General features: G+C 41.3%; 4 protein-coding genes across 11 annotated transcripts; 1 reads left to right on the top strand and 3 right to left on the bottom strand.

Annotated features, from left to right (window-relative positions):
• Positions 1-3,131: 3,131 nt before the first annotated feature.
• Positions 3,132-7,021, bottom strand: LOC308386132 (uncharacterized protein). Its single transcript, XM_080865454.1, has 3 exons — positions 6,784-7,021; positions 3,947-4,023; positions 3,132-3,699 (listed from the first exon to the last, which is right to left on the bottom strand). The coding sequence occupies exons 1-3, from the start codon at positions 6,920-6,922 to the stop codon at positions 3,427-3,429; spliced, it is 489 nt and encodes a 162-aa protein (XP_080721580.1). The 5' UTR covers positions 6,923-7,021; the 3' UTR covers positions 3,132-3,426.
• Positions 7,022-15,916: 8,895 nt separating this feature from the next.
• snx16 (sorting nexin 16) lies at positions 15,917-27,494 on the bottom strand. Of its 6 annotated transcripts, none has more exons than XM_080865830.1 (9): positions 27,349-27,494; positions 25,529-26,085; positions 25,314-25,400; positions 22,584-22,732; positions 22,293-22,362; positions 19,277-19,413; positions 19,055-19,171; positions 17,611-17,655; positions 15,917-16,506 (listed from the first exon to the last, which is right to left on the bottom strand). In XM_080865830.1, the coding sequence occupies exons 2-8, from the start codon at positions 25,943-25,945 to the stop codon at positions 17,637-17,639; spliced, it is 996 nt and encodes a 331-aa protein (XP_080721956.1). In that variant the 5' UTR covers positions 25,946-26,085; positions 27,349-27,494; the 3' UTR covers positions 15,917-16,506; positions 17,611-17,636. The 6 variants fall into 6 exon arrangements, with proteins under 6 accessions (XP_080721956.1, XP_080721957.1, XP_080721959.1 ...); XM_080865831.1 differs by having other exon boundaries at positions 17,616-17,655; XM_080865833.1 differs by having other exon boundaries at positions 17,611-17,652.
• Positions 27,495-29,323: 1,829 nt separating this feature from the next.
• Positions 29,324-47,827, top strand: LOC308386240 (leukocyte elastase inhibitor-like). Its single transcript, XM_080865648.1, has 10 exons — positions 29,324-29,344; positions 30,051-30,232; positions 42,512-42,694; positions 43,188-43,328; positions 44,143-44,260; positions 46,137-46,279; positions 46,660-46,737; positions 46,883-46,972; positions 47,044-47,224; positions 47,352-47,827. The coding sequence occupies exons 2-10, from the start codon at positions 30,056-30,058 to the stop codon at positions 47,576-47,578; spliced, it is 1,338 nt and encodes a 445-aa protein (XP_080721774.1). The 5' UTR covers positions 29,324-29,344; positions 30,051-30,055; the 3' UTR covers positions 47,579-47,827.
• Positions 47,828-61,027: 13,200 nt separating this feature from the next.
• Positions 61,028-67,351, bottom strand: LOC308386045 (kinesin-like protein KIF1B). Of its 3 annotated transcripts, XM_080865319.1 has the most exons (9): positions 67,166-67,351; positions 66,934-67,067; positions 66,772-66,833; positions 66,532-66,677; positions 66,172-66,353; positions 66,008-66,079; positions 65,786-65,907; positions 65,539-65,692; positions 65,022-65,453 (listed from the first exon to the last, which is right to left on the bottom strand). In XM_080865319.1, the coding sequence occupies exons 1-6, from the start codon at positions 67,187-67,189 to the stop codon at positions 66,064-66,066; spliced, it is 564 nt and encodes a 187-aa protein (XP_080721445.1). In that variant the 5' UTR covers positions 67,190-67,351; the 3' UTR covers positions 65,022-65,453; positions 65,539-65,692; positions 65,786-65,907; positions 66,008-66,063. The 3 variants fall into 3 exon arrangements, with proteins under 3 accessions (XP_080721444.1, XP_080721445.1, XP_080721443.1); XM_080865318.1 differs by lacking the exon at positions 65,022-65,453 and adding an exon at positions 61,028-61,262 and having other exon boundaries at positions 66,772-67,351; XM_080865317.1 differs by having other exon boundaries at positions 65,024-65,453; positions 66,772-67,351.
• Positions 67,352-70,987: the final 3,636 nt, after the last annotated feature.

Below are 70,987 nucleotides of genomic sequence, written 5' to 3'. Positions count from 1 at the left end.
CATCAGAGCTGTCATCATCACACATCCATCTCTCAAGCGAACAGCTCATCTCAGTCTGCAAAAAATAATGGAGACTTATTACAATGACAGGTCCAAAACCTTCCAGGGTTACTACATTTGTGACCCTCATTTGTTGGTGAGCTAGAGGCCAGAGATCAGGCCACAGAAAACTCTGTAACCTTGCATGAATTATTTGCAGGTGGGTATGTCAGTTTAAATGAAATACATAAAAAAAATATCGCAAATGGCTCAGTGAGTAAAATCACTGTCTAACCTATTTAAAAAATGACTTTTAGTCAACAACATCGAAAGGAGCCAGCTGAGTTGGTTCGGGCATCTGACAAGGATGCCTCCTGGGCGCCTCCTGGGTGAGGTGTTCCGGCCATGTCCCACCGGGAGGAGCCCCCGGGGCAGACCCAGGACACGCTGGAGAGATTATATCTCTCGGCTGGCCTGGGAACGCCTTGGTGTTCCCCCGGATAAGCTGGAGGAGGTGGCTGGGGAAAGGGAGGTCTGGGCCTCTCTGCTTAGGCTGCTGCCCCCGCGACCCGGCCTCGGATAAAGCGGATGAAGATGGATGGATGGATGGATGGACAAGAACAACTGCAGTCTTAAAACTTGAATGAATCATACATTTACACAACTGTTAATAAAAAGTGAAGTCTTTTAAAAAAGGTTTTACACTCTTAAAATTTGATTAATGTAAATTTTTTAATGCATTTAGTCAGTCTACTGTCATTACACACATTATCACTAAAAGAGCACAGCGGTGCCACAAAGGCACAAAAACTTCACACGTGTAATAGTTTGGGAAATTGTTATACTGGGCCCACAAAAATAATGAAATAAATAATTCCTCAGAACATGGAAATGTTCCTGGATGCATGCCACTGCACTTAGTATTTAACAGACAACAAAATATGCAGTTCCAGAAAAGGTGAACCCATGTGAACTTGACAGGGTAAGCTAAGCAATCTAAGAAAACTTGATCTACAATCAAGAGGCAATTTCATGATTGGAGATATGTATAGGATTTATCACAAAGTGCAAACGCCTGGTTACACTCAAGAAGGACAGTTTGACCTTTGTCAGAAAACATCTAAATGAGTGCACAGTTTGGACAAAAAATATTTGTACAGAAGAAAAACAGCTTAACTTGTAGCAGAATGGCAGGAGAAGCAAAGCACAGAGACAGAGGGAAACAACTCATGATCTGCAGCATACCACATTAACTTTCATATCATCTGGTGAACTTATGGCATGGGCATTTATGGCAGTGGATCTGTGTTTCTATTGATAATGTGAATGTGATTTTTGAAGGGATATCAGATATCATCCATCCATCCATCCATCCATCCATCCATCCATCCATCCATCCATCCATCCATCCATCCATCCATCCATCCATCCATCCATCCATCTTCATCCTCTGTTACTTCTCTGGATCTAAGCACAGATACCCCTACCCTCCCCCTAGCCACCATCTACACCTCTTCACGAGGGAGACACATAATCGCTCCAGTGTATAGTATATAGATAGTCCAGACATCCTGGTCTGATATCTGAACCACATCAACTGGCTCTTTGAAATGTGGAGGTACAGCAGCTCTGAGCCCCTCACAATTAACCAAAATCTTTGTCCTCTCTCTAACCGTGAACGAGATACCCTTCAGAGGAAGTTCATTTCTGTACATTGTATCCAAGATTATATTCTTTCTGGTAGTATCTGTAGTTTGTGGCTATAGTTGAGGGTAGGAATGCATTGTTTAGTAATGTGACAGCTTTGCATTAACGCTCAGCTCTTTCTTTATCACAACAGACCAATAGAGCAGCGAGATTACATCAGATGCTATTCCAGCCTGTCTGTGAACAAGACCACAAGTTACTTCAGCTCATCAAATTCAGCTGATCAAGAGACCAGCTAGGAATTCTGTAAATAACCAATACTGATCACTTTGTGCCTCGTCCATCAGCTTGAGCTGCTCTGGGGTTAGATATTATCTCCTTGCTCCTAAAGGCATAGTTACCCATAGCAATTGTATATTATAAACATATTGCCTATCTGCAATTGCTTCCTGTCCCTTCAACTCACCCACACAGTCTAACTCATGTTGCACTGCATCATGGGGAGTTGTCTCCCATAACTCCCCATGATGCAGTGATCTCCCTTCATGAAAGGGAAATTGCTGAGCAATTATTGATTCTAATGACCACATGCCTACAGAAAGCTGCTGTTAATATCGTTTTTCCTGCTCTTATTGTGTGAAACATTCATGTTTTTGCTTTTCCTGCTGTTAATGATCTAATGACGGGTTCTCCTTTGAGTACATTGAGCAGCAGGACACTAATATGGCAAACAAACTGCCTAATTGGCAGTTGGCAATACAGTTGGCTGGTTTGGAAGAAGAGTACTGCATGGCCGTGCATCTGCTTCAGAAAGCTACCAACTGCTCCTCCCTCCTCTGTAGCAGGGATGAAGTATTTGTTTAACTGGGCTACAAACATTGTTCTAATATGCCTATAAATAGCTATAGTAGCTAAATAGCTACTTCGGCCTGTCTGTCTGGTCTGGTTGCTGGATTCCTAAACCGAATGCATATCACTGAATCCTGTTCTAGGTGTATAAGCCGTGGCTGACTGCAAAATAAAAATAAAAAACATAAAAAATGAAAAATTGTAGAGAAAGCAAATTGATAAATTCAGGATATGACACAAATTTAGGATAACTATCACAGCAGTGTCGTTGTGTGAGGCTTAGTTTTCTAGTTTTTTATTCTTAGTTAATATATTTGAGCATTAGTTAATTTTTTGTGTTGTTTTATTTTTTCAGAGTTTTTTGTGATTGAAAATCTGTTAGTATTCATACCTGTATGAGTCTCCTTTGATTACTTCCTGTTTTACTTTGAAGGACAGCTTTCTTACATGTCCTATGTTAGGTTTTCTCCACAACCATCTGGACAATAGATGGTTGTAAAAACATTTTCTCAGTTTCTGCTGTAACCTTGTTGTTAAATAACTCACCGATTACTGTGAAAACTTGATTAAAAAATGAATAGTCTTTAATGAGATAAAGCTTTCTCATGCAATTCTGTGAACGTAATAGTCGTATTAATATTACCAAAAAACCGGCACCAACAATAACACATGTATACATTCACCAGGCTCTGTTTTTTAAAGGTAAAATGCAACAACAATGTAATTGATATTACAAACAAAATAATATGCATTATAGGTTATTTGTAGAAATTCACATTAACATAAATGTTTAGGATGAATAATTTGTTGAAGCAGCTGCCTTTCATACGAGGTATCAAAGTCATGTAGACTGTAGTAAATCTGTTTACTGACTCAAGATGCTGGCACTGTGACATGTGCCTGTCATTTTATCACTATTGAAGTGGTTGGTGTGATACCACTGTAGCAGGATCAATGGCCTGTAGCGTGTGTTGGACTTTTCGTCTCTGATGTGATGTGATGGGGTGTTTCCTTTTGTCTGTTTTTCTCAGATTGCGATTTTGTCTTGCGACAGAAGCAGATGACATTGAAGAAGCGGCAGTGGCATGTTGCACACGAGTCACAGCAACCGGACTGAGGCAAACAGCTTTGAGCGAGCTGGGAGCATTTGATCTTCACAGGATTTGGCCTCACTTTAGCAGGAGGACAAATCTCATTTTGAGCAGCAGGACCGCCTCTGGGCTTCTGTGAGGTGGGGAGAAAAACAAAACAGATGGCGAGAGCATCAGAAAAGCCATCTGACTCCTCTGGATCCTTATAGTAATACTGCCTCCAAAGACTGAAAGCTTTGACTGTGGGTACCCACAGCACACAGTAAATGCTAAACATTTTTGACCATTTTAAGGATTGATTGAAATAACGTATGACTAAAACATGAACATGTATATGTTTTGTTAGACTTACAGATTAACAGCACAGATCTTGAACTTACTGGCACAAGAATCCTCTGTCGTTCATAATGTCCTCTCCTGGCAAACAGAGGCCTCACCCTGATTTCATTCGTAGACCCTGTTGAAACAACATCAAACTATTTTCTTACTTAAGAAGATCAACAAACCTTCTCTTTACTTTCCTGTTTTGAGGGTTGTCTCATTTTTGCCCCTGTAGTGCACCTGTTGTTAATTTCCTTAACACCAAATCAGCAAAAACTGATGAACAATGCCCCTCTGCTACTTAACTCAACACATCAATATCCCCAAAGTTTAACTGACTTGATGATGAACTCTGATCAACAAACGTTTCTTTAAATTGTTGATTTTTTAAAGTTCTGAATCAGGAAAAGGCAAGTTTTTTGTTCAGAAAAGAGTAAAATAATACAACAGAATCAAAATGTACGCACATAAATGAAAGTACAACTTCTAGAGTTTGTTTCATGTCACACAAAGTGCATTTTTATAATAATTTGTTTAAGTCACGAAGCACTGGCACAGCAAAGTTACTGTTCTGTTCTATAACTTATTAACGGCAAAGCTACAGATGAGGATTAGGGCACCTCGGGAAAAAATATATCAACATAGAAAATAAATCTGGTTTTATTAATATCATATGAGATAAAAAATATTCTGTAAATTTGTTTTAATCCATGTAATTTGTCACCTCTTTGGCCACCAGAGGGCCTCAATGTGATCCTCTAAGTTAGACGTCTAAATCTTTTTCCCACTAAAGAGCTGCAAATCATCTCCGATTTATTTAATTAGACACACACGCACGAGATATCTGGATACCCAAGAGCTGAGCAGGCAGGCCCATAAATTCCTCCAAAACTGTAACTGAAAACATTTAGTGACATAGGCCCGAGGTCACATATCTGAGACTGCTGAAAAAAATGTAAAACGGTTCACATCAGGGGTATATGACAGTGCATGAATGTATACTGCTATAGAGACAGGTCAACTCTCAATTTGCAGCTCATATAATTTTATGGCAGTAATAAATCACTCCTCAAATAGATGAGACAAGATTTGCCTAGACACTGGTGGATCTCTATAGATAAGCAGCCGCAGCAACCTCACACCCTGCTTAGCAGGAAACGCTGAGACTGACAAGGTGATTTATTCGCCCACAAGCTGTCAGTTCTAGACAGGTGATAGAGGTGCCCGGAGCTTTTACTGCCGCGTGTCTTCCCCTTCTTATGTGAAATCCTGATTTATGTTTTAATAACATGAATAATAACACGGATGTAAAATGTATAACCCCCCAAAAACAAAATGCTTTAACCACTTGATATTAAAACTTGATCAATCAGCAGGAAATTGTGCAAATAAGATTAATATTATTGTTATTATTATTGAAGACTCCCATAAAGTGTTGTCATGTTGATATACGCTTTCATAGGTGATGCCAGCTGTACCGTTATGCGCTACGAGGAGTGGGCCTCCTCCTCTGCGGCTCATGTTGTGCTGATGAATCATGGGAGATGCCTGACGTTTTAAACACCCTTTAAACTCTTTAAGTGGAAAACGTTTGGTGGTGCTTTGATCCCCGACTGTAATCCTAGCAGAGCGCACTTCTGCAGTTAACAGTAAGACTTGTCTAACTTTGCTAAAATTACACAGCAGTAAATCTGAACGCACATAAATCAGTCACAATAAAAAAGATAGCGAACTCAAATACTCTAACTTTAAACACTTGTAAATCTGACCTAAGTGATATATCAGAAAGTGACACGTCCCCACTGCTACTAAATATGCTTGTCATGCTCTTTGCTGCTTTAACTATGTGCAGACAATTGAATTTTTACAGTCAGCTTTGGAGTGTGTGGAAATACAGCACAGAAGTGGTGGTGGGTAAAGGTTTGATCGCACTGTGTGTAGGATAGCGTATTCAGAGCCATTTCATATACCAAGGTGTCGTTTACAGAGGATAATGGCTCGGAGATCAAGACACATATAAAGTGAGTGCTTTTTACAGCCTTTAAAGCAGGCATGTGCAATTCATTTTCCCAATGGGGAATCAAATGAAAGTACTATTTGTTTCACTGTGCAATACCATCAGAGGTGGGAGGTAACGAAGTACACATACTTCTGTGCTCAAGTAGAACTTTCCGGTATCTGAGGGCCACATCAATCAGCTGAACTCAGTTTTGCTCAATATTCATTTTTTATCTCTTTATAAGTTTATAAAGGCCCCGGTTTCTCACGTGGGCCACTGGGAAAATTTATTCCCCACCTCTACTTTACTAAAGGCTGTTTTGACTTCAGGGATGAACACAGCCAAAAAGATAGAAAGACACAAATGTTCTGTTCTGTTCATGAAACTTGGTGTCTCACCACCATTTGTAACACATTTTTGTCACAAATGTGACATCAAAATGAACCCAGCAGCTGTCCCATATCCTCTAAGCACTCCCAGGACTCACACTAATCCTCACATTATGTGAGACTGCAGGTTAATTTCAGCAACGCCATTTTTTTTTTCTTATCAATTCATCCTGACAAATCACATTTAAACCACCCCCAGCTTTACTCTGAGACTGTTTAAGCGCACAACAGCAGTGTGATATAAAGGTGGCCACTTAAGGTGGTATTACGTCAGTCCTACTATACTTTTTGTCCCTCACCCTGTACAGCAGACTTGTGCAATTCTTTTTAAATAAATACATTTTATTTATTTTGTGTTATTATTTTTTATTTTTATAATAGCCAAAAACGAAGTTATCGGTTATTACTTTAATGAGGTCCAGCCATTATTACAGTCTGCTGTTTCTGCTGGCTTGTAAACCAGCAGCGACCTCGTGGTAAATTATAAAGTGTTATCCCACACACTCACCTGTGCCATGAGAGGCCTTCCTCAGCGGCACATCCCCGCGGGCAGCGGCTTCACGGTCATTGATTCGACGACTTCCGAAGGCCAGCTGCACAATGCACAGACACAGCAGTGCCAGCTTCATCCCGACTCTAAGCTTCATCTCCCTCTTGACACACAGGACCCCTGACGGGAAAGGCCTTCCTTGTGTTGCGATGCCAGCTGAAGCCTTCAAACCCAACCTGTTACTTGGCTGGCCTGTTCTCTGTGTCCGCTTCTCACTCCTCTCCAACTTTAATATATTAAGGAGGCAGGCTCACACACGCATGGTACACACCCCACTTTGTCTCAGCGCCTTCAAACCACAGTGACCGACGGAGTCCCTTTATTCACTTTAAACAAATAGATTTGTTCTGCCTTTATATAAAAAAATAAATAAGATAACGGCTCTTACGCAAATAGAAAAAACATTTATTAGCCACTTCACAACATAAAGAGAGCAGATTTATTCATGCACATGTAACAGGATGAAATGTTGTTCCTAATAATCTGAAAGAAGTTACTAGTGTGTCTTTATTTGGATTTTATCTGAAGTCCAAGAGCTGAATTTAGAGAACATGATTAAGCTGTGAGACAGAACACAGACTGGCAACCTGTGACGGATGTTTTTATGTGATAACTTTGTCCATGTGGAATTTATCTAATTGTATTCCTGTTGCCTTCCCCTGAAGCCTTGAGACATGAACGAGGATATAAAAAGTTCAAACTTCTTCAGTGAACCTTGCCTTTTGTAGGTTGAAGAAAGCACACACGACGGAAACCTGCAAACTGTACGTGACATTCAATTATTATACAACAACACTTCACGAAGGAAGAAAGTTCAGTCATAATATCAAAGAAGCTTTTAATTTGAAACGTGTTTAAAATGATTGGCAGCGGATTTAAAGGACATGTAACAATATCTCCTTTCCATGCTGAGAAAGCGAGTCAGAAATGAAAGGCAGCAGCTTGGCCTTAAGCTCCACATTGCACTCTTATATAGCTGCAGTAGATATGTGTTTGTCTGCTTGGTGGGGATTCTTGGTCAGGACTTTATCAAAATATATATTTAGCTGTACTTTGTGACTTATACTCCCTGTGTGCCCGCTGGTTATAAAGAAAGCGTTAAACCCATGGATACATTTATAAGACACAAGAGCTACATTTTCAGTCTCATGTACATAATAAGAGCTTCATCTGGCATCCACATGTTAATACAGCCACAATAAAACCTTTGACTTGGTGAATAATGAGTCTGATAAAGCGTTTTATTATCAGAGAGACTCTATTGTTGCTTAAAATCCATTCAATCACCAACCCCTCCCCTTAAAAACCGTGGCCTCCGAGCTCTGAAAGGTCTGTGGGGAGATCCTGCAACTGATTATCTTCTAATAGGTAATTGATGCTCACAGTTCTGTTGCAGTTTGTGCTGAGTTGTATAGCGAGCAAAGATATTTCAACTTGAGCACATTATGAGCTCAAGAGTTCAAAGAAATCAATCAATCAAGCAGATCTTAAAAAAAAAACATACTTACCTAAATGTTTTGAGTTTCCATGACAGTTTGTCTCTTTTGGAGTTGCTTAAGCAGATAATTCTTGACTCTTATGCAAGATATCTTTACTTGAGTTGGTTTTTTTCTGACAACTTTTAACTTTCACGCCTAACTTTAAACAAATATCTGTACTTTCCACTCCTTACATTTTCAAAACGGCCTCAATACTTTTGCTTTAACCTATTTGAGAGGAATTATTATTTCACGTCACTATGAGCATTCAAACTTAAAACCGAATTGAGGCTAAACGGTAACACGTGAGAGGAAATCCTACTCGTGTATTAATCACCAGAGCATGTCACATAAAAAGAGATGAAAGAGGCAAAACCATGTCATGTTGTCAGGGGTTAAAGTGGGGCCAGTTTTTTCCCTGGAGCAACACCGGGACGAGAGCAGATGCCCACGAGTATTTATTTCAGCATGTAGGTAGTGCTACAAAAGAGGGCTGAGGGGTAATGCTCTTTAAATAAAAGGTAATTTCAAATGCAGTGAAGTTTTCAGTAATAATGTGTGTTTGTCTCCCAGTGTGTTGCTAGTTTTTCACAGGGAGAGAAAAGAAAGAGAGCTAACTTCACTCAGAGATGGAGAAAGATAAGAAAGACAGGAATTTAAATGTTAAGCTGATGATACTTAGATTTATTTATTGAATTCCACCTTCAGTATAAAGAGAGCATAAACAGGACAACTCATAAAACACCTGCTTACATTTGTTGAATGCCGTTGTGTAAATCCTCAAAGAGGAGTAAACCTCAGAGCAGCAGTAGCCCAGATCAGCTGATCACAGCCTGTACATGGAAAAAATCTACTGAAGCCCACAATAGAAATTGGGATTCTTTTCCCCACGTTGAGCCAATACAACCGATTTTTAGGGTTCCACCCCTGAGTGCACTCATTCTCTGTTAAGAGGCAAAGTTTGTAATAGAGACAAGAGAAAATAGAGATATTTTTCTTTCTTTTTCTCTGCTCATTTTCTGCTTATATGCTTCAAGCAGAATACATTTATTGGAATTAAAATTTAAACCGAAGTAAAGTTTTTATTCTCCTTTATTAAGTCACGTCACCTATTTCCCCCCCTTTTTTTTTTTAAATATGTAGAAATGAACAGCAGTATATTGCGAGGAACAAAGGCCTTAAGGTTTTCAGTGGCAGCTTCCAAACAGATAATTTAAGATGACTTGCATTTAATGAATGACGACTTTTAATGGAAACCTAAGAAGCCGTTAAAAAAAGCCGTTACTTTATTTCAATCTGTCAAGAAAAATATGACCCAGATGGTTCTGTGCAACTAAGAGCATCCAAGAAAAATTCTATATGCGCCAGGATATGAAAACCAGACTCAGCGCCTCCGTCACTGTCAGATGTTGTTCTTTTTGTTTTTAAAAAGGCTCAGTAGGCCAGAAAAGATCGACAGTGAGCTGCCATGGCGCTATGGATGTCATCCATCTTTTATTATTTTAACCGGGAATATGCAAACATCTTCAGGGAGCAGAGGGCACACAAATTATTCTCTTTATTGAGCTTGAAACCTGCCACAAAACCAATCTTATAAAAAGCAGTTCATGGGGAAAGTCCCCGAAGGGTCTTTAACTGGTTCCTTGAAAACGTTCAGAAGAACTTCCCACTTGAGACACATGGGAGGAGAGCTGGTGTCTGTGTCCTCCACTTGAAACTGTGAGTCAACACAGGAAAAGGAGACATACAACATCACAACTCAAAAGCTGAGAGTAGAAATGTCAAAGCCCAAACGAAAGTGGCATCACATAAAGAGCGGGCACTGATGGTAACTAATATACTTTGCATCTTTACTTAAGTCAGTGTTGTTACTAAAAGGGTGGTAGTGGGACTGAAACCAGAACTGAGGGAGTAATAAAATGATTAGAAGGTGCACTCTGCAGGTCAGCAGAGGCAAAATTATGTCTTTACAGTACAGTCGTCCCTCGCTATAACGCGGTTCACCTTTCGCGGCCTCGCTGTTTCATGGATTTTTTTTTTGTGCAATTTTGCATGCTTTTTTTTTTTAACGCCGCATTATGTTCTGCGTCCTGATTGGCTGTAGACCATCGTCAATAAATCTCCTCCTTGCAGTGTCTCCCGTACAGTACAGACTGTGTTCAGCTTGTCAAATTTACATAAATTTTCGATCGCTGGCAGTGTGACTCAGAAGTGCTGCACTGTATGTTTGTAAGTTTTCTCCCCAACAAACACAACAACGTCGATGTTTCGCACCATCAAAGGCACCTGAGGTAGCATCCAAAAGGCAGAGGAAGATGCTAACAATCGCACAGAAAGTTGGACTTCTGGACATGCTAAAGGAAAGTAGAAGTTACCGTATTTTCTGGATTATAAGGCGCGTTAAGCGAAACAAAACAGTCAGATAAGTCAAACTTAACTCAACTCATTCTTCTTGCTTCCTCCACGTCCGTACCATCGATTCATTAATGTTGAGTTTTCTGGCAGCTGCTCTATTCCCATGTTCTGGACCTGAAAACAGGGTTTAATCTTTGGTTTCCTTCTATAATACTGGACTTATTTTTCTACGAAGGTTTGAACTTTGAGAGTGTTTAAACAAGAGAGAAAAGTGTGAAAATGTTCACGCCTGTCTGAGAAAAGTGTATAAAGTGTGTAGTGTTTTACAGCCTCACAACATCTATAATAACTGTAAAAAAACAAAGTTGCTACTTCGTGTATTTCACCTATCGCGGGTTATTAGAACGTAACTCCAGCGATAAACAAGGGCCCACCATATATGAAAGATTACACTATTTAAACTATGTGTATATATGCATTTAAAAAGAGCCTGGCAGAGTTCCTTCCTTGTAACGTGTCAAAGCTGAAGAACCACCTTCAGCAGCAATAACTCAAAGCAACTGTTTTCTGTATGACTATCAGTTTCTCACATCATTCAGGAATTTTGGCCCACTTTCCTTCACAGCATTGATTCAGTTTATTGAGGTTTGCTGGCCTCGGTTTATACGCAGCGCTCTAAAGTTTGCATTATTTTAATGGTGTTGAGTTCTGGACTTTGACCGGGCCCTTGCAACACCTTGATTCTTTGCTTTTTCAGTCCTTCTGGCATATTTTTGCAGTTTTGCTTGGAATCATTGTCCTGTTGGGTGGCCCGTGTGTGGAGTTTCAGCCAAGACTCCAGAAAAATGAGCGTCCAGGTCATGTGGCTGCATAACAAGCCCAAATCATCACCCCTCCACCACTGTGCTTGTATGAGGTGTTTGTGCCATTATTCTTTTTTGGATTTCACCCAACATGATGCTGTGTTATGGCCAGTCGCCATCACTTTTGTATCCTCTGTCCAAAGGACGCTGTTCCAGAAGCCCTGAGGTTTGTTCAGATACAGCTTTGCAAACCTGAGCTGTGCTGCCATGTTTTCGTTTTATATTTACTTTCTCCTGACACCTTTGCAAACAAGTACAAGGTGGAGTGCAGTGTTGTAAACTAAAAATAGGAAGCACAGACACAGGTACTCACAAGTGTTGAATAACAGACTGTTACATCCCCCAGGAGGATGTCTCTTCTCCTTACCCTTTGTTTTGTCCAGGCTCCACCTCCTCTGTCCTGATTGGATGCTGCGCAGAGTCCGGCTAATTGGTAATCAGCAGAGCACTATTTAAGGCCTGTGGAGCTGTGCTTCTGTGCCCTCTGGCCATTTTGTTTGCTATACCTGTGCAGGCTTGCATGCCTTTGTATCTTGTATGAGCATTGTTGTTTTCATGTTCAGACTGCTTGTAGGGGAGAGCTGCCTTTTGTTTTGACACCCTGTTTTCTCCTGTTTATGTGTTGTTAGGTAGGTTATGGTTAGAGGTTGTATATTTTGTTTCTTTGGAGTTAGGTAAGTTTCTTTTATTTCTACATCAGGGATGTTTTGTTTGTTATGTTGGCCTTGGCTCTCCCTGACGTTATACCTCAGTCTGAACCCACATCCCATCACCAGTATTAAATAAGACTGTCAGAGCAAACCCACACAGTCACAGGGAGAACACGTGAACCCCACAGAGGAAGGCTCTAGAGCCTTCTTGCTGTGAGGAAACAGTGTGAACCACTGCACCACTTGGTATCCATCTAGCGGGTGGAAAACAACTTGACATGTTTGAGGAATTGTCATATATTTGCAATTAAAATCTAGGAAACAGAAAAACACACTTAACTTGGTCATTCAACAACACATTTCTCAGATCGTGTTAAAAACCTCGGTTGATCTCTGCAGCACATGAAGCCCTGGCCCAACAGCGCCTGGAGATAATCATCCTCTTGGCTAACTGGATATCAAAGATCATTTATGTACATACATACTGGTTTGGCCAATAACCCATATTCACTGATATCATAAACATTTTCAGACTGTCTTTGAATGTCTTTTTTGTCCATGTGTGGAGTATTAATGCTGACCTGTACTCGTTTGTCTCTCCTAAAAACACAATTTCCTTTTCAAAAATGTAAGTTCAGCGCTCTCCACTAAGAATCGCTTCAGGTATGCTCTCTATGCCACTGTCTTACAGCCAGTTTGACCCATGTTCAGCTGTAGCCACTAGTTTCAGTGATAAACAGACATACTGTGAAAAAGTAGTTGCCCCCCTTCTGACTTCTTAGTTTTTTCTGACGTTTACAGATTTAAGATCAAACACTAAATATTAGACAAAGAGATCCTGAGTAAATACAAAAATGCAGTTTTTAAATTGACAATTTCATTTATTAAGTGAGATAAATTTCCTCCCCAGGGATGTGAAACACTCACAGTAATGCAGATAAATGGAGTAAAATCCTTATGAAAAAAGATCAAGGTTTTCTAATGATCCTTACATGAGAGTGAAAATTAATCAGCAGTCGGTGGTCACGTGATGTTTAGATACAAATAAGAGGCTTGCAGACAAACAGGGTTAGATTAGAAGAAATCTGCAAACACATGTTTTCTAACTATAACCATCAGGATTAACCAGCTATAAATAAACTGTCTTATTTCAGCACGATGCACATGGATCACTGATTTTTCCTTCAAACTTCTCTGGCTTCAATCCTAGAACATTATATGATATAAACTATGTACTCAAGTGCATATTAGTTTTCACATTTCTACATGTGAGAGATTAATGGTGTATTAGGCAACTCAGCACATGAAACCACCTGCTTACAATGAAACTCGTCTTTAATCAAGAAATTCATGTATATTTCAATTTTAACATTAATGTTCTGGACAAAAGACAGTACTGCACTGCATTCAGCAATGGAAATCTACACTTGTACTTTGCCCTGTGCCTTGAGACAATGGCGGCGGCGTTTCATAGAGATACGATTATAACTGTCTCCGGTCACCCATTATGCAGCTGAGGTAAGGAAAGCCTGTGGAAAAGCCACAGCACCTTTTAAAGTCAGCCTCCTCGAGTGTTACACCGTGCCGGAATAAAATTACTTCCATGTGGGCGCTGCAAGTACTTACTGTTTGGACAGCATACGTACAGTGATCAAGGGAGTTCCTCCATAAAGCTGCGTATTAAAAAGGTTGTGGGGGGTTTACAGAAGTAAAGACAAAATGATGGTTTGGACAGATTTGTTTCTTTATGGAAGTATGAACTTCTGCAGTTATGTTATAGCTTGTCTGAAAACACAGTGAAGGCTTTAAATGTGAGGACACAGGAAACACATGCTTTCAATATATCACTCCGTGTTTAATTGCATGTGAATTAAATATTTCTGATAAACATTTTTGCTATAGCATGTGTAACAATATCTACAGCATACATTTCAGATTACTCAGTGAATAAACCCTTTCAATTGGGGACATTACAGATTATGTCAATTTTTATAGTGCAACTACAAGTGTATATCTGAACTAAATTTCCATATCAGTTCATGTAATATAACAAAAGCATCTCTTTCACATATACACAGAAGTGTTTTTAAAACATTAGTTCCATCAGGGGGATGTAGTGGATATGTCACACGTTGTACACAAACCTATAAAGCTATTCCAACATATAAAAAAAAAAAAAAAAAGAGCCGAGTGGAAATATTCAAGGCACTTAGAATTATACAACAAATGAATTTACAGACAAACAGAACTAAATACAAGTTAACCAAGCTGTGACATTTCATATACAGTTGGGAGCCAGGACAGATCAGGTGAGCTAAAAGGCATATTTCTGTGTTATAATAGTAAAAACAATATCCTAGCAAACATTGCGTGTTGCCATTCATCCATAAAGTGCATCACATGACCTGTTCCAGGCCTAGTTTGAGACAAGTCAACATCCCCCGTAGCCATTATATCCTTCGTAGTCATCATGAAAGAGTGAAAACAACAGCTGCTCAGCACACTCGATCACACGTGAAACGTCTGCCTCTCAAGTGCTCTTAAGTGTAAAAATATGGCTTTAGTGGATGATTTAATGAATAACAGTCTTGATGCAGATAAAGAGCCAACAAAGCTAAACTGTGAGTTTATTAGTTGCCTGTGGCATTCACTTCTTCCTCAAATACCAGCCCAATGGTTTTGCATCCTAACAAGCTTTGAAACGATGACTACGTTGGCCTTGTTTTCCCTCTTTTTCCAGCCCGTCAGGTCTTAAACTTTAGGATTTTTCAGGTAAAAAGAATAGCACCACTGTATACTTGAGGAGCTTTCACCTCTTTGTGTCTTTCACCCAAATTATATAGTTATAATTCTATAATTATACTCCTGAGTATCTCACCTGGTCGATAGTTTTATCAGCTGGGATTTTGAAACATCTGAAATAAAAATTCTGTCGAGGTTTCCTAGGATGCCCCAAAACATGACTAACGTGACTATTGCTGTAACTGCAATGCCAGTAGAAAAAAAACAAAACAATCGACAACGTCCTACGTGGATTATCAAAATACGAAGAAGTAGCTGTTAGATCTGATATCTTAAAATCCACAGCAGCTAAAACCAAATCCTCATTCCTACATATGTGAGCAAAAATGCCATTCTTGTCCTTTAATCACGCCACAGTAGGCCTTGAAAAAAAAAAAAAGGAAATCCAGAAGAAGTGCCAGGAGAGGTCTGGTGTAAAGATTTGTGAAATGACCTTCACCTGGAAAATTAATGCCTTCAAATGTTTATGCATATATGCAGGAATGTTTCTTGGTAACGACACGATTAGTATACATGTCGACCTTTACATTCCTTGGCTTTGACACAGTATGGTACAGACTAAATGCCCCCATCAGGACATGATTTATGACACATGGCACTAAAACAGGGTGGAATGTAGCTTTTAGATGCACCGGAAAGTGGAGACACAATGGCAATTTTCAAGACGGAAGGACCGTCTACCACAATAACAGTAAATGGCAGTACACTGCAATGAGATGAAGTACCTGCAGACCAATCGTTACCAATCCTCTGTCAAACACACCTGTTACCTGCTTATCCTGAGTCAGACTTTTATTTGAACAGCCACACGGGGGTGTCGTTTCCCTGGTTTATAAAGAGGGCCTCTCATAACAACTAAGATACCATAAGGCAAAGGACTGCAGCGAAAACTATTGAGATTATAATTCAGATTTCATATAGATTGTCACAATTGTGAAATCTGCCCTTTTCTCCTTTTTGGTCAAAAATTCAGACTTTGGCTTTGGGCTCTAACTCATGAGGTCTTGTGGATACACACTGGGTTCAAAAGTGAATCATCAGGACCAAGAAATCCAAACACACTGTCAGACAGATCCATTTAGTCCAAAGTCCCAACAAGGTGTTCAACATCTTCTGTAGGTGCCGGATAAAATTTCCCATGGTTTGTTGCTTTTAGTATACAACCATTCTCTTTTAAGTCCAGATCTTGAGGTATCATCCAACTCCATGACTGGACAATGAAACATCACTTGCCCTCTGACAGGTAGTAAGATGAGATGTGAAAGGACGTGGTAAAGGCAAAGTACAAATAAGAACACAAGAAAAACTAAAAAACAAACAACCCAAACAAACATGTGGACTAATGCTGCAGTGAGGAGGAGGAAAAGAAGGCAGGGAGAACAAAAAGAGATGACGAGGAAGACCCGGGTTTATTGTTAGTGTTCTGAGTTCTTGTGGTAGAGCTGAGTGACCTGGATGACGGGAGGAGAGACGCTGAGCGACGGACCGCACCAACAGGCAGAGGATCGCACAGGCTGCACCTCACACCTGCCACTGGAGAGAGGGAAGTCAGAGCAGAAGAAATACACTGAGCACGTGACAGAAGGTAACGGGACGAGAGAACATCAGGCAACACAAAGACAGACAGACAAAGATCCAAAGAGGAAATGCAGATGCGAGAGACTAGAATAGCTCAAAGTGTGAGGCATTGATGTGGGGAGACCGAGACATCAAGTTATTGATGCCGCAGCACCAGAATACTGCACGTACAGGTCCCCTGAGAACACAGCGAGACAGGCTTGCTATCCAACTCTATATAGCATCTGTTAAAACACAAGTGATAACAGATAAGGGCATCAGGACTGTTTACATCCCGTCTACATCCTCAAACATCACGTGCACTCACAAAGCATTATATACAGTAGTACTTTTATAGAAGCTGTCAATCCAACAGACGAGAATAGGAAGAAAGAAAAACCTGCACTCCCTCAAATCCAAACACCTACAATGGTCATGTAATGAACATACATCACCACGTGAAAAGGAGGCACAAACACCATTTGTTAGTCATATGTGATGCAGGAGTGCAGTGCAGCACAGACAGAAGAGAGGACAGGACGTTGGAGTACAACAAATACACACCACAGCTGGGGCAAAATCAATTTCAGGTCACTTGCTTTAAAACTAGACTATTTTTAAACACATCCTTTAACTCAGATAGTTGTCCCTTAAAAAGCATAATCCTGTGACAGGTTTAAATCAATATGTGGTTTGTTAAGACCGGACTTTGATCAGGAGACATTTTTCTGAACTAGTTTTACTGAAAGTGAAATCACCCCAATCCGGAGAAACATCCCGACTCCGAGCACTTTAAAGACAGGTTTGTTTATTTTTCAAATAAATCTTAATACAGCACTTACATGTAATGTGTGCAGCTCCGGGGAACACGGGAATTAAACGCACATTTACCATGTGAGCGCTGCACTTAGACCGACTTGAAAGCAATCCGAACCCATCCTTAAACACGCCAACATCATTAAACATGACATCTTTACTGTGCAGTTAGCAGTGGGATGCATGTTATTGGCAAGAAGAACAGAGTGGGGGGAGGAAACAGTATGCCACAGTGTTAGCCTGCTGAGCTGCAATTGAAAGTACCTCACATGTTATGGGGCTCTTTATTTTCACATTGGGGCAGCACTGCTGTGAAATATGAGAGTGAAAAACAAGTGAAAACATATTTTAAAAAAAGAAAAGGAGAAAGTGGAACAAGGTTTAGAATATTAATGATAATTATCTTCTCCTTAAACCAGAAACATCTTCACAGACATGCATACGCCATTTTTTTTTTTATTACCATAACTACATTTACACACTAGTGTGTGCCGTCTTTATGACTCTCGTGTGGGTCTGAAACTCATCACTGAAACGTTGACATTTGTATTTCTTGATTTCAAAATACCAGAAACATAACAACAGCCAGTATTTGGTAAATAATGTCCAATCCTGGAATAAAAAACAACATCTGGGCAGTGATGAGAACCACAGTTCAAACCCACAACGCCCATTGTAGTGAGAAAACCGTGCAAACACCAGAGTCGATTTCAGTATTCATTCCCAACAACTGAACAACTTCCTTTCTGCGTGATGTTGATTTTTATTTTTCGTGTTTCTTTAAAAGTGTAAACATCACTCCTTTTTGAGCATAAACATTGTGTAGATTTAGAGATATTTATGACAACTTGATGTCTTTACTTTTTTGTTTTCTGTTTATTTACATGTTCGAAATTTAACTCTTCTACTGACAGTAAAGAACATTTTTTAAATTCTGATATTAAAACGGTTTTCTACTTGCTTAAAAATGTGAAAACCTTTTCCATGAGGAGGAAAGATACACCGAACCTTGCACTCTGTGAGTCTTACTCCTATGAGATCAGTAAATACTGTCATTTAATTAAATTAGGTTGTAGAGGATGAAGTAAGAGAGGTGCACACTCTTCAGGGCCTATAAATCAAGTTCTCTGCTGTGCAAACCGTTTTCACCCTAATCAGTCGCAGAAAACTGCACGTCCTCAGATAAGACAAATTCTACTAGTGGTTTTAATAATGAGCTTTTGAGATTTTCAGTCATCTCCAGTTTACTACATTAACTGCAGTTGTAAATCCAACACATCATTTATTCATTTGGCTTCAAGGCTTCCAGCAGTTTATGAGCCGTGATGCCTTTAACTTTCCTGATGGTCTTATGTGGGGTTTTATTAACTCCAGATTATCACGAAAGACAAAAAACATGCAAGTTTTGTGCAAGACGGACAAAATCAAATGGACTGAAATGCCTTGCAAGAAAGCCTGTTAACCTTACGAGAATGCTCCTTAAGGTGGTTTAAATTCACAAATGAACCTTGCCCCTCGACCTTTGATCCACTTTTAAAATAAATGGAAAATCTGCTTTAACTTCGATGTTGTGGCAGCATAAACAGATATAATTCTGTGGAAATCACATGAACTTTGGTTGGTGTCAGGAGCACATTAGAGGAGTAGTAGATCAAACCTACTCCTTGTTTTATCGTTGCCATTTGTGGTTTATGCGAGCGTCTCTTACCCGGTGTCTTCAGGGATGTCCTGATCGGCCTCTGCAGCAGATGACTCCACATCTGCACTGCTCTCACTGCCCTGAGCTGACAGTCGACATGGAGACTCTGGACTAACACACTCATCGCTGCAACAGAGATTCACACACACATCCAAAAGGTCATTCTCCTCTCACATGTGAGACTTTTGTGAATCTCTCTAAGGATGCATACGGTTGTGTTTATCTACTGACTTGATATGCTTTTCCAGTAGTAGGATGGCTTGCTCCCTCTCCTCCAGTCTCCTCTTTAGGGAGGCAATCTCCTTTTGCTTCTCTAGCAGCTCCTTCTGAAGACGATAGTTGCTCTCCTCCAGAGTCTCACAGAACGCCTAGAAGAAGGGGGGAAATGAGGAGCAGAAAATATTTACATCTTTACATGGTCAAAATACCATATAGATAACAACAATGGGGTTTTCTTCAGAAGTTCGTGAATTGAAAAGGCCCAGCGGGCTGTGAGGTCTGTGCCAAAAGCTTCAGCATGCATTTGATGCACATTTAACCTTGATAAGCTGTTGTTAGAATTTTTTTAATATTACTTTCTACACCAGGATCCTTTTCTAGCTGACGGCTGGTAACTGTGCAGGGGCGGATCTAGCAAAGTTTAGCCAGGGGGGCCGATAGGGCATGAACAGGGGAAAGGGGGGCACAAAGACATACTTTTCTTTCTTATTCTCATTTAAAATGTCTAGCTTTTAATAAATAATTATCTGAATCTTACACCCAAAGTTTTAATTTGATGTAAAATGAATAGAAGTCAATTACTGTATATAGTAACTATTAAGTCTAATAAACCCTAGTAAGCTTTAGAGATGGACCGATATTACGTATCGGTATCGGTCCGATACTGACCTAAATTACTGGATCGGATATCGGAGAAAAATAAAAAATGTAATCCGATCCATTAAATATCACGAAAGCACCTCACAAAACTTGCAACACGCCGTAACTCACCTCAGAACGTTAGCACGTCGGAGCAGTATGCATCACGTGATAGAGCGGCTGTGGCATGCAGGACCTGTCGGTGGTCTGGATAGCATGTGGAGCTTCGCTAGCAACCTGGCATTTCATCTCCGACAAAGTTATCCCGAGAGAAGTAAAGCAAGTGTGTAAGTCCATCTCTGAATGTTTGTAAAGCATTCCTGCGTTAAGCTTGCCAAACGATATATGGAGCGACTGCCTCTTCTGGCTGCTACTTCAATCATGAAACTGCTTAATGATCAGCTGATCGGCTTTTCTGTCGCGAGTCCGTCTCTCTGGTTTGTTTTTGGCCCACTTTGCACCAGAAAGAGGAAACCAGCGGCTGAACAACAGCAGCACGTTTAAGCTTGATAATCTGTTGTTAGAATTTATTTATTATTACTTTCTACTCGAGGATCTTTTTCTACAGCTGACGCTGGTAACTGTGCAGGGGCGGATCTAGCAAAGTTTAGCCAGGGGGGCCGATAGGGCATTAACAGGGAAAAGGGGGCACAAAGACATACTTTTCTTTCTTATTCTCATTTAAAATGTCGAGCTTTTAATAAATAATTATCTGACACCCAAAGTTTTAATTTGATGTAAAATGAATAGAAGTCAATTACTGTATATAGTAACTATTAAGTCTAATATATATACCCTAGTAAGCTATAGTACTTTTTACTTTGGGAAGGTACGATCTGTGCAGTCTGCAATTTTGTTGAAGAAAGATGTTGAATCTATTTAATATTTCTTCAAAAATAATTGATTTCTGTGCATTTTTTTTTTCACACTGCATCAAATTAAGGTTGATTACGTCGATTAAGCATCATGAGGTGGAGTGTGAGGGGTGGTTCCCTATTTTTTATTTATTTATTTTTGTTGTTGCTGGGAGTTGGAACTCTATTAGTTAGGTTGCTTAATATTTACGCTAAGTACTCTTTAAAATACCAGAATAGGGAGGATGGTGTAGGTCTAAGTTTATTAGATTGATCAGTATTGCTGAACTATGAAATTTTTTTTTTTTTTTGCATATAGGTATAACAGAATAGCTTAAGTGTAGTTGTTGTTTTAAACTTGAGTATGAACTTTTATACAAAATGCAGCAAGATATTTAAAAAAAACAGTTTTGTTGATTAAAAAACACTATATCGGATTCATATCGGTATCGGCAGATATCCAAATTTATGATATCGGTATCGGACATAAAAAAGTGGTATCGTGCCATCTCTAGTAAGCTTTACTACTTTTTCCTTTGGGAAGGTACCATCTGTGCAGTCTGCAATTCGGTTGAAGAAAGATGTTGAATCTATTTAATTATTGTGGAAAAATAATTGACTTCTGTGCATTTTTTTGTGCATTAAATTAAAGTTGATTACATCGATTAAGCATCACGAGGTGGAGGGTGGGGGGTGGTTCCCTATTTTTTTTTTTTTTGCTGGGAGTTGGAACCCTATTAGTTAGGTTGCTTAATATTTCCACTAAGTACTCTTTAAAATACCAGAATTGGGAGGATAGACTAGGTTTAAGTTTATTAGATTGATCAGTAGATCAGTATTACCGAACTATCAAATATTTTAGGTGCAGTGTATTTTTTTTTTTTTTTTTTTTTTTTTCTTTTTTACATACAGGTATAACAGAATAGCTTTAGTGTTTTGGTTTTTTTAAACTTGAGTTTGAACTTATAAAATAATGCAGCAAGATAATAAAAAAACAAAAAAATACACTATATCGGATTCATATCGTATTGGCAGATATCCAAATTTACGATATCGGTATCGGACATAAAAGTGGTATCGTGCCATCTCTAGACGACATATACCATCATGGTTTAGGCACCTGACATCTCACTGCACTGTCTTTTGTAATGAGATTAAGGGTTTCCTTTCCATAACTTTCCATGTTGGCTCTGTTTGCTGCAAAGTCCAAGAACAGTGCTCAGTCTGTTAGCTGCTTTCCGGTTCTTTCATATGAGATTTTCAGTTGCCAGATGTAGTTTTCCTTAATATATTCCTTAATGGCAGGGATAAACAAATTGCAAAACAGCTTTAAAACTAAGAATGCACTGATTCAACTGGGAGGAATCCCGTCCTTCTAAATTTGAATAACACCAGAGGTAATGATTAACTTAAAAGGCAGAGGACAGCTACATGTCCTGTGTCTATCCTGGGACAAGATGTGGAGGAGGAGTAGAAGTAACTGATGCTCAAAAGCTTCAGCATCCAACTTACACATACTCTAAATGCACACTCACCCTGCTCTCCTCCAGACTGTCAAAAGGCCCAGGTGGATCATCGAGACACAGAAACTCTCTCACCGGCAGGCTGTCAAGAACAATAAATGATGTAAGATTAGAAAGATTAGAAAACAGGTCAGCTCACACTGATATCAGTTATCTTTTTAGCTATGCATGTATTTTCCACATAGCTCTGATGCAGCCAACACAAACTAAGAGTTACGGCAAGGTTTGTCTGCAATAATGACCCAGCATGACATAAAATATGGCCCAGTAACATTTTTATTATTAAACATAATAGGCTCATACCAGTTGGCGATGTCCTTGTGTGCAACCAAGTTTTGCAAAAAAGCTTGCAGTCCTAACTGTCTGTCTTCCAGGAAGTTACTGTCATAGTTGTCTTTGAACCAGCGCTTAGGAGGCAGTGAGAGGCGGAAGCCTGGAAATGTCTCCTTCAGCTGGAACAAATACACACAGACACACACAGTGAATGATTGCCCTTACATTCAGCTACAGGCTGTAGGGGCAAAGACAGTCATGTAAGGGCCGTGTAGACATCATGCAGAGATAAAAGTAATAAAGTTGGTGGCGGGCCAAGAAAAACGCTTCCAGCCCACAAAGCAAACACACTCTTCGTCTAGATTTTGTGCTCGGATCAAACCTGCATCCAAACAAAAGAGCACAGGTCTGCTACTTTCTGATCTATATACCTTACTAAATAACCAAATCACAGAAATGTCATAATCAAAAATGTTTTTCATAATAGTCTGTCATCAGATTGTCACATTTTTATTTCACGTGCATTCAAGATACAACCATACATCCAAAAACACTTAAACCCCCCCCCCCCCAAAAAAAAAACAACAAAATTTCAAAATGAGCTTTAAATCTCATGAGCTTTTTTAATCACACAGGTGAAAGTCCAGATTAGTGTTCTGCGCTATGCTGGTGTCATATTACAGACCTCATGCATTTTTGGTGCAACTACACATTTCTTAATGTGTTACTTACCACTGTGTTAAATCCAACATGAATTCTTTCTTGTAGTAAACTTGGCTTCATTCAGCAGAAATGCTTTCCTCACAAACTGTTCCCATGGTCACGGGTGGTGAGACGTACCTCTATTAATAAACCTATTATTCCAGCTTCATTCTGAGCTTAAGCTTTGATAGGATATATGCAAAGTGTTTACATGCAAAACCAGACTGTTTGTAAAATGTTCATAGCTGCATAGTGAGTAGGAGGCTGGAAGAGTTTTACATGAAAACTTGTTGTGTGAGGTTTAATATAGCCTGGACACAATAGGTATGTATACAAGTGTGACTGTCTGAAACATTAGTATACAAATAGAAAGCACATGGGTTTTGCTGTGGTTACGCAAGGTGTTTCCCATACATGTTGCCAGGTTGGTATTTCTGAGGCTAGAAGATTCGACCTGCCTCATTTCTGTCAGCTGTTTATTTACTTTCCGGCTCTTTGAAAAGTTGCACCAAAATGTTGAGAAAAAGCACCGAGTTTTTTAAATGGACTAACAATGAAGTGGAGTTGTTGCTGCGAGTAACACAAAAGTACAAAGTTGCAAAAGCGAGTGAGAATTAAAGAATTTGAAAAAGTTATCTGGATATATCTTTATATATCTTTAATAGGGCTGTCAAAATTGAGAGCAAACAAAACAACTGCTGTATAATCAGGGGTGCACATAAGTGGTCCGCAGGTGCGCTGTCAAAATAAAAGACGCGAACCAGATAAGTTACAACGTGCGTTTGCGTACATAAGATTTTCTGGAGGAGGACAGACATTTGTTTAGAACTCTTTGTTTAACTGGTCACATGACTGCATCATATGACTAACATGCGTCTCCGTTTTTGCTGTCAACACTGCGATGCGAAAACACTGTTTTGAAATGTATGCGTTTTTGAGAGCGTTTTGAAAACGCTGCCTCAGTGTGGACGGGAGGCCAAAATGGAGAGAAAACGATGCATTAGTGTGGACGTAGCCTGAGATCCTCACTGTCACCTAGGACTGCCTACTTTCTTTGGAGTATATAACGGTTTCTATAAAAGGTTCTGCCTATTGATTTCAAGAAAAATGACAACATGTTGCCAAATGTTTCTGCTGAATAAACATACAACCTCACTGTATCGTGCTAAAGTCCCTCTATTGAAGTCAAAGAGCATTCAACATTTAGGACAAGTCTGGTGATATTTTTGACTGTATGTAGAGAGGTTTAGGAGACATTGTGTTAATATGTGGTCCCAGTGTCAATTTACTCAGAGGGAGGTGGCCTGGGGTGTGTAAACATGTATGCAAACCTGTCTGCTTTCACCATGCGATTAAACTTCACAGTGAAGCTATGCTGACTGAGGTCTGAACCTCAAAATAATGTTTGTGATGAACCACCCTGTACAGAGTCAGTGCTCTATTATACAAACCATACTATACAGATCATGCTAGGTATTTCTGCCTCGTATTTGCTGGTCCCTCTGAAGCGTTCACTCACGGCAGCCAAGTACTCTCATCCCTGTAACCTTTCCAAGGTAGAGCTAAAAAATTTAATCCTAACAGAATAATCAAAACACACTTCATACTGACAGATTTCCAAACTGTGATCAGTCTCATTGATACAAACATGTTCTCAATGAGACATCCACTGATGATTACTGTGAGCTGCTTTTAATAGGCTTAAATTCTTCAAACCTTACACCTTTTACATGATTTCTCCATCCATATAGTATTCTCATATAATAGTATGTCTCCTCTGTTAACTGTGATTATATACTCTGAAAACCACAAGAGACCAGAGCTCCTAGTTGGCTCAGGCCCGCTGGCTGTTTGGGAACAGTAGGCTTCTTTGTGTAGCTCGAATCATGTTCACTGAGCATTCAACAACTAAAGAAAGCTTGCTGAAAGCAGAGGGATTGATAGTCGAAACCAGTTGCTTCAGTTGTGGCAGGATTATAATAAGGTTTACCCTCATGTAGTTTTCCAGTTTGGGACGGCTCATTTAATCCCATGCACAGACAACACACCCAAACACACCTTGTCATTGAGTCTTGAGAAGTCAGCGTATCTTCTGAAAACAACCCAGCTCTCATCTAGAGTCTTTCTCACCAGGATCTTATACACCTGCAGTAGAGAAGGCAGATGTTAATAACTGCTCACCATGTTTGCTTTAGTGTTTAGTCACTAATAAATACAGACTAAATCTAGCACAGACAGCGGTTGCCATGCTAACTAATTTTCTGGATTCCTACCGTGAACTTGGCCCTCTCCTCCATGACCTCATACCCCAGCACAGTGGGGGTGATAGGCCTCTCCTCAGCTTGCTGGCTACCACTAGGATCCGATATAGACCGCGGACAGCTCGAGTATTCGACAGATGGTTCCAGAGTCCCGTTCAACTTAGCCCGTGTCACAGGGCTCTGAAGGGGTGGGGGCGTTCGGCTGCGGCCACCCCTGTCCGCACAGCGAGACTGATGTTGGGAATCTAATTCTCCGCATCCGACTCCCCCATGTTCCTCCCCAGCCATCCTGGCGATTGAAGACGAAGACTCTGAGCTGCTGGAGACACTTCCTAGCGATGAAGCTCGCTGCGCCCGTCTCAGCTTGTTGCTACCACGGGACAAGGCTCTGTCCATGGGCACAGGAACAGGCACAAAAGGTGATGCCATCTTCCTGAGTTGTGTACTCCTGCCACACCACCATAGAAGTCAATAAAGCTTTTCACACCAAGCTTGTCTTGGTACAGTAGTGTTGTGTGAGGATGAAGTCTAGCAGCAATTCTGAGCCTGAAGGGCTGACATTGAAGACTCTATAGAAAAACAACAACAACAGGAGTTATTAGGTGTAACATTATATGGAGGATCATTACACTGCCTCTAAATAATCTGTATTTAAAACCTAATCTACTTAATTCGCCCTGAGTCTACATAAATGTGGCACAATCTGTCAAGTACCTCACAAACCCAGGGCACGTGAATTATTGACACGAGCCCCATATGATTTATAATTTATGAATTTGTGTATTATGTGTAAAATTCATTACGGTAAAAGCCTGTAAAGATTAGATTCACATGTCAACTTGAATGAAACAGAGCTGCATGTTGGTTTTCATGAAAGAGAGAGGCCAGAGAAATCAGCAGCTACCTGTCTATTTTGTTCGTGTTAATTCAGCTTCAGAGCTGCTCAGAAACCAGTCAATCCACTCCATAGGAGTACAAATGAAGAGCGTTTAAGAATACTACTGACGTACTCGTAATGGGAATATACGCTGTAAAAATATAGCGATTATAAATAAAATCTGGCAGGCAAAAGTGGGGAAAAAATAACTCAGCAGCAGAAAGAGGATGAAAGGATAGATGTAAGAAGTAAACACAATGAGACATGTCATTTATGGCTCTCACTAATTGACAAGGTCCTGCTGCTATTTTGGTGAAACACGGCGAAAACTCTGGGACGGCAGCCAGCGTTACAACAAAACACGGGCTTTCTAATGTAATTGCCCTGCTTCGTAAACATGAATGCCATTTTTAGACCAAGTCGCTAACGATATAGCTACCCTCTATGTTATTTTAGCAAGCAAGCTAACCGCATTCACTACGATTCACGACGTCCTTTCTGAGCTCTGAGAACTTCATTAACAAAACATGGTCGTGTAATAGTGTTAACCCGCCTTTCAGTTTAGAGAACTACTATCAGAAAACCACAAGAGTACAGTTTATAAAACGTTACCGTTCTCACCGTCAAAGTTAGCTACACTTTAACATGAGCTAACACTAGTTAGTTTCACTACAATACAAAGTACGCTAACAACAATTTTACTGATATAATAGCTGTTTACAACAACAATTGAATGCCGAATGCAGCAAGAATTACCAATACTGCGTCGGATATCTGTTTTTATTCTCCTGGTAGCATTTTTCCCAATAATAAACAAACCAACAGTTAAATAGCCCGGTTTTAAACCGTGTTTGGTGCGTCCCCCATCCCACTGAAAGAACCGGGCATGTATCACATTACATTCAGGTTAGCTAGCGAGCTAAGACGACCCCGAGTGAAAAGGTCTTTCGCTTACCGTAGGAGTCCAGATATCCTTCTCTGTCCGAAAATATGTTTACTACAGACATAGAGCCAAATGTGTAGTTGCCCCGTTGCTGTTTACCCGCCGCCGTATCTCCTCCCTCTGTGTTTTCATGTTAGCATGCTGGAACTCTGACCACAATGACGGCAGTACCTTTGCATAACCAGTAGAGTGCGCAGTAACACGCTTAATACTATATAGAAAATGTAATTCCTCAGCAAAAAAGTAGACACAAGACTTAAAGGGATTTGAAACAGGTACTATCAGAAAACACACACAGACACACACACAAAGGTTTTAGGCAGGTAGGGAAAATGCTGTAAACAAGGAATGCTTTGTGTTAATCATTTATTTTCATCAATCAACAAAATGCAGTGAATGAACAAACGAGAAATCTAAATCAGCTCAATATTTGGTGTGACCAACCTTTGCCTTCGAAACAGTATCAGTTCTTCTAGGTACACTTGCACACATCTTTTGAAGGAACTCGGCTGGTAGGTTGTTCCAAACGTCCTGCAGAACTAACCACAGATCTTCCGTAGATGTAGGCTTCCTCACATCCCTCTGTCTCTTCATGTAATCCCAGACACACTTGATGATGTTGAGATCAGGGCTCTGTGGGGGCCAGACCAGTACTTGTTCTTCTTCTTTACACTGAGGATAGTTCTTAATGGCTTTGGCTGTATGTTAGCGTCATTGTCCTGCTGCAGAATACATTTTGGACCAATAAACAATCATTTATATTTCTGAAAGCATTCTCTCTCCCTCCCTCCCTCCCCCTCCGTGTGTGTGTGTGTGTCAATAATTTAAACCTGTGAAGAATCATTCCATAGAAATACCTGATTCCTGGAACGAGCTGAATGACCACATGGCTGTTTTTTCAATGTCATTGAACGTGCCACATAGGTTGACACAGAGAATGAACTCTCCAAGTCCACTTTGACTTATCATGTAGCAAAATCACACACACGCCACACACACACACACACACACATGCACACACACAAACTTATTTTTCTAAAGCTTGCACCATAACAGATTATGTTATGCAAATCAGTGTGGTTGGTTATGGGTAAGGATGTTTTTGAATTCTGAAATAAATCAGAGTACTGTGGTGAATAACCGCAAAGACATTTTGCACTTTGTCATTTTTGTCATCATGTAGTAGAGGGAGAAAAAAAATGTGTGCAAATATGGTTTAGAATATATCAAACATTATCCAAATATTTTCAGTGTAAATGGACAAAAGAGTCCTTTCAAATGGCACCTACTGGAGCGCTTCCAGTCTTTCTTCTTCTTTTTTTTTTGGATCAGTCATTCTGTGATTAATTTAAACGAGGAAAATTTTAAAGAGCTTCCCTTTCAATGTCTTCTTTAGTAATGATCTCTTTGTATGATTGGTCATCACGCACCTACCCACCAGACAGACTCCTGCATGTGGAAAATGTGACTCATTTGCACAGCATCTCAAACACACCTCACATATAAACATCGTAAACAAAGAACAATTTGTATGGAGCTGCTTCTGAAGATTATTAAATAAACTATCAACTATTACTTGCACTTTGTCTTCTTCTTAGCATCCATTTATCCATCCATCCCTTTTCTGTATGAGTTTTTTCTTTTCAGGGTAACTTGAGGAAACGGGTCCAAGACACACCCATTGGCACTAGATGTGCACCCATCAGGGTGGGTGCATGTTTCACTAATGGGTGTGAGCTCTTAATCATTTCTCAAGCTGAAGCCACCTACATGAGCCTGGGTGTGTCAGAGAAGGCTTAAAAACTGCGTCATTTAACTGAAACAGTCTGGATCATTCCTTGAGTCAGAGGAAGATTTTATGTCAGTAAGTAGAGGATGTCAATCATTGTTACTGGAGCGTGAGGATAAGAAAGGTAACAGAGAAAGGTAACGGTCAGACTTTACGCGACTAACAGCTCTTCTTTCATACCTTCTGATACAGTTTATCGGGATCAACAGAGATTTAAAGGTAAGTGAAGAGATCATGAGGAAAATAAGTTTTGTCCAAAGTCATTGACAAAAACTTTGGGAATGGTGCAAATTTTGTGTTTCATACATGTTCCCTTTTTATTCAGCTTATTCTCTACATGTTTCTGATGGAGAATCATAAACATTTCATAAGTTTCTTTTATTGGGAAACAAATCAAATGTGACCCTTCTTATCTTCTGAAATTCTTCCTGGCACAAGCGTCTGGGCTATATCCTGACTGATGAGGACCCATCCCTGCCTCATCACTGCACTTTTAAGGATTGATCATAGATTATAGATCAGACTAAGATCTAAAGAGTTTCCTGGATCCAAAATATTAATTTGATTATCTCCAAGCTGCATTGTTATCACTTTGCCTTTTGCGTCATCACACTGGAAAACACACAGATTGCCACCAAATTGCTCCTGGATTGTTGGTTTTTGAGGACATTCCTTAAACAGATCACAATCAGGCAGGATTTTGCCCAGAAGCTAAAATTCAGGATACCAGGAAGAAATTCAGAATTTATAAAGAAGTGTCTGTTCTTTAAATGCTGTGCATACATTTGCTGTAAGTCTTTGAACTTTATTAAAAGCTTGATTGTTTATTACTATATAAAAAATAGTGGCAGAAAAAAGTGGCAACCTGTATCAACACGTTGATATATGACATCAGTTTAATATTTATTTATTTATTTATTTTTAGATACAATGGCATCATCAGTCCCTGTATCCAAAGCTAGCACTGCCTTCTCTCTGGCTATGCTCAAAACGTTGAGTGAGGAGGACAGCACTGGAAACATCTTCTACTCTGGTCTCAGCGTCTCTGCAGCCCTCGCCATGCTGATGCTGGGGGCGAGGGGCAGCACAGCCACACAGATGTCAGAGGTAGAATATGCACATGTTGTAAAATACATACATGTTGTGGCACCCATTGGGATCAGAGCGTCTGCTTTCAAATATTATGGGAAGTGTGTGTGAATCTGTCTCATCAAGATAAAAAGAGGAAGGTGTGGTTTCAGGTGTTCGGGTAACTGAGTGCACAGTACAGTGATGTATGAAGGATTTAAAGGAGAGTAAAAGCAGGTTATTTTGTATTGAAAGGAGATAATAATAGGAGATCACAAATATATTTTAATACATTTTTATAATGGGGATAATGGGAAGGTCTGAGGAGGGTTTCTAGTGGAATTTTTTTTAACCCAGCAGGCAGAGTGGGGTGTGACAGGAGAAAGTGTCTGTGCAGGCATTCATTACTCACTTGGTTTCCCAGTGTCAGCAAAACAGGTAGGGAATGCTTGTGTTGGCTGAGGTTCAGGAAAGGAATAATGAATTCCACTGCACTGTGAAGCATGACATCAAACAGGAGACTTTGAATTTCAGTCAGGACAAGTTCCCGATTAGCTACTGGAATTAGACAAGAACAAGCCCAGGCAGGCTTTTTTTTCCCCTGTTAGTGTTTGCGACTTAAACACAAGTTGATATGGACAAAAAAATTGACAAACATAAAATATAATTGTTAACTTCTCAACCAAAGTTGTTAAACTATAATACATTTTCAACCTTTATGTTTTTTACTGTGTAAATGACAAAAATGATCAGCCTTTACCCTGCCCTGCTTTACACTACGTCCCATTTTTCTTTTTCATATTTTTATTGAGAGACAAGTGTACAGTGGTTTACAATGACAATACAATCTGTTCCCCTCACATATTTTTTTAGTTTTTCTTACATGAACAGATACGATAACACACACACACACACACACACACACACACACACACACACACACACACACACACACACACACACTTAAATAAACAAACAAAACAAAACCTAATAAGAAACCCAAAACAAACACAAACAACAAACCCCAAAACAAACACACACAAAAAAAAAGGGGGGGGGGGGGGAAGAGATATGATATTAATCAGCAGGTAGAGCATTTAATGACTTGCAATAGTCTACAAAGGGGCCCCAGATACGATAAAATTCTCTGTATTTGCCCTTCGCCACAAGGCCTATCTTTTGCAATTTAAGAAATGACATCACATCTCTAAACCAAAAAGAAACTGAAGGTGGCTTTGAAGATTTCCAAAGGAGTAAGATGCAACGTCTAGCCAAAAGTGATGTAAAGGCTAAAATTTTGAAATGTGTAGGGTCGGTTAGACCAGTGTTGACTGGAAGCCCAAAAACAGCTAGAAAAGGGTCCATGCAGATTTGGGTCCCAAGAGCCTTGGAAAGAATAACTGAATACTGACTCCAGAAGCCATGGAGTCTTGGGCACAGAAAGAACATATGGCCTAGGTCACATGGGGTGGCATGACATCTCTCACACTGATCCATCACTTGTGGGTAAATCTCAGACAGACGAGACTTTGAATAGTAAACCCTGTACAATACCTTGAACTGGATAAGTTGTAACCTGGCACAGGACGTACTATAACGGACATTGGATACTGCTTTCTCCCATTGCTGATCCGAAAAAATTACTCCTAACTCCCGCTCCCAAGCCCCCCTAATTTTAGCAACTGAATGGACATTTAAATCCATAAGTTGTTCATATATTAAAGATATAATTGAATTCTTATTGGGTTTAAGGGATAAGAATTCCTCCCATGGTTGGACATTAGGAAGAAGAGGGTAGGAGGGGAAGAGAGCAGAAGTGCAATGCCGTGCCTGAAAATAACGGAATAGATTGGTAGCCGGAAGATTTGTTTCTGAACACAGGTCTAAAAAAGTTAAGAAAGTGCCATCTTTATAGAGATCCTTAAAGGTATTAATACCATGATGCTTCCACTGTACATAGGTACCATCAATGAGGCCAGGAGTAAACAGATGGTTCTGCGTGATGGGCATGTGTACTGACGCAGAGATGTACTTAAAATGACTCCTGAGTTGTGACCAGACCCTTAGACTAGACTGTACCACGGGATTTTGGGTGAAATGAGAAGGCTTAAGTGGTAGTGGAGAGAACAATAAAGCTTCTAAGGATGAGGAAGTGCACAACAGGCGTTCCAGTTTACACCACAGCAGTTCTTGAGATTGAAGCTAATGGGTCAATTTGTGAATATGAGAGGACCAATAGTAAAATAAAAAGTTAGGCAAGGCAAGACCACCATCAAACATCAGTCTCTGCAATAATGATTTCCTCACCCTGGGGTGTTTCCCTCCCCACAAAAACGATGTAACTAGCTGGTCTAACTTTTTGAAAAAAGCTTTAGGTAAAAATATAGGAATATTCTGAAACAGAAATAACAATCGAGGCAAAATGTTCATCTTTACAGCATTGATCTGACCAATTAGGGACAAAGGTAGTGAATTCCATCTCTGAAAATCTGATTGAATTTGAGTCATTAAAGGGGAGAAATTGGAAGAGTATAGAGAAGACAAAGTACGAGTCACGTTAACTCCCAAATATTTAAAGCCGGCAGGGCTAAGTCTAGAAGGAATGTCAGATTGTTTAAGTGTAAGACTTAAAGAATTTATGGGGAAACATTCACTTTTAAGAAGATTTATTTTGTAACCTGACAGAGAGCCGAACTTGTTTAATAGAGACACAATCGATGGTATGCTAGATAAGGGAGCAGAAACATATAGAAGCAGGTCATCTGCATACAAAGACAATTTTACGTCAAGGCCTGACCGGGAAATACCACGAAAATGAGGAAGGGCCTTCAAAGCTATAGATAGGGGTTCAATTACAATAGCAAAAAGTAGGTGGGACAGGGGGCAACCCTGTCTCGTGCCGCGTGACAATGAGAAGTAGCCAGAGGAAACACCATTTGTCTATACACTGGCTTGGGGTGCCTTGTACAACAGTCGAATCCATGAAATGAATCTGTCCTTGAAACCAAATCTTTGTAAGACCGCAAAGAGAAAGCTCCACTCCACACGATCGAAAGCTTTCTCAGCATCAAGTGAGATAACTACTTCTGAATTAGTGGTCGAGTGTTGGGAAAGAATGACATTCAAAAGCGTGCGGACATTAAAGAACAGCTGGCGGCCTTTAATAAAGCCATTCTGTTCATCTGAAATAATAGTAGGAAGAACCTTTTCAAGGCGAATTGCTAAAATTTTAGCCAAGACTTTAACATCAACATTCAGCAGTGAAATAGGCCTATACGAGGTGCAAGACGTAGGATCCTTACCCTTCTTTAAGAGAACAGTAATTAGTGCTTGAGACAATGTAGGGGGCAATAGACCACGTTCAAAAGATTCATTATACACTGAAAGAAGTAGTGGGGCTAACTTGTCTATAAATGTTTTTAAAAATTCAACTGAAAACGCGTCAGGTCCTGGTGCCTTACTATTGTGCATGGTCTTGATTGCATGCACAATTTCATCCAACCTAAAAGGGGCATCTAATTATTCAGCTATAACATGATCGACAGTGGGCATTATAAAACCGTTAAAAAAGGAATCCATCTCAGAGGCGTCAGCAGCAGATTCAGATTCATATAGGGAGGAATAATACGTCTTAAACACCTCATTTACTTCCTTTGAATCAGAGACCAAGTTGCCTGCCGCATCTTTAATTTGAGAAATTAATCGAGAAGAGGCCTGACGTTTTAACTGATGGGCCAAAAGCCTTCTGGGCTTATCACCATGTTCATAATAAGTCGCACGCGCACGAAGTAAAAGACGTTCAGCATCTGCCGTAGAAAGTAAATCAAATTCGGTCTGCAAGTCAAGTCGTCTTTTATGCAAATCAGGAGTGGGACTGTCAACAACCTGTCTATCTATGTCACAAATTCGTGTAGTCAAAGTTTGAAGTTTGGCTTTGTGGCTTTTAGTGGAATGGGCAGAGAAAGAAATTATTTGCCCGCGCACATATGCCTTGAGAGATTCCCAAAGCAATGACCTCATAACAGTATCGCTGTCGTTAAACACCATAAATTCATCAATTGCAGATTTGATAATGGTAACAAACCCCTCATCCGAAAGCAACAAAGAGTTAAATCTCCAGGGTGAGGAAAAAGAGGACTGGGCTATGAGCTTGATGTCAACGCTAAGTGGTGCGTGATCGGAAATGACAATAGGATGATACGTAGATGACAGTACTTTTGGAATAAGGGAACCGTCCACAAAAAATAATCAATCCGCGAAAAGGACTGATGTACCTGAGAAAAGAAAGAGTACGCTCTGGTGGTAGGGTTAGAAAACCTCCAGGGATCTACAAAACCATTCTGAAACATAAACTCCGAAATAGACTTGGACATAGAGGATTGGGTCAGGGTCCGAGGATTCGAGCGATCTAAGGCAGGATCAATAACACAGTTTAAGTCACCACCCAATATCAAAAGATGAGTATCAAGGGAAGGGAGACTACTCAAAAATAGCATCATCTGTAAAACCTGGATTATCAAAATTTGGCGCATACACATTGACTAAGAGGACGGGTACATTGTACATGGTGCCTACAACAACCAAATATCCCCCGTTTTTGTCAGCTTTAATCTCAGAGGCTGTAAACTGTACCCTTCTGTTTATTAAGATCGCCACCCCCCTGGCTTTTGAATTAAACATTGAATGGAAAGTATGACCCACCCATGGGCACCTGAGCCTAAGATGATCCCGATTTCGCAAATGGGTCTCTTGCAAAAACATTACATCACTCTTTAAACGTTTAAGAGGCGAGAATATTTTAGATCGTTTAATTGGGCTATTCATACCTTTGACATTCCTCTTTTTTTTCTTTTTTTTTTCTTTTTGCCTGTCCCATTTGGTTCTTTAGCCATCAGAATTGTTGTCTGAAGACCAACAAGGATACCCAATGGATTTAGTTTGCCAAATGGATCATCGTGGCATTGCCGTATTGGTCCATTTGGTCGATCTTTGTTTTTATTATTTATTATATTTTATTTTCAGATGTTACAGACGGGACAGACATGAGTGAGGGATAGGAAAGGGAGAAAGAAAGAGGAAGGAAAGGGAAAACAGAAGGGGAGAGGGACAGTGAGAAAGGGGGGGAGAAAAAAAAATAAAAATCTCCTGGATCACCTGTTGAGAGAAAAATAGAAAACAAGCAAAAAAAAACAAAGCAACATACTAAACACAACACCATCGCATTAATCTAGCTAAGTGTAAACAGCAGTAAATACTAAATATTCAATGTTGTTGTGCAGCACGCAGGACAGATGTGCTTCGAAGTAGCGGCCAAGAAAGGTGTAATTTGGGTCTACGAGCAGTGAACACCCGTGTGCATACCTGTGTGGATCAGCGCGCTTGTATTCCGAAGGTTTCTCCATGTAACGATCTGCTAGGGAGTGTGGGGGGGCCACAGCCCCGTCCTCCAGGGTGTGAAGCGGGTATGGAGGAGATCAAAACTCCAGACATCCAGAGGCCCCCAGAACACAAGAGACCATGGAAGACCAACAGAGGGGCAGCCGCGCCACTGTTCCAGTAAGAGCTGAGGAGAGTCCCAGATGAGGGTTCACTCAGCAGCCGCGGAGCAGAAGCCAGGGGGAGTTGCAGTGACGCGCCCGTGAGCTCCGCCGGCCCCCAGCTGTGCCTGAGTGACCGAGCCCCAGGCCGAGAGGCCGGGGTCACCCCACCTCCGAAGGGGCCCGAGCGAGCCCCAGGCTCCAGGCCCCGATAAGCGGCCGCCAAGGAGTGAGCCGGTGTGTACCCGGACGCCCACCCCCAGACACAAAGAACCACCAACGCACCGACACCTGAGGGAGTCCGCCACCGGCAGGGGAAGTGGTGGTGGGTGGAGATAGGCCTCCAAACCTTGGAGGGCCTGAGATGTCCCCAAAGAGGTGGCGTCTGATACCCAACCTGACATATAGACACAGACATACAGGCACACACAGACACAAACATCCATTCCCACCCTCATGCTCTCATATGTACTTACTCCACACTCAACCAACGTGGAGACAGACATAAAGAGACGCTGTACACACGATCACACTCCCCAAGCATACTCTACAAACCGGGTCTAGGTACCCTTGCCCCTGGAGGGGGGAACTGCACCCAGACCCAGGTGGTGTTACCCTTTTCCCTGCGGTGGGGAGAGGCAGACCACCCCGACTCCGTAGCAGCAGGGAGGTCCCACACCCCAGACCGCAGTCGGACGGCCAACTCCTCTTAGCCCTCCCGCTCCAGCAGGCCGCAGAGAACGGGGGTGGGAGAAGACTCCAAACCTCCCTCCACCCGCTCATTGTAGTGTTGATGCATGTGTGTTCTAAGGTGCAATCTTCAACTGGTGGGGGAGATGGTCACATCTTGCAGGAGCTCTCCTCTCTTCAGGAACTCTCTCTGCAGGAGGGGGAGATACAGGAGAGGTGGAGGAAGATCTCAGCCTGGGCGTTTACTGTCTTATGTAGTCTGGAAGATGAGTGGATGGTGGGGTGGGTGCAGTTTTCTCTGTGGTGGGGTTGGGTGGACTGTCCCGGGCTCTGTGGGGCCGGGGGGCGCTGCTGCACTGGGCCTCGGTCTGGATGGGCCTGGGCCCCCTTTCCCTGGCGGGTCGCGGAGTATGGGAGTGCCTACTGGGGTCAGCGGGGGAGCTGGCCCCAGGGAGGGGTTACCTGCCCCTCCCTTCCTTCCCTCCCCATCTCCAGCTGCCTCCCTCTTCCAGCTCCACCACAACCACCCACACATGCAGGGCCTTGGAGTAGGGGTATGTCACCAGGGTGCAGAGGAGGCTACCCCCCCCCCCCCCCCCCTCTGGCTGCCTCTGCCTCAATTTTATCCCACAACTTAGACATTCACATTATTCACACTCTCATTACACATACATATAGGATCTTGGGGGTGGGCACAATCACGGAGTCCAAATTACCATCAGGGTGTACACCTCACCCCTGGCGTCGTTGCCCACCTCTCAATTTTAAATACACTTAGACATTAAGGGCTATCAGGAGGGACTATGCGCTTACCTGCTGCTCCCTGGCAGGTAGCTCCATGCCCTCCTGGGTTTTAATTGTACCTTTGACATTCCAAGTTAAAAATCTAATACCACTATTGCCTAAGGACTGACCTGAAGTACTGGTCATTGCAGAAAGATAAAAGAGAAAATACTTATTTCTTCACCCCCAAAGAAAGAACAAGTGGGAAAAACACACTCACACAAACACACAACGCAAACCCACAACAACAGAAGTACAGCTTCAGAATAAAAATAATAATAACACGTCAAATGCACCCTCCCGCCTCCCCCCTGCACAGCAAAAGCCCCCATCCCCAAACGATGGAGACGGCAGTGCACGCTCCCACCCGGAGCAATCTGAACAAAAACGCTCCCGACTACGAAACGAACCGTGTCAAACCAAAGCTCCAACAGAGTCATTTCTCAATAGATTAAAAGGCACAAATAAAATAAAAATAACCCAATTATACTTTACTATTAGACAGGTAAAACAAAACAAGTGTTTGGCAGAGTAACAAACTTAGCTTACCACAATGATGTTTGGATTTGGATCATGCGCTATTTCAAACAAACAAACATTGTCCCGCTATATTTTTTATCGCGTGGTTATTGTCTTAATATATTCCTTGGCCTCATCTGGCGAGACGAAGTCGCGCTGCATTCCTTGATAAGTGATCCGTAGTCTTGCCGGATAGAGGATCCCAAATCGGACTCCCTGGATGCCGCGAAGCTGGCGACGGACCTCATTGAAAGCCGCACGGGCCCGCGCTGTCTTAGCGGTGTGGTCGGGGAACACAGAAATGGTCATATTATTTATCTGCACCCTCTGCAGCTCCCTGGCCTTCTGGAGAATCCTAGCACAGTCAGCGTAATAGTGCAGCTTCACAACCATAGCACGGGGGCGTTCACCGGTGTTAGGTTTGGGGGCCAAAGTTCGGTGGGCTCTGTCTACAAGCGGCTCCTTCCCAAGCTGAAATGCCTCCATCAACAGCACGGACACATCTGTAGCGGACAGGACGTTCTCCTCTGGCACACCAACAATGCGTATATTATTGCGGCGAGACCTGGACTCCAAATCCTCGCATTTATTCTCCAATTTGGCCAACTCCTTTGACATCGCATCCACTTTGGCTTGGAGGTGGACAATATCATCCGTGCATGTGGAGAGAGACTGTTCCATCTCCGTAACTGTGCTTCTGAGGCCAGCGAATTCCTGCCGCATGGTAGTTATATCTGAGGAAAGGTCCGTTTTTAGTTGCTGTATGTCGGACCTGATAGACGTGAGATTCTCCGCAAACGCTGTCGTCAGTTCCTTTTTAAACAGTGCTGAAATTTCTTCACTAAGTTCAGAGAGGAGTTCAGCCTTCGTGAATTTTTCCGTATCGACGAGCGGCGTGTCGGGTGACCCAGGCAGTGGCGAAGTTTTACCACGAGGCGGGGATGCAGTGTTAGCAGCAGGCCGCAAGTTTGGCTGAGAGGTGCTTGCGCTCTTATTAACCTTACGCGACATTGTAAACACAAAAAGCAAAAACAGTCTTGTCTCGGAACTAAACAAAAAGAAAAAACCCGTCAAAATGTGCCTGGAAATGCTAGATAATAACTAGACTCTGCAGGAGCTACGCTCGGTGCGACCTACGCCATAGTCACATAAACCGGAAGTCCCACTACGTCCCATTTTTAAGCTCAACATTCTTGTTTGAATATTTTAATATTATCTGTAGTTCCATCCCACTTGTCAGATTTAGACCTAGCATTGCACAAATTTGATGAACTAATAAAATATATTGTACTGAATAAACAACTCGGCATTATAAGGTAAATGAGTTTCAACCATTTCGACAAGTTTACTTATCTTAATGAATTAAGCTCATTCTATTTTGCCTAGGTTGCTGTTTTAGTTCAGTGTTTCTTAGATCTCTTTGTTTCATCACCCTCTCTGTTTAAGTCTCCCTCCTAGGTTTGTCATGTTGAGTCTGCGTGTCTTAACTTGTCGTGTTTCTTGTCTGCATGTCCTGTGTTGTCAAGTTCGTGTCATATCTCCATCCTGTTATGTTTCCTGTTTTATTTTGAAGAGATCGGGTGTCCCATGTTCATTGTGTTTAGTTTCACTTCCCGTGTGGCATCATTATATTCATTCTAATCAGCTGTTTCCCCGTGTGTTTCCGCTTCCCCTGATCACCTCCTGTGTGCACTTAATGGCTGTATCCCAATTCAAGGTCTGCAGCCTTAAAGTACGCAGCCTCAACGATCCTCAAGGGCCGCATACTTAAAGACCGCTAAGGCCGGAAGTGCGAGGCTTGTGAAATGGGACGGTCTAGCCGCCGTTGCGCTGCCCAGGTTGCCTAGCAACCATGATACTAACAGCTGGAAACGTGTCATACAACTTTGTTTGACAGAAATGAAGGAGAAAATCTTTTGTTCATTTGTTTGTTTGTTTCTACAAGAGCTTTGATCATTCTCTGTAAGATTAAGCTCAGCTATTGAACGGCGTATATTTTAAAGTAAAGGCTTTAAAACCAAGTTAGTACAAACGTCACTAATGTTACATAACTTTGCCGACATGTGGCCAACAGTAATGTTTTAATGTTCTTCATTATTAAACATCTGCACATAAATAAGTGACATAATATTCAGTACTTAAAGTCTACTCTTCGGCCGCCCCTCATCCGCCGTTTTTTTCGGCAAAATTATCCATACCCACCGCCGCGTTATGCATTCTGGGATATGTTGGGCCACGAAGTCTACACCGCCACGTCCTTAAAATTCAGGGAAATGACGGACGCATTTGAGGGCCGCATTTCGAGCAGCCTTCGAATTGGGACAGCCTTCGTCGCGTCGCGGTGACGTAATCGGCCTTAAAATGCGGCCTTTAAGGCTGCAGACCCTGAATTGGGATACAGCCAATCTGTGCGCTTTCATGCCTCATCCACTTTTAAAGGTTTTTCATGTTTATTTTCTCCACGTCACATTTTTTTATGTTTAGGATATTTTGTGTTTTCTTTCTAGTTTTCCCCGGTTCAGGTTATTGTTTAGCTTTGAATTGATTTCGCCTTTTTATTTTTGTACTGCTTAATCAGCCATAATAAATGGCGCTTTTTCTGTTAGAATCAAGTTTTGTTTTTGCGTGTCTGCATTTGGATTCTCCTCCTCACTCCACACAGTCAGCTTCCGCCCAACTGTGACAATAATATATAATGTTCCACATAGAGAAACAATATATATTTTTACAGCCTTGTACTCCTTAGTAACATTTAAAGGCAGAGGTTTTACTCATAATGATATATTTCTACTGCACAGTGCTGCTATTTACTGAAGAAGTGAACTGTAATTCAATTCAATTCAATTTTATTTATATAGCACCAAATCACAACAAAAGTCGCCTCAAGGTGCTTCATAGATACAGAGAAAAACCCAACAATCATATGACCCCCTATGAGCAAGCACTTTGGCGACAGTGGGAAGGAAAAACTCCCTTTTAACAGGAAGAAACCTCCGGCAGAACCAGGCTCAGGGAGGGGCGGGGCCATCTGCTGCGACTGGTTGGGGTGAGAGAAGGAAGACAGGATAAAGACATGCTGTGGAAGAGAGACAGAGGTTAATAACAGATATGATTCAATGCAGAGAGGTCTGTTAATACATAGTGAGTGAGAAAGGTGACTGGAAAGGAAAAACTCAATGCATCATGGGAATCCCCGGCAGCCTATGTCTATTGCAGCATAACTAAGGGAGGATTCAGGGTCACCTGCTCCAGCCCTAACTATATGCTTTAGCAAAAAGGAAAGTTTTAAGCCTAATTTTGAAAGTAGAGATAGTTTCTGTCTCCCGAATCCAAACTGGAAGCTGGTTCCACAGAAGAGGGGCATTAAAACTGAAGGCTCTCCCTCCTATTCTACTTTTAAATACTCTAGGAACAACAAGTAGGCCTGCAGAGCGAGAGCGAAGTGCTCTAATAGGGTGATATGGTACTATACGACTGCAAGGTTCCTCACAGCGTTACTGGAGGCCAAGGTAACACCATCCAGAGTAAGAATCTGGTTAGATACCATATTTCTAAGATTTTCAGGGCCGAGTACAATAACCTCAGTTTGATCTGAATTAAGAAGCAGAAAGTTAGCAGCCATCCAGGTCTTTATGTCTTTAAGACATTCCTGCAGTTTAACTAATTGGTGTGTGCTACCTGGCTTCATGGACAGATAGAGCTGGGTGTCATCTGCATAGCAGTGAAAATTTATGCTATGTCTTCTAATGATGCTGCCTGAGGGAAGCATGTATAATGTAAACAGAATTGGTCCTAGCACTGAACCCTGTGGAACTCCATAATTAACCTCAGTGTGTGAAGAGGACTCACCATTTACATGTACAAATTGGAGTCTATAAGATAGATATGATACAAACCAAACTGTACACTGGTAAACTGTTACAGTATTGGTCCGTGCAACCGACAAAAGAAACAAAGCCCCCCCCCAAAAAAACAAACAAAACAAAACAAACAAACAAACAAAACTGCTGATGGTTATACAGGAGTATGGATTACAGAATGATTACATCAATCATGTCATTTCACTACATATCTGGCAAACAGATCATGATTTGTGTACAAAGGCTGGTTTTGCTCCTATCAGTATTATATGTGGAATATAAGTAGATATTGAAAGTGCAAATAAAAGCAGATGATCTTTGCCAAAGCAAGGGGAAAATTTGTGGCTTTAATAACAGTAGTCGTTAATATTTTACCACAGAATAAAGCCCAGAAACCCAATATTACAATAATAAGCTATTATGGTGATTCAGCTAAACCATTTAGACAAAGCTTCACAGTTCAAATGGAAATAAACTAAAAACTGTTGCAAAATAAACCAGAGAGTTTCTCAAGACAAGAAATGGGATATTCTTCAATGGCCAAGTCTGTGATCACATGGCTTGTTAAGTATGTGTCAACGTCCAGTACAATACTGTATGAATATAATAATGTATTTCTACCTGAGAGTTTTTGGTTTGGTGCAGAATATGTACATGCATGGCTTCTAGGCTGCCGAATACTTTCATTACCATATATAACATAGAGGAGAGGTGAAATGTGTCCATAACCCTCCATATTTCTTTAACCTTAAATTTGAGACTTTTTGTCATGTGGATTTATTTTTTTATTTCCAAAAGGGAAGCAGGTCACCACAGAATGTCTGCTCAAACATATTTATATCCAAATAACATGTGTAATGCATGCATGCATTCACATATTCACACACAAACAAACTATGAAAATGTCAACAGTGATTCCTCCCTCACAGGTCCTCGGCTTTACTGAGGTTGAAAAACTAAAGCCGGCAGAAGAGAAACCGACACAAACACAGTCAGAAACGTCGTCGCTACAGACGCCAATGCAGACCCTGATGCAGACACGGATGCAGACGCGGACGCAGATGCAGACGCAGATTCAGCAGCAAACCAGACTGCCGGGCTACCTGCGCAAGGTGGTAACAAAGCGAATAACTGTGATCTGACAGGGAAATTCAAGGTTTTAGCTCCAGAGTATCTCACACCAAACTTCCCACCACATATATCCAACACATAGCTAACACCTTAAAACAGAATTAGTAGAAAGCAGATTTATGCAGCAGGTGAAAAGTTCAGTGTCAACAAAAGCGTAACATCATACATGTTCTAAATGTTTAACATATTTGAGCGTTTGTTGCGTCTGTTTGTCCTTTTTCTGTATTCTTTCCAAAAGATGCAGGAGGCCTTGTAAATACAGATTACTACTGAGCCCTTCAGTTCCTTAAGACTTTGAATCCAATCATTCAGTGGATGTTAGTTATGAGAAAGCTATTACCAAATGAAAACAAACTAACACTGATACATTCAAAAAGGCCAATGCAGAGTTATGTTAGCCATATTAGCTGTCTTTCATCTGTCTTTGGTTCATCGTGGCTTTATAACACGTAAGTCTTCTCTGGCTGTTCACAGTGTCTGAAACCCCAGACCGACGAGGACGATGTCCACGCCAAGTTTGCCAAACTACTAACTGATCTGAACAAGGCTGATGCTCCATACTCCCTCAGTCTTGCCAACAGACTTTACGGGGATCGGTCCTACACGTTTCTCGAGGTGTGAGAGGAAACCTGTTGTTACTTAGACTTACAATAAATGACTAACCTGTGCAGTGAGCCCTGTTATAAGTCATGAGACCAAAGCTGTGCACGTTTCTCCCTGCTCCCTGGATTTTCACTTACACAAAGTTTAGGACAGTAATGCTAATTTAATACCATGAAGTTGGCTACATCTAGTCAGTAGTAGTGGTAGTACAAGTTCACTGTATTTACTGGAAACATTTCACAAGAATATGTTCTATGATAAAAAACAGACAAGTCTTCATAAAACACAGCAATAAAATAGAAACATTTGCATTAAAACTAAATAACACAAAAACAGTAAAACTGAAAAAGTAGAACTAAACAGATAAAACTAAAATGAAATATAATCATTTTACAGTTTTATTTATTTACAGTTCATAACAAGAGACAAGGCACCATTTCTCTCCTTTGTGTTCCAGTCATCACAGCAGATTAAACTTTTAAAATATTTGCAAATAGTATAAAGAAATATATAAAGAAGTAAAACAGTAATTTATTAATACTTAGAAATACTAAAATGTACATTTGTCAGCAAAAACTGCTGCCATCTGAACCGAAACGTTACAAACCAGCTTACCCACAATCTGTGTATTTTTCTATGCTGGCTACTTAAATTGGCATCCAACAAGCTATTTGCTTTAATCTTTTATTAGACAAAGGCTGACTGGTTAGTTCAAGCTTCAACTGCATCCAAAGGACTGAAAATGTTTTAACACAGTGACTGAACTTGATTGAAGTCTCCGTAGTTTGTTGAATCTGTTTCGAGTGACTTATTTTCACAATTCCAGGAATTTTTAAAAGGCACCAAAAAGCATTACAACGCTGAGCTCGAGTCTGTGGACTTCAAAGGAAATGCAGAGGAGGCCAGGGTCCACATCAACAGCTGGGTGGAGAAGCAGACACAAGGTAAGCATAATGTAACTTTAAATGATCTCCACTGTAAATCCTTGGGGATCAGTTGTGTTGTGTTCAGTTGAGACATTATTACCGGATTGTCCACCGTCCACATTATTTTCTGTTTCCAGTTCTTCCAGTCTAATTTCTATTCAGTATTAAGCAGCACTATCTCTGGGTTTTACTGTTTGGTTTCATGCTATTAATAAAACCATCACAGCAGTATGTTGCTGTAAATAGCAGGCCAATTCTTCTATTCTTATTATATTATGTGATGGGTACTTCTACTTTGATCACTTGTGTCTTTAACATATTTTTATTTTTCAGGCCCATTTAGGATTGGCTGCTATTGATTCTATATCTTTATATTATCTTAAGTGCAGCAGGAAATTCATTCATTGTTTTTATAAAAGCGCGATACAAATACAGGCCATTTATAAATCTACCATCTATAATAATAGGATACAAGGACTTTCTATGAGGGTTATAGGACTGTGGTGCCACCTGCTGGAAATGAGACAATCTTAATCCCATTATTTTTGTAGGAGCCATTTTTGGGTTGATACCTTATGTTGCCGCTAGAGGTAACCTTTTTAAGTTTCTTTTTTTTAAACTTTATTTAATAAACAATGAGTATACAACATACGAACAGATGAAGTATACAAAACAACAGAACATGAACACAAAAAGCCAAGAGTAAAAGAAAAAGGTAACAATTATAAGAATACACATACATGTATTGTTTTGAGAGCCTTTGTGTTGGTGGAGTCTGATATTGATTGTATGTACATTTCCACATCCTTAAAATAATGACAGAAATATGGTGTTTTGTTAGTAAACTTACATTTATGGATAAAAAATGTAGCTAAAAGTATGAACAAATTCATCATAAAAAACATTTCTCATACTTCTTGGGGAACTTAAACAAACAGAATAAAACATTTTCCCATCGTAAAGAAAACTCCCTTAAAATATGGACAATAACAAACCTGCTAAATTCCTTCCAGAATCTCTGTGTAAAAGAACAGTACCAAAAAAGATGCGTCACAGTTTCTGGATGATCCCCACAGAAAGTACAATTAGTATTTATGTCCCTTTTAAATTTGACCATGTAGTGACTGGCTGGATAACATTTATGTAGAATTTTAAATGAGACTTCTTTCACCTTATTTACAATCAAATATTTATGGGGGACCATCCAGACTGTCTTCCACTTGATATCTGGAACATATCGGTTCCAATAAGATGTTATATATGGGAGAGAGACGATATCTTCTTGGAATAAACTACGTATTCTCTTATTGCTGTTACCAAGTTCCTGTGAAAAGCAGATTTTTCCTATTGGTGACTCAGCTGGATCAGGGAGAGTGACTGAGGCAGATATTGAGCTGTCAGTGTTTTTATATAACATTAAAGTCCCTGAGGGTGTGGCACCAAGCACCACTGAGGATTCCACCTTTTTAAGTTCCTGTATGGTAGGTTTATGTAAGGTATTTAAGGTGGACGCACGTAATCAGCGTCAGGTGTGTTGTTAATCATAAGAAGGCAAAACGTTTGTGACCGCTGCGCTTTTATCTTAAAATGTTTGGAACAAAGACCAAAAAGGACAAGATAAGTACTGCTGGAGTTATTGGACTGTTTAATTAATTCATGCATACCAGAAGCATCGCGTCACCCCCGCTAACAACCACCTCAGTGGCTTCAAGCCTACACTTGAATTTTTGTTTTTTGTTCCCTGTTATACTGATCATAAAGCTTTTTCCCCCTTTTTTAAAATAAAAACCATCTTGCTGTTGCCCTGTTTTCTGATTTTATAGCTGAAGATGTTGTACAGTAACTAGTGCATCTTTGGTAATAGTTAATAGTTTTCATAAATTCTTTTTACCAGATAAAATCAAGGACTTGCTAAGCCAGGATGCAGTGGGTAGCCTGACGAAGCTGGTTCTCGTGAATGCCATTTACTTCAAGGGCAGCTGGAACACGCAGTTTAAGGAGGAGAAGACTGCTGATGTGCAGTTTCGACTGAACAAGGTAACAGTGCAGAAAGGCAGCATAGGATGGTGCAGTTATACTTTGATCTGTCATACTACAAACGAGCTGTGGACTTTGCTGAATGAGAACATAAAGCCTGGAGCTCTGAGGGGATAAAATCGTGCTTTTAGGACGATCACTTTCCAACTTTATGCAGTTATGCAATGCAGTTTATTATTCATGTAATATCCAATAAGTTCTCAAATAAATCTCAAACAACAGCACATCACAAACTTCGGCTAACAAGAACAAATTGTGTTGTGACGTGTGCTCTACATCCAAATCCACTCAATGGCTGGAATAAAACCATGACAGAACTTTTTGAGATCATTTTGAGACTAAACACAAAAAACATTTCTCTTGTCTCCCCTATTTTTCAGAACGACACTAAGCCGGTGAAGATGATGCAGCAGAAAAGTAAATTTCCTTTTGCGACTATTCCTGAGGCCAACTGCAAGGTAACATCCATCACTTTCAGCTTATTACAGGATTTCACCAGCATGATCTAAAACTTGTCTTTTACAAATATCAGCCTAAATTTCTAGATTAGGAAGTCAGATCATCTTTGATGGAGTAATAAATAAAAACAATGTTTCTGGACAGATTCTTGAGATGCCGTATAAAGGAAATGACCTCAGCATGCTCATATTCCTGCCTAATGACATAGAAGATGATACCACAGGCTTGGAAAAGGTAAGATGCACTTACCAGTACTTTAATGTCCAGTTTCAATCAGACAAGCTAGTGACACTGTATCCACACAGCTGGAGAAGGAGCTGACCTATCAGAACTTTGTGGACTGGACTCGCCCAGACATGATGAGCCCCAACGAGGTTGATGTCAAGCTCCCTCGATTTAAGATGGAGGAGAAGTATGACTTGGAGAAAATCCTGACCAACATGGGAATGGAGAACGCTTTTGACATCTACAAGAGAGACTTCTCTGGTGAGAAATATTGCACCAATGAGACACACTGAATCAATTATACAGTTATATTGAGAGCACAAAAACTGCAAAACATCATCTGGTAAAGAAAAAAACACAACTGATTTCTGGGCTCTTCATCTACTAGGAATGTCTCCAGCAAATGACCTGATAGTGTCCAAAGTTGTTCACAAGGCTTTGGTGGATGTAAATGAAGAAGGAACTGAGGCTGCTGCTGCCACTGGGGTTGACATGGAAGTCCGCTCTATAACGATTCCCGCTGAGTTTGTTGCCGACCATCCCTTCATCTTCTTCATCCGACATAAACCCACCAAGAGCATTCTCTTTGTGGGCCGGTACTGCTCACCCGAGTAAACACGAGCTGACATTGACATGAATTAAACATAAAACATTATATACAGTATAAGATTTTGTAAGGTAAACCTAGTTCATACAAATGAAGTAAAGAAAAGTTATTAAAACAAAACGTGCCTTGCTGTTTATTCTTTCAGTGTCCCACAGTAGCACATTTCCTGCTAGGAAAATGTCAGAAGTCACATCATTTCTGTAAATTGGGAAGTAACTGTAATACATCAAGTCACCTCTGTCTCTTGTTACCAGGACTTTTTAAAATGAATGGTACAACATGGAAAGAGGCCCTATACAAGAGTTTAGCTTTGAGCTCAATATGCGATGATCCTATCAGCCATGACATCTCTGACATGGGAAACCAGGGAATTTGATTAGAAAATGGTGAAGGATTTTCTTTTCAGTTAGAAACTGGATTTGTGTAACATGTTGGTGAAAAGCCCCCAAAGAAAGCAGCATATGATCAGTCGCTATATTGCATTTAATACAAACGTCCTTCGTGTATCCTTTGAATACAGAACAGATCATTTCTGATATCTATGAGTAAACCCAACGAGCACGTGTCCCAAAAGACCCCACAGTGTTTTTATCTGGCTTTTCCCTGACAGTTAGTGGACACTGACAGATGTGTGCTGAATATGAAAGGAAACAAAAGAACTAAAGAAGGTTTGCAGTGTTAAAAACAAGAACTACATGAAGGTTGTTTCATCCTGCTGTAACTTATGACAGAAGCATCTTTTGTTTGTTTTTTCATTTATTTACACAAAGACAGATGTTGAAATAACAGGAGTAACAGTTTAATTCAATTGAAATCGGTCCAATCGTCTATAGTGAAATTATTGTTTTTCATTAGTTGGCAAAAGATGGGGGTTGTTGACGGCAATTCAGTGAATGCAACAGGGGAGGACGCCAGTTTGGATGGAGGGGAATCAGCAGGACAGATGAGATTTTGTTTAGGAGTCGAGTAGTTGTGTGAATGAGGAGAGGAGAGCACATTAGACTGCTGAGAGACGGGGAGGTAGTCAAGCACTGACCACATGTCTTCTTGGATTTCAGCAAAACAGATGGGCTCATCTCGGTCTTGGAATAATTCAACTCGGGGTTGAACTGATGCAGTTTGAGAGGCATCTACAGGAGAGGCAGGGGTGGGTGAGGGCTGCTGAGACTGCGCAGTGATGGGGAGGGGGTCGAGCTCTTCCAGCACTGACAGCAGTTCTTCCTCACTTCCCATCTTCATCCTGAATGTGTTCACTGACAGGTGTTGCCAGCTGTGGTGGCTTGTCTCGCGCTCAAAGAGGACAAAATAGAGAACAATACAGTGTTCAGCTGCCTGGCTGTGCTTTACACACAGCCCTGCTCTGGTACACCCACTATGCCGGCCTTTGTACACTCTCTCCATCTAATGATAGAGAGGAAGGATACATTCACTACTTCTAGCCTCCACTATTCAAATTGAGTATTTTCACAGTGTCCTAAAAGCTTCCTGAAAAGCCTTTACACTATTTTCCAAAACGCTGCATCCAGAGCACAGTCAGGGACTGGAAGGAGAGAGTATATTTCCCCCATATGGACTTCTCTCTTCATTGGCTCCCAATTAAATCCCAAATAAAAATCCAAATACTTGCCCTCACACACACAAGGTCTTGAATAATCACCCCCAATTTTGTCTACAAGATCTCACAGTGCCATATCATCCCAACAGAGTGCTTTGCTCTCAGACTGCTGGCTTCCGAGGGGATTTAAAAGTACAATGGAAGGCAGAGCCATCACTTTTCAGGCCCCTCTCTGTGGAACCAGCTCCCACTTTGTATTCGGGACACAGACACTTGCTCTCATTTTTTAATTAAGCGTGAAACCTTTTTGCCAAAGTCCAATAACTAGAGAGAGGAGCCAAAGACGTCCTCGTCCCAGATTCGTCCCAAGACAGATTCACACCTATTCGCACCTTGTCTGCTGTGACCTGAAGAACTCGCGTGACCATTGCGACTCTCAAGGTGCTAAAAATCACACAAGAGTTTAAATGCGTGAGAGGCCACACTTGAGTAGCAAAGAAGCTTAGCTGATGAGATTAAATGTGCAGTTGCATGAGAGCACTAGTCTTTTTAGTGATCTACCTTTTGACCAGTTTAGAACCTGACAAGCGAGTAATCACAATGCCCACCTTGTTAATTGTCCTGAAAGCTTCATAAGCCGGACAATGACTCAGTGATGTTGCAGTTTTTCACAGCGATGATGGTATAGTGGCGAGCATAGCTGCCTTCCAAGCAGTTGACCCGGGTTCGATTCCCGGCCATCACAGTTGCTTCTCGCAGTGCTGTTCAAGCATGTGGGCTGCGTACTGTTTTACACTAAAAACGTTCTCCGCTCTTTCTGCAAAGGCTTACAATGTCAGGCCAGGTGCATTCTTCATCGGCCTCGCTGCTACCGTTTGCTGTGGAAAGACACTGTTCACACAGACTTTGAGTTCTCATCACTTCATACATATACCTTCTTACATGACACTGTGATTGGACACGCTACTTCTTCATAAAGACACCCAGTCCCACTTTAAATATTGTGCTGAATGTTTGGAATGAAGATAACATTTTACTAACCATGTACTGATCAGCTCTTTGCGGTGGCAAAATCATCAGCTGTGTGTGTTACTGTTCATGCAAACAAGCAAGCTAATGTCAGCCAGCTAGCTTCAACCGCAGCTGTGCTGCACCGATCTCACGGAACTGCAAAACCACAAGCTTTCTCACCAAAGTCATGCAGCTACCGCATTTACAATCCAGCGTGGCCGTTGTTGTGCACATCCTACTTGAAAGACGTGTGGCGTAGGACTTGGAAGACGTATGTCTTTCAAGTATGTAGCTCCAAAACCAAATGTGGTTGTTGTGGCCGAGCGGTCAAGGCGATGGACTCGAAATCCATTGGGGTCTCCCCGCACAGGTTCGAATCCTGTCGACAACGGTCAGCTGTTTTGCGGCAGTCCAGACGTTGATTTGAGAAGAAGCCACGGCATGGAGATCACCTGAGAAGGTGCCAGGAGAAAGAGCCAGGCCTTTGCTTGTGAAAATAGAGCACGCAGAAGCAATGGACCCAGCTATGTCCTGACAAAATTAGGCACATATTCAGTAAACATGGCATCCTTCAATTGCTCTCTTAGCCACCCCAGACGTGTAGTCATCCAGGATCCTGTCTGAGTACCGCCAATGACTGATGCGTCTGACAAATGCTGATTGCTTTGCAAGAGGATCGGGATTGGAGGGACAGCGGATTTCACCGGGAATGGGACAACAGCAGAAATAGCTTCAAACATCAAACATTACTGCATGAAAAGCACAAAGAGTGGACACATTTCATTGTTTGGAGCACTGCTTTTCACTTCAGCTCTTTGCATGTAAAAACTTTGCTCTTCTCCACAGCTGGCTGACGGACACGCAAAAGTGCAAGCAAGAGTGGCCACAGACCCACTATGCCGGCCTTTGTACACTCTCTCCATCCAATGATAGAGAGGAAGGATACATTCACTACTTCTAGCCTCCACTATTCAAATTCAGTATTTTCACAGCGTCCTAAAAGCTTCCTGAAAAGCCTTTACACTATTTTCCAAAACGCTGCTGTGCTGCCCCTTTAATCCTCCTCAGTTCCCTCAGTTTGAGATCCTTCCTGGGCTTGGTGTCATGGTACTCCAAGTTTTGCCAAACTTTGCAACTGTTGTAGCCCCTATGTGTGGCTGTGCTAACGACAAGAACACTTTCACATGGACTTCAGGTGCACAAGCGAGCTTTGAAGAAGTAAAAAAACTCCTGGTGAATAGTCCTGCACTGGCACTGTTTGACCCTGCCTTGCGTGTTGTGATCTCTACTGATGCAAGTGACTATGGGCTTGGTGCTGTATTTGCTCAAGTGCAACCTGATGGCACAGAAAAACCTGTGGCGTTTGCTACCTGCACACTGCCTGCAACAGATCAAAAGTACTCAACTGTTGAAAAAGAAGCTTATGCTTGTGTGTGGGCTGCAGAGAAATGGAGAACGTATTTGTGGGGCCGACGTTTCACTCTGCGGACAGACCACCAAGCTCTGACAACGCTGCTGAGCACCAAAGGGTTTAATAGGGTTGGCATGCGCATCGCCCGCTGGTCTGCCCGCCTCCTGTGTTTCACTATGATGTTATTTGCCGCCCAGGTTCTCAGAACTATACAGCTGACTGTCTCTCTCGCCTGCCCCTGCCTGTTTCTTCCCATTCCACATCAGATTCAGATCATGAAATGGTAGCCCAAGTTTCTGCTGCCATGTCCTCACTTCCAGTTGCGGGCTTTGACTCTGCCTGTTCAACTTGCCCTGAACTGGTTGCTTTGCGTTCACAAATACAAAGTGGCGGGCCTGCCTCAATCAAAGCACTTGATGTCACGCTTGCACCTTACTACAAAATCCGTAATGAACTCTCAACCCTAAGTGATTATGTTCTCAGAGGCTCAAGGCTCATTGCACCACTTTCAGTGAGACCTAAACTGATTGCACTGGCACATGAAAGTCACCATTGTGCGCACAAAACAAAGATTAAGAGATCTCTACTGGTGGCCAAAAATGGACTCACAAGTTCAGTCTGCCATAACCTCATGCCTCCTTTGCCAGTCCAATGACAAAACTGCACATACTAATCCTGCTCCTCTCCAACCCGTCCCACTGCCTGATGGACCGTGGAAAAAACTTGGTCTTGACATTGTTGGGCCTTTTGATACTGCAATACCTGCTTGTAGATACGTCATAACATTGACTGACTACTACTCCAAATGGCCTGAGCTTGCCTTTTCACCTTATGCTACTACTGATGATGTCATTCAGTTCCTCTCATCTGTCTTTAGTCGTCATGGCAACCCAGAGAACATCATAACTGACAATGGTGCACAGTTCACCTCTGTAATGTTCACCTCATTCCTCCAGAATAGAGGCATCTCCCACAGCAGAACATCTGTCTACTACCCAGCTGCAAACGGAGCAATCGAACGGTTTCATCGTGCCCTCCGCACCTGTATCCAGACATCAATCCAGCAGTCGAAACCATGGAAGGCGACTGTGCTGGATTGGCTTCAAGTTTACTGTGCAACACCGCATGCAACTACTTCCCTCTACTTCCCTCTCCCTAAGAACTCCTGTGTGGCAGGAAGATGCGTACTATACTGGATGTACTCCCTTTGCCTCCTGCTGTGTCTCCACTGGATACGTTGCACGTCACTCAGTTCAGAAATATCAGTTGAAAATGCAACGTTACACTGATGGTAGGCGTCACGCACGGAAACCTTCTTTTCTACCAGGAGAGAGTGTGAGGATAAGGAAACCCCACCATGTTCCCAAAGGACATCCCAGATTTACCCCTCCTGTAACAGTAACAAAAGCCAAAGGCTTGAATGCCTTCTTGCTGAGTGATGGAAAGAGTTGGAATGCCACTCATCTAGCACGCTGTCGCCCAGTGACTGAAAAGAACGCTGACACTGCTAGGCTGCACCACACTCAGACTGGCTCACCTACTGCCAGAAGACTGCCACGCGTCAAGTACAAGCCTCGCTGGCACAAAGACTATATTGTAGCATAATAGGTTGCTTCCTCTCTGTGCAGGGGGATGACTGAAGGGATCACCTTGCTAATCCTTGCTGTCCAAACTGGCCTCATTGAGCTGCAGGTCATCCACAGAGCCTTCCTCCTCTCTATCATCCTCTTTATTGTTGTTGCTTCCATCCTGCAGTCCATGCTGGAGATAGCTGAGTCCTAGCCCTGGGAGCATCTAGAGGCAATTAAGATAATATACCAAAGACTTTTTTCATGTGTTTATTTTTAAGAAAACTCTGTGTCCCACTGTTTGTTTTATTTTTTACTGATCATAAACAACCAGAGGTGTGGACTCGAGTCACATGACTTGGACTCGAGTCAGACTCGAGTCATTAATTTTATGACTTTAGACTTGACTTGAAAAAATGTTCTAAGACTTGTGACTTGACTTGGACTTTTACACCAATGACCTGGGACTTGAATTGGACTTGAACCGGTTTACTTGAAAAGACTTGATATTTCACCCCAAATATAAAATTTAACATACATATTATATAGAGATTGAAAATGTGACGTCATTCAGGGGTAAAACCGCAAAGGATTCTGGGAACTCGTGGCAAGAGGTACTAGCGCACGCAGGCTTTCAATTGAAATCACAGCGATAAAAAAGAAACACAAAAATGGCAAGAAGCTGTTGTATTATTAACTGCAATAGCCGGTCGCATGACAGCCACGGGAAGCCGACGGGTAAAGAGATCGGTTGTTATCGGATTACGTTGTTGAAGAGAAATTGTTCGAGCCATGTTTCCGAAGTAACAAAGAGGCGACGGGTGGCCTGGATTGCAGCCATTCAAAGACCAAATATAACGTCCCAGAACACTCCAGCTCACAGGTTAGTCTGCTCCAAGCATTTACACAAAGGTCAGTCTGCTGTTGTAGTTAATGCGTCATTTTCATAACATAATTGGTGATATAGGTTACAAGCAAGTCTGGCGCTGAACAGAAATTGTCGCTCCTTTGTTTGTTGTGCATAAATAGTGAATTGTCCTGACACAATATTGCGTTTCGCTTCTGTTATTTTGGTACATTGACAAAAACATATACTTTTATTGACAGGATAAAACAGGTTTTTTGTATCACTAATTGTCCAGTACGATTACAGCATACAGTATTATTGTCACTGCTACATTTCTGTAACGCGTACCAGAAATTATTTCCACTGCTAATTAATTACCGTTGAGCTTAAAGGTCCTATTAATAAACGGTTAACGATTGTGTATTTATGAAGACAATTTGTGAGACTGGTAAACTTATGATACGTACGATGGTCTTTCGTTCTACACGGTGCATTTCAAGGTCCTGCACCCATCCGTCGGTAAACTGTACCTGGGCTTGTTGCAGTGACCTGAAGTTACTATCGTGCCAAACTAGGTATCCCCGACAGAATTTGTTTCCCCTGCGTCGGGAGCACACGCTGGACTGTCCAAATCACGGACAAACAGTATCCCACATTGTTGATTTTTAGTTTACAAACACTTCTTATAATGACTGACTACTCCTGACATTTTTGAGATCTTAGCTCTTTATACAACGAAGTTATAGTGGGATACAAATAATATCAGGCTGGTCCTGCCACAATTTGTTCCCCCTGTGTAAATCACGGACAAACAGTATCCCACATTGCTGATTTTTCGTTCACAAACACTTCTTATTATGACGCATTTCTCCTGAAACTTTGGAGGATTTAGCTCTTTATATAATAAAGTTACAGGAGAATAAAAATAGTTATTAGCCAAAATGTTTATGGTTTATTAAAATAATCCCATCTGATACCCCGTGAGCAATAAATATATAATTTTCTGTTGTAACCCTCAAACTGAATGGTAATGTAACGATACTAATTTTTCACAAAATGAAAACATCAGTACTTCCTGCATGCTCCCAGCACAGGGGAAACAAATTCTGTCGGGGATACCTACTTTGGCACGACACCGGTCCTACAACCGCATCCAAGAATAACATGCAGCTTATCTCAGAACTGTCGGTGAAAATTATCCTTGGAGCTAGGTTTAATTGAGCTGCATTTTAAAGAGGTGCAATTTCACAATTTGTGTATATTTTCTACGTTCACTATTTTGTCATGTGTTGAGAAAAACACAGATTTAAAAATTACATGGTCTAATATTTACATTTAGCATAACTGCAACATTATTTTTTTGTTTTTTTCTTTTTAAAGACTCGAAAGGACTTGAAATTCAAAATTTCAGACTTGTGACTTTACTCGGACTTTTACACCAGTGACTTGAGACTCGACTCTGACTTGCCTGACATTACTTGAGACTTGACTTGAGACTTGAGGATAAAGACTTGAGACTTACTTGAGACTTGCAAAACAATGACTTGGTCCCACCTCTGGCTTTATCAAGTTTTATTTTCAGCGCTGTGTATTTTTCCTGCACGTCTTCAAGCTTGCAGTCCGTTTGTTTCTGTTTAATTTCTTGTTGCTTTTGTTCTTGAAGCAACTCTTTATTTTTGTTCAGTGTTTTATCAAGCTTTACCTGAAGCGCTTTGTATTTTTCCTCCATGCCTTGGAGTTTGCACTGCTTCATGTCCTGTTGTTGTTTTTCTTGGAGGAGTTCTTAATTTTTTTTGCAGAGCTTCATTAAGCTTGATTTGCAAGCCTTTGTTGTGTTTCTCCATGTCCTGGAGCTTGAAATCCATTTCCTTCTGTTTTATCTCCTGTAGCCTTTTTTCTTGAAGAAACTCTTCATTTGTGTGCGGTCTTTCATCAAGCTTTACTTGCAGCTCCTGATTCTTTTTGTCCTTCAGCACTAGTTTTTCTAGTGCTTTATCAAGCTTTGCTTGGAGCTCAAAGTTTCTTCCCTGCATTTCTAGGAGTTCCATTTCTTTCAACTTTTGAATATCTTCCTTTTCTAGAAGCTGGTTGAATGATTTGTCTACTTGATCAGGAAGTTGAATTTTGTCTTCCTGATCACAAAGAGGAGAGTTGGGCTTTACTGTTTTTTTCTGTTTTCTCTGAGACATGTTTGAATCTGTAAACTGTCACTCTGTTTATATCTGAATTAACTAATTTCAAGAAACTGTTGCAATTACCTGGACTGCCTCAGCCCAGGTGATGTAACATTAGCAGACAGAGGGTTTGATGTTGCAGAATCTTTGGAGCTGTACCATGCTGAACTGAAGAGCCCAGCTTTCACCAAAAGGAAGAACTAACTGGGCCCTAGATTGCCCAATCAAACCTCTTAATGCCACCTGCCCTCTCCTACATTAACTGTGGGCTCACCTTGTAGAACAGAGTTGAGTGTGGAAGAAATGGCAAAAATATGGAGCTGAAAAGCTGAGAGAGAAAAAGAAATGATAAATAAATCAATGTGTCAAATTAACTGACATGTTAGCTGGTAGAGTGCCCACTGCATTATATATATATCATCTCTTTTTTATAATAAATAATCAAAAACTTTATTTAAACTAAGATTTTAAAAAATATGTGCAGTGATTGATGTGCTCTCAGACATGTGCTTCAATCCACACACAAATACAAAACAATCTGACCACACGTACAACTGTTTCACAAACTCTATAAAGCATTCACACTCCAATGGATGCATCAGAAAGCAGCTTGGGATTACAATCTTGTCCAAGGATATTTCGCCTGCAGACTGGAGCAGCCAGGGATCAAACCAGAAAACTTTCTGATCAAAAGCTGACTTGTGCTAAATGCTGAACGGCAGCCAACCCATTTTAGCCATTTAATGAATGTGCCATTTAATCTTGGCTGCAGCCAAGATTAAATGGCACATTCATTAATTACAGAGTTACGGATTGTTACATGGAACTCAAAAGAAATAATGAACCCATCTCGTGTCCTGTGTCTTCTATAGCTGTCTGTACTTTTACCTCCAAAGTTCATCAGCAAACAGTTTGCAGGCCTCTAATTATCAGGCTGTACTCAAGCGCTTGAATTCAACCTAAAAGCTGTGCTGTCATACAGAACCAAGTACCCTCCGCGGAAACTATAGCTAATGTCACAACTGGATCTGATGAGACAGCTATGATTTCTGGACTCGAAGTAAATAATCCTGAATCAATTTATACAACATCAGTTTGTTTGTTTTGCTTTCATAACAAATAGTTTGAGCCATATACAAATACAGAAGTGACAAATGGAAACATATTTACAATCCAAAGTCAGACTAACAGTTTTCAGTAGCACAGTCTTTTATTTACAGTCTGCTTCTCCTGGTGGTAAACCTCTATCACATGTTTGGATTAAAAATTAGGCCTATATAGCTGCTGGTTCCAGCTTAAGCAATATGTTAAAAATACTAAATTCTTCATTGATTTGAGCTGTGGGGTTTGCTATACACTGGCAGAAAATTGTAGAGTAAATGGTGAAAACGAACAAACCAAATAACAAGATCCTTGAATTCCATCTTTTTTATTAACAGAAACTCCAACAAATTTGTGCCCAATTGATGATGTTTGGGACATGAAAAGTCCAGTCCAGCAGGTGGCGGTAATGCGCCTTAAAGCTTTAACCGCCAAAAAATACAAGAGCAGAAGAAGAAGAAGCCGAGTTCCCGCTTTATGGCGTTTTTCTCTCCGATTATTGTCAAGACTGATTTAAAGGTAAGCACCGAGCTAATATTAATCCGAGTCTAGTTAATCTTGAGTTTAGCTCCTGAATGAGTCTTTCTGTTGCTCTCCTCGGTGTCTCTTCTCAAGTTTTTGTGAACAAGTTGGAAAAAAAAATCTGACTAAATTGACTCAAGCTGCTTTAAACTAATTTACAGAAAGATATCAGCAAAAGGTTGTGAAACACAGAGAAGAAAAGAATTTTATTAGAAGAAAGCTTTTAAATGAGCTCATTGTAATCAGAGTTTCTGTTGTTTTATTAGTCTGTTATTAAGGCTACTTAGCATCTCTGTGGCACCTGCACAGCTTATGAATGCAGCTTGCTAACTAAGCTAGCTAGCGCCACCCTTCTTCCATATAAGGTCACTTCCGGCTCCAAAAGACCCAACATGTTGGCGGTAAAAGTGCTATAATGAAATACATTTATGAGAAATGTAAAAATAAATGTGTTCCAGGCTAAAACACAGCTGCCTTTATCAGCGCAAAGTTGTGATGAGGCTTACTCAGATGATGGCTCAGATTTCTACACCCACTCGGATATACAGATGAAATCAAGACAAGTACATCAATACAAAAATTCACACGATTGTTCAAAATATAATAAATTGCATGAATATAGGAAATCTTCCTCTCAGTGACTGAGTTGTCTCATTGTGTCCTCATTTTTTATAAATCAAGGCCTGAGTAACCCAACCTTAAGTGTTCATTAAGGTTTTTGTCACATAGATAGAAAATAAACTCAGAGATTAAGCGGCTGTTATAAACAGAGTGATTAGTTTATGTAAAAAATGTAGTTTGTTGTTGTTCTGGTTTACGTGCTGAAAATGGTTTTATTTGTGTATGTTCAATGTGTTAGACTTGTACATAGTTAAATATATGATCAAATAATGTTGAATCCTGGATATGGATTTGTAAGCAATGAAATTTGAAATAAGGGGGTAGGAACAAGAAAACTTCACCCTACTCCTTTTCGAGCACACACATTCTGTAGACATAGATATTTACATGAAAACTTGATGATTTTTAAGTTTTGTTATTTTTATTTTTTTCTGTTGTTATTTCAATTATATTTGCATGTTTGAAATAAATTTTATCTATCTATCTATCTATCTATCTATCTATCTATCTATCTATCATTTCTCACGGCACACGTATATTGTCGGGTTTTTTCTTGGCCAGGGCATATTTTAAAGAGGAATTGCTCTCCTGGTACTGGTGTGCCATACTGCTGAATTTGGTATCGGTGTTCAAACCTTTTGTGTTTGTTTCAAACAAGTTGTCCACCCAAGGAAGCTAAAATGTGTTCTGTGTGTTCTCAGATGAACATATAAGACACTTTGACTCTTCAGTGCAGTGTGGAGCTTAACAAAGTTCTGTTTTGTGTCCCAGCTGATCAGGAGGAGGAGAAGAGTCTGACGGAGCAGCAGAGGAAATTTCAGCTACTTGGACTCAGCTCAGCCACTGCAGAGAAAACAATGAGCTCAACACAGAAGGTGACAGATACTAGTGTTAAGAAATACTCCATTAAAAGCTGAAGTACTGATACAGTATGTATATTTTATGCTAAACTAAGTGAACCTTGTGCAATATTAATGTAATGTAGAAATAATGTATACAATGTATACAATGCCTACATCTTAGACGGTGACGTTGCCTCTAAACATCAAAATGAGCAGGAAGATGTTAAAGTGGGATTCAGCAGGATTCAACCCTAACATCAGCTGTAGTGGCTCAGTGTGGGGAAAAGGGTCACAGCTCACAATCATTTCTATTGAGAGCTCCAGTAGATTTTTTTTAATGTGCAGGCTGTGATCAGCTGACCTGCTGCTCTCTGTGAATTCAACCAGATGTCAGCAGATGTTTCACGAGTTGTCCTGGCTGATTTCCTTTCTCTACACTGACAGTACACTGTCTTTATATTAGACACTATACTGTTGATATGTGGGTGGAGCTCAGTGAATGAATGTCAGCATCATGAGCTTAAGTTTAAGTTAATCTCTGCTACACTTGATGTAATCTAACTCTGACATGAGCACCACAGTCACTGTGCACCAGTCACACACTGTTCTTTACTTAAATCCATCACATTACAGTAAACTTGCCTGCTTATCCTGCACTAACCTGCAGAGGATTTTACTGCAGTCTTTACATCACATTGTGAGACAAACTGCACACAAACAGTTTGTGTGTTTACTGATGTTTGTTGGGCTGATAGAATCGCTGCATTTGAAATTACCTGCCACATAAAAAATATTACTCCATTTATTCTCGCTCGTCTTCTGTATTGCTAACTAGATGTTGAAATACCGCGACCGCAACTTATCAGCACCTGCAGTCGTTCAGGTTCTGGTGGTGTTTGGTGCCACACTCCACCTTCAGGTTTAAAACTAGTGTTAATGGAGGGAGTTTGAAGCTTCAGTTTGTTCAATGACTGCATTTCACTCACTGACTCTGTTTGTATCTCTGTCACTGCAGGACCAACGTGGACCGAGAAGTCAGCGCTCTCAGGAGGCCGACAAACCTCACAGAAGAAAGAGAGAGAAAAAAAACACCTGTGACGAGTGTGGGAAGGATTTTACCTGGAAGTTTAAACTAAAACAACATCAGCTCATCCACACTGGAGAGAGACCGTTCAGCTGTGACTTGTGTGGAAAGTCGTTTTCCTGGAAGAATTCCCTGAAAAGACACCAAGTCGTCCACAGTGGAGTTAAAGCTTACAGCTGTGATCAGTGTGGCAGAGCTTTTACTCGAAGTAGCCACTTGCAGAGACATCTAGTTACCCACTCTGGAGTTAAGGCATACAGCTGTGACATCTGTGGAAAAACCTTCAGCCAGCTAGGGTACCGAAATATACACCTACGCATTCACTCCGGAGAAGATGTGTACTGGTGTGATCAGTGTGGTAAATACTTTACAACAGACGCACACTTACAACACCACATGTTTACCCACACTGAGGAGAGACCTTATCAATGTGACCTGTGTGAGAAGACTTTTAAAACTCCACAGTACCTGAGAAAACACCAACAGATCCACACCAGAAAGAGACTCTACAAGTGCAGTTACTGTGAGGTTTGTATTTTTATTTTATTCTTGTAAGTTCAGTCTGACTGTTTGGAACAAGTCTGCTCATTAAATTGTGTTAGCATGTTAGCACTTCTACTGCACCGAAGAGTAGCTCTGAGCCATTATTCAGGTTTTCATTTCATTTAAGTGTAAGTCAGATGTTACTGTAATATTAAATAAGTATTGCTGTAGTATTATGGTGGTAGTATTGTAGTTATTGTAGCCCAGTAAACTGAGTGTGTTAATTGAAACAGTAAAATGTAATTGGACGTCTGCAGAGATGCTCTTTATTTCAGGCGACTTTCAGGATAAAAGTGTTGAAGGACTGACTTACACTGTCTTTGTGTCTTTGTTTAGAAGCAGAGCGACACAGATGGATCCACTTCTCAACCCTGTCATCGCTGTGGTGGTGGGAAAGACTTTCGTTGTGACATCTGTGGAAAAACTTTCAGTCACCAAGCCAGCCTAAAAATACATCAACGTAAACACACTGGAGACAAACTGAAATACTGCAAAGAATGTGGGAGAAGCTTCCCCACATCAGCTGAGTTAAAACGACATGAACTCTTTCACAGTGGGGTCAAGAAGCACCTCTGTGATCAGTGTGGGTCATCCTTCACCACTGCAAGTCAGCTTAAAAGACACAAACGAGTCCACACAGGAGCGAAACCATACAAGAGATCAGGCTCCACAGAGTTCAGGTCGGCTCTCCTTAAGTTTAAGTTAAAGTTCAAATGAGGCTGTGAATCAAACTGTTCCTGTAGTTCCATTTTAATCTTTATAAATTGTTCTTCTGTTTGTGTTCAGTCGTTACCTTTTTTTTTCAGTGGTTGGATTAAAAATCAGTTTTCTGTTGTTTAAGTTTTTATTGAATGTATTTTGTTAAATAAAGTTAAAATATTGTTAAATAAAGAATTGTTTGAACGACAAAGATTTTGAGCCATGATGTCATTTCCTGTATTTCAGAGTAAAGACTGAAGTGACAAATGGAAACATGTTTACAGTCATGGAATAAACACTGATGGGTCATCTGTAGGAAGTTCTATTGCTGACCTGACAGACTCGACCTTGTTTACAAAGAAAGAAAGGAACTGATGACATGTGTCAGCAGAGGCTTTCAGGGTTGTTTAGAGTAGAGCTGATAGTCTTAAAGAGAACATGGCGATTATGACAATTTAACACAATGATCTGAGAAAAATATCTGTTTCTCTCATTTTTACTGTATTCTGATCAAATTTCCAACATTCTTTTAACATTTCAAAAGAATTTGTCTTTCTTCCACTTTCACACTTGGCCCTAAAAACACCAACATCTGTGCATCACTCTTGTGTCAGTCTAATGAACCTAACATGTGAGTATTACATAACACACATTCACACTGGCTGCATATATCAGTCCGGAGGGGCAGAGCAGAACTCTGTATGAATCAGACGCGCTCACATATTCAGGCTTTCCAGAGGCGTTTACCATCAGAAGAAGCAGAACAATGAATCATCAGCACCCTGCAGAAGAACACAGCAAGCAACAACTCTAACAATAAAGACGTGCTGGAGCCAAAAGATGCAGATAGCGAGTTTTAAACGATAACGCACAGGATCAAAGGGGGAGAGGGTAAAAACCCACTGCCTCCTGAGATAAAGATCAGCAAGTCAAGCTGGCAGCAGACGACACAAAACGCTCTCTGGAGGAGGCGGCGACTGTGGAGCAGGCCGACGGAGAGGCGGATCGGCAGACAGGAAGCTCCCGGGGTCCCACAACAAGATGTTGCGCGTCAGACTGGAGCAGGATATCCCCATGTTGGTGACACTGCCCATCGAGGTACAGCCCAACTTGGCAAACCAACCCTTCCCTTTCTTGGACACCACACTGGCTGATCTGGGCATCCAAGACTGAGTCTCACTCCGTGTGGGGACGTTTTTTTGTTTTTGTTTGTTTTTTAAGAAGCAATCATGTGTATATATTCAGCTCAGAGCTGAAGGAGAGGGTGGTTTGGGTTGACACCAAGAAGACCCATCCTAGAGGTACGGCGGTGGGATCCAACTGCAGGGATGTGGTCAGATGGCAGTCTGTGGAAATCAGGTGACAGTGAGAGCAACTTGATTTTCCTATTTTGTCCTTCAGATACGAGTGAAAGCCCAGATGCCAGGAGACAAGCAGCTCCAGGAGGTCCTGTACAGCACCGAGGTCCACACTGACCGCTCCTTCTGCTGCACTGGAATGGATATCCTGCCCTGGAAACAGACGTGTGCAGGTCTAGAAGCAGTTTAAATCCCATACTTTTTTGATCTGTGAGGCTCTTAATGTCACGTCTGCAGCCATGAAAGTCAGCTCAGGGTTTCTTGATTCTGATTTTTCTTTGCTGTGTCACATTTAGCTCATATCTGTATTGCCATGCCCTGAAAACAAGCTGCCGAGCTTTAGTCAGGCTCAGGGACAACGGGAGATCTGAGGAGCAACACAATGAGAACAACTAAAACTGAACAAACTTAACATCTGATTACCTTTTTTATTTGTAAGAAAAAGTTTAACATGAACGCGCCAACTGTCCACAGCAAAGCTTATTATGACAAGACTGCTTTTATTCAGTGATGTCAAAGTGTCATCACTTCATACCTCTGAACTGACATTAGATGTATTGCATACCTTGTTAGAATTACACTGTTGAAGCATTTGTAAAAAGCTTCTGTCCTTGTTAATTTATGTTTTAGGATAAGTTTTTGGGCTGTGTAAGGTCACAGGTTGCATTTCTGAGCAGAGTAGTAAAGGTAAAGTAAGTGTTTTCAAAACTAGCCACTCAGCATGTGTACAAACAGTGAGAAATCTCTGAAGAAAACCGTTTGAAGGAGCAAGAGCACACGCTTTTCTCCACAGGTTAAAGCCCGCTGACTCCCAAAGAGCAATGGGAATGAAAACCTCTCCTTAGCAGATTAAATCCATTACTTCACACTCTTGAGAACAAAGCAAGAAGTGTGTCCAAACCGCGTAAAGAACAGCAGCAGCGATTTATAGTGAAGCAGGAAATCAAAATACAGAACACAGGATGGTGAACCCGAACTCCTAACATAAGAAAAAGTAAACACGGCATGCACGTTAACAAGGGTCTCTGCTGTGCAGGAAGTGAGGTCACAGCTGCTTGGACCTCAGCACTGTGGTTCTGGGCAAACTTTCTCATGAGTGCTACTGAAATGTTCTGGCTTTCTGTGGAGGAGAAACAAACTGAGAGTTAGAGGTCAACACTGGAGACAGATCACTACAAAAGAACCAAATACTGATGAGAGTGCTGTGCACGATGCTAAGAGACATTAGATATGAAGCTCTGAGTCATGAGGGTTCATTCAAAGGAATTTTAACATGCAATCTGATGAGTTATTCTGCATGTGGCCATAGAAATCTTCACCTTTATCAACATCCTTGTTGCCCACGACATGACTGGAAGCAGCAACTATGGGTTTCATTAAATTCACGACCTGAAAGAGATAAAAAAAATAAAATAAAAACATTTAAGAAAAAAGTGTAATTAAAAATATTTTTAAAATTTAGGGACAAAATGCACAATGTGAAGTAGTTCAAGATTTACATCAGAGCATGTCAAAGTTTCTGCATGTGTTGGATTGTAAGAATAACTGATTTAACATTTAATAAAAGAAATGATTGGTTGGAAGTTTTTCCTTTCAAAGCATCTTTCTAAACATGTGAACAGCTGCTCTTTAATAATCAATATGAATCAAAGACTTCTGTCAACACAAAATAAATGTAAGGAAACACACTTTCCTGTGCAACATCCAGTTTCTATAACTGACGACAAGCTTGGACCACAGTGATCTAAACTCATCCTCTACATTGGAAATGTAAACAAATGTAAATGTGGTTTTTACTGTACCAGAGCAGGGCTGTGTGTGTAGAGCACAGCCAGGCAGCTGAACACTGTATGGTCCTCTTTTTGGTCCTCTTCGAGCGGGAGACGAGCCACCAAAGCTGGCAACACCGGTCAGTGAACACATTCAGTTTTCAGGCCCCTCTTCTGTGGAACCAGCTTCCAGTTTGGATTCAGGAGACAAGATTTCAAGATTAGGCTTAAAACTTTCCTCTTTGGTAAAGTATATATTTAGGGCTGGACCAGGTGACCCTGAATCCTCCCTTAGTTATGCTGCAATAGATGTAGCCTGCTGGGGATTCCCATGATGCATTGAGTTTTTCCTTTCCAGTCTCCTTTCTCACTCAGTATGAGTTAATAGACCTCTCTGCATTGAATCATATCTGTTATTAACCTCTGTCTCTCTTCCACAGCAGGTCTTTTATCCTGTTTTCCTTCTCTCACCCCAACCGGTCGCAGCAGATGGCCCCGCCCCTCCCTGAGCCTGGTTCTGCTGGAGGTTTCTTCCTGTTAAAAGGGAGTTTTTCCTTCCCACTGTCGCCAAAGTGCTTGCTCATAGGGGGTCATATGATTGTTGGGTTTTTCTCTGTATCTATGAAGCGCCTTGAGGCGACTTTTGTTGTGATTTGGCGCTATATAAATAAAATTGAATTGAATTGAATTATCTGAGGAAGAAGCAGAGTTGGTTTGTTTCCAGCTGAAATCATCCAGGCTCAGGAATTTGAATCGATCCACATCATTTCTGCTTGAACTAGAGAACATGAGTGTCGACTTACATTTGGTCTGTGAGACACATGTCATAGTGACAGTATTTGGGTTAATATGGCATTACTCACCCTGGTCGCATTTCTTCAATATCAGGCACCAAGTTCAGGAACTCGTTCTTTTGCAGCCCGCGCAAGGTAGGAGGTCTCCAGAGTGGGAACCATCGGGAAGTTTTCACAGTCTGAGCAGGAGGGACTGGAGGCACGTGAGCTGTTCTCAGGGGTCCTTTAACACAAATCACACCAAGTTAGAATCAAATGGATAACCTGTCAATAACCGTTTGCAGATCGAGGTCAATGTTCCTAAAAATATGTTTACTTCTGGCCCATGGAGCCACAGCGCGAGTCCGAGAGAGAGGGGCAGGTAGAGGAAGGGGTGAGGGTGGCACTGCTGAAGCTCGTCACGGATGGATCACGTCCGATCGGTGAGATGAGAGAAAGCTGAAGTGAAACAACAGCAGGATGAGGTAGACGTCAATATAGGAACTCCCTGATGTGACACAGAAAGGCTATTTTTTTATTTCTTTGTATTATTTCTCACCTTGCAGTCACTGATGCTGTTCACCAGCTGCTTGTATTCAGTATTGAAGGTGTGTGTCAGAAGGCGCAGGCACTACAACACAACAGGAACAAGACCGATCAGCTCCGAGCAGAGAAGGAAGAAGGCAGCAACAAGAACGCCCACTAAGCCCACGTTTTTCTCACCTTGGTGGCCAGCTCCTTCTCACGCTTTCAAAGGTGGTGCTGGAGATCTGCGAGGAGACGGAGGTGGACGTGGACAGAGTGCTGGAGCTCACGCTGGGGGACAGAGACTCACTCAGGGACTTGGTGGTGGGAGCTGTTCCCACGGGAGCCGCCTCTCCCAGAAGGTGACGGGTCTTTTCCACCTGGACGAAAGATGGGGGCGAATGTGAGGTGGGGAGAAGAGGGGAGGTTAGTCATGTAACGTCTGTACTCTAAGAAAAAACTTTTTAGAATAGCACTTTGGTCTTTGAGCTGAAAAGTCATTTTTCCCTCTACGATATTAAACAGATTTATTTCTTTATGAATCTTTTAAGGCCCCACCTCCTGCAGCTGCTCCATCTTCTCCAGCTCCCACTGGTGCTCTAGGATGAGGCTATCTCCTCTGGGCCTCCAGCCGGCCAGGTTCTCCTCTCCACGCACATAAGCCACTGATGTGTCCAGGACCTTCCTCCTCCTCCTCTGCATCCCTGCTCAGGACATGAGCCCTCATTAGGATGAAGCTCTCCACAGAATTATGATAAAACAGCTGCCGTTCTTTAAACATGTTTCATGGCCGCTCACCTGGGCTTCCAGTGTCAGACATCTTACACAAGCTCAGCTCGTAGATCCCAGTCACTCGGTTGCTATAATGAAGCAGAAGTTTTGAACAAGGAAACTTTGTAACAGGGCAGATATCTTTGATTGTGAAACAGAGATGGCCACAGTGCAGCAGCCCAGATTTACCAGTCAGCAGTTTTGGAGTATCCAGTCCCAAAGAGGTTCTTGAGAGAACGGGGTGGGGAAATCTTGGCGTCTCGGGAGTAAAAGACCGTGCAGATGTCTTTGGTGATAATGGCAGGCTGGATGCAATGGTCCAGCTGCAGAGAGGAGATAAAGGGTGTGTGTTAGACACGATGACATCAAGAGACTTAAAAACACGTACAAACAGGTACAACACGGCGGAGCAGCGGCTGACCTCCAGATACGCAGATAAGGTCATGTAGATCTTCTCTCCGTAGGGAGTGACGCGGTTGAGCAGGAGGGAACCTTTTAAGGGTGTTTTTATTTGTGCTCCCTGGCCTGGAAATAAACGGTTTCCGATCAGACCTGCTTCATCTTTGTGCCCTTGGTATCTGACTCGCTTGCTCCCCCATGCATTTTAAAAGAATCCTTCTCTTCAGCATGAAGTTCTGGCTCAGCTTTAGTGTCTGCATTACATGTACACAAAGACAGAAACATTCAATGATAAAAACACACAGTGGAATAAAATTGTAAGACGTCATCAGTTGATGCAGTTTAAGGACACTTGTTCTTCTGTGCAGTCTCACCTGGAGCTCACGCTTCTAGTTCATGCCATCATGACCAAAGATTCTTCAATTAATAGTTTAAAGATGTCCATGAATGCACTGCTAACTGCTCTTCACCCTGATAAAAATCAACATGCATTTAGAATAAGAAACACTTTTACAAAACCAAAAGCTTCACTGTACTTAGTGATTTATACGTCTACAAAACAGGTTCAGTTTGTAACTGAGAGAGCGGCTCAGTGGCGCTGAATTATATTTCCAATAGAAACACAATTTCATATGTTGTAGTAACAACACACTGCCACAAGATGGCAGCCTAGGCCTACTTTACCATGCTGTTCCAGTAAAAAAGAAAAAGTGACAGAGCCTTGAAAGAGTGACAGAGACACTTTTTATGAACTCATCTGTAATGTGTCACCTTTTCTGTAGGATGAAGAAGTGCTTCCCTTCTTTTAAAGTAAATACAGGCTTACAAAGATCCTCTAAACATGTTTCTGAAATAATCCTAAACACAATCATTAAATCAAAAATGCAAGAAACTATTTATTTAATCACTCTTCTTAACTTAATTCCTTAACTTAGTAAAAAAAAAAAAAAAAAATAGACAAGAACTTTTCTGCTGTCTCACCTCTGTCAGTTTTCATGCTGTTGCAAGAACAGGTGGAGGTGCAGGTGGAACTTTGACTTCAGTGTGGTTTGTATGTGCAGGCAGGAGTGTGACATCTCAGAACAGCAGAGGGTTGTCGAGCACGGTGACTCCTGCTGCGACGCCCCCGTCTGACTGTCCTGAGCTCTTGGTCCTCAGCAGACGGCCCACACACTCATTCATCACCATGTCTTTACCCTGCCTGTAAGAAAACCAAGAAAAGGCTAACATTAGAAACAGCCACCAACCAATCCCTTTTACTCCACCACCCAAAAACCAGTGAGAAACACTAGCTAGTATTAACTTGGAATCAAAGTGCACTAATCCCCAGGCTCCCAGCATAACATACAGTCCAACACAAACTCCACAAACTGTCTTGCTTCAGCTGACTTTCCTTCACCTTCTCTCCAGACAATCTGTTGTGCTCTTTTCAGCACAAAGCCACACTCCTGCTCACTGATCCTCACCTCTTTTTAACCTAGTCTCAGCAACTTTGTCCCATAGCTTGCACATCCTTTCCACCTCCATCTTTCTTCCCAGCCAACTGATACATACCTTTTCTCCTTCCTTAAAAGCCAGCCTAAGAAATACGAGTTCATAAACGCCACAGAGAAATAAATCAGAGGAATAAAATGCAAATGATATTGCTTACACTGAACAGCAACACCCAGGTGAGGATTATCTAATGCCAAATTTTCCAAACAATGAACAAACCGTGCCCTTTGTCTCACCATGTCTAGAGTGTAGAGGTCAGCCAATGTCGCTCGGATCTGCTGCACAGCTTGAGGCTGGTCTGGGAAGAATCTGTCCAGGACTCCAGGTCTGGGGAGCACTTGCTGAACCTTCTTGGTACCAGCCAGGTGAGCGCTGATATCTGGACACTTCACAGCTCGAGAGCGCTCCATGAGGAGACGAGCATCCCAGCTCTGCAATGGAAAACAGACAATGAATTCTCTGCTTTTTATCATTAGATGTATTTCTGTATTAAAAAATTCCGTTTAGTGGGCCACTTTGTGCTGGAAGAATTTTTCCAGCATAAAATAGCCTCTATCATTTCACTAACTAACTTATTTCACTGCTGCTAATGACGTTTCACAAACTGTCACAGGTTTTTTAGCTTCGTTCGTATAAACTTTCTTGTGGTTGAGATTCCCGAGAAAACAGCCAGCACACTGAGCAGCAGAGGGTGACAACAGTTGGTTTCAACAAAAAAACGGCATCAAAAAAGTCACGGTCATCAGAGCAACATCAGAGAAACAATAAAGTCTAACCATGGAAGGCACAAACACAAAGAACATCAACAATGAGCACCTTTCTTTTTGCTGAAAGTGATATAGCTTTCTGTTACCATCAACTGAAACCGCCAACATTTCAGGTGTGCATGCTGGGCAGCTGAAGCTGACATCACAGCACAGCTGCTCTTCCTCATCCAGAAAGCTGTGCTGCAGTGCATCGCTTTTGGCACGCCCAGTCTGTATGTACAGAAACATAACAGAGGAGTAAATATTTGCATCTGCTTATTGAAAAACAATATCAAAGAAATACTTCACTCAGCCTTCCCCCACACTTGCAGTTGCTTGCAAAAGTATTCGCCCCCCTCAGATCTGTGGCAAGATCTGAAACTGCTGTTCACAAACGCTGTCCATCTAATCTGACTGAGCTGGAGCTGTTTTGCAAAGAAGAATGGGCAAAGATTTCAGTCTCTAGATGTGCAAAGCTGGTAGAGACAGACCCTAAAAGACTGGCAGCTGTAACTGCAGCAAAAGGTGGTTCTACAAAGTATTGAGTCAGGGGGCTGAATAATTACGCACACCCCACTTTGCAGTTATTTATTTGTAAAAAATGTTTGGAATCATGTATGATTTTCCTTCCACTTCTCACGTGTGTTGGTCCACTTCTTCTTTGTGTTGGTCTTTCACGTGGAAGTCCAATAAAATTGATTCATGTTTGTGGCTGTAATGTGACAAAATGTGGAAAAGTTCAAGGGGGCCGAATACTTTTGCAAGCCACTGTAGTACCACGCTCCAACAGTTTTGCAAAAGCTTCCCTGGAGAATCATGGAGAAAATACTTTTAGTTCCAGGAAGGAGCTCAAGAGGTCTAAAGTGTAAAGAGTAGACATGTTGACAGATGCTGGCCAATATCCACTCCTAACCAGGTCCTTTAAATCAGGGCTGCACTGCTGCTGCCATGTTTGACATCTGTGTATCGCCTGGTGCACATCATAACGTCCTTGGACCAAAAAGAAGAAGAAACAACATGAATAATACACCACTGCCTTCACAGATGACTTCTGTTAAAGCAATACCATGTTCTGATTGTACAGCAAGGGCAGAAAACATGCTCCATCACACTATGTTCAAATCCATCACAGAAACCTAAATAGCAGGTTGCTGTTTACTATTAATGTCGATTAAAATCACGATTTTTCCTGCTGATACTGTGAAGTTTACGCAACCCACAGGAGCAGTTTCAAAGCTTTACTGTTGGCAGAATGCGAGCTACCAAGAAAGAGAAAACCACTTAAATAGATTCTTTCTAACTGGCTGTAGACACATATGAAAACCAAAATTGAGTGAATCTCATGAGGAAATATCTTGTGCAATTTTGACCGTCCACTCTAATAATACATGTGGTTGGAGGAATGGCTTTAAAAACATCAATAACACTTTCTCTGCTGTGGAGTGGCTGATGTTCGTGATGTAGAACATCACAATCCCCACAGAACCATTCCTCTGGAAGACACTCTCTGCACATAGACAGGACTTTGAACAAATTCAGCAAAATTTGAATAACTGAAAGTAGTATGCACTCAGATCCAGCCACTCTTGACAAAGGTAGCAGCT

This window comes from Rhamphochromis sp. 'chilingali' (assembly GCF_963969265.1).
Source record: "Rhamphochromis sp. 'chilingali' genome assembly, chromosome: 18".
Lineage (NCBI taxonomy): Eukaryota > Metazoa > Chordata > Actinopteri > Cichliformes > Cichlidae > Rhamphochromis > Rhamphochromis sp. 'chilingali'.
The sequence above is the reverse complement of the archived record's forward strand: the minus strand, read 5'-3'. Positions and strand labels throughout refer to the sequence as shown.

Excerpts from the sequence above, each read along its gene's own strand:
- LOC308386132 (XM_080865454.1), bottom strand. The coding sequence starts at position 6,922 with ATGAAGCTTAGAGTCGGGATGAAGCTGGCACTGCTGTGTCTGTGCATT. Across the intron at positions 4,024-6,783 it reads GAAGGCCTCTCATGGCACAG|GGTCTACGAATGAAATCAGG; the intron begins GTGAGTGTGTGG and ends TTGTTTCAACAG. Across the intron at positions 3,700-3,946 it reads GACAGAGGATTCTTGTGCCA|AAGCCCAGAGGCGGTCCTGC; the intron begins GTAAGTTCAAGA and ends CCCACCTCACAG.
- snx16 (XM_080865829.1), bottom strand. The coding sequence starts at position 25,945 with ATGGCATCACCTTTTGTGCCTGTTCCTGTGCCCATGGACAGAGCCTTG. Across the intron at positions 25,401-25,528 it reads AGGAGAGGGCCAAGTTCACG|GTGTATAAGATCCTGGTGAG; the intron begins GTAGGAATCCAG and ends TCTCTACTGCAG. Across the intron at positions 22,363-22,583 it reads CACAAGGACATCGCCAACTG|CCTGCCGGTGAGAGAGTTTC; the intron begins GTATGAGCCTAT and ends TGTTCTTGACAG.
- LOC308386240 (XM_080865648.1), top strand. The coding sequence starts at position 30,056 with ATGGCATCATCAGTCCCTGTATCCAAAGCTAGCACTGCCTTCTCTCTG. Across the intron at positions 30,233-42,511 it reads CAGCCACACAGATGTCAGAG|GTCCTCGGCTTTACTGAGGT; the intron begins GTAGAATATGCA and ends CCTCCCTCACAG. Across the intron at positions 46,738-46,882 it reads TTCCTGAGGCCAACTGCAAG|ATTCTTGAGATGCCGTATAA; the intron begins GTAACATCCATC and ends GTTTCTGGACAG.
- LOC308386045 (XM_080865318.1), bottom strand. The coding sequence starts at position 67,189 with ATGACCTTATCTGCGTATCTGGAGGTCAGCCGCTGCTCCGCCGTGTTG. Across the intron at positions 66,678-66,771 it reads GTCTGACACTGGAAGCCCAG|GGATGCAGAGGAGGAGGAGG; the intron begins GTGAGCGGCCAT and ends TGTCCTGAGCAG. Across the intron at positions 66,354-66,531 it reads AGATGGAGCAGCTGCAGGAG|GTGGAAAAGACCCGTCACCT; the intron begins GTGGGGCCTTAA and ends TCTTTCGTCCAG.